The sequence below is a fragment of the Colius striatus genome, chromosome 12 (genome assembly GCF_028858725.1).
Source record: "Colius striatus isolate bColStr4 chromosome 12, bColStr4.1.hap1, whole genome shotgun sequence".
In the NCBI taxonomy this organism is placed as follows: Eukaryota; Metazoa; Chordata; class Aves; order Coliiformes; family Coliidae; genus Colius; species Colius striatus.
In genome coordinates, this window is record NC_084770.1 from 21574767 (window position 1) to 21631883 (window position 57117).

The window sequence follows — 57117 nt, forward strand, 5'->3', positions numbered from 1 at the left end:
CCTCAAGCAGGGGCAGAGAGGACAGTGAATCCAAGGAGGATGGACAAAGCAGCGTGCTGGGATGAGCCCTGCTGTTACAGGAAGCCTGCGGACACCACATACACCACATCTAGTTACAGACCAGCTCCAGCCATACATCCCCAACTCCATCCTAAAGCCTCTCTTTGCACCCACTCCACCACACCAAGGTCAGAACCGAAGGTAGATGCTACACAGGAGAGCCAAATGAGAATATCCTAGAGCGTGCTGGTCGGTTTGTAGCACCACATTGCCATCTGCTGTCCCTCGCCTACCTTGGCAGCCCTGCCAGCAATCAGGTGAAACACAGCAGCACAGCCAGCGCAGTCTAAACAAAGCTGTTCAAAAGGCAAACAAGTCTGCCATCCATCACTTACTGAAATAGATTTTAACCTTTTAATTAACCATTTAACAAATAAAAGAGGTGTGCTTGTGCCGTGGGTTAACCTCCAAAGCCCCTCTATTACTGCCCTCCTCAGCTGGACAAAGGAGAGGAAGCATAACAAAAGGCTCAGGGGGTAAGGCAAGGACAGGGAGAGATCACTCAGCAATTACCATCACGGGCAAAACAGACTGGACTTGGGGAAATTACTCTAATTCATCAAATCACAGCAGGATAATGATAAATAAAAACCAAGTCTTAGAACATCTCTCACCCCTCTCTTCTTCCCAGGACCAGCTGCACTCCTGATTTTCTCTTTGTTCTCTCTCCTCCCCTTCAATGCCATAGGGGAACAGGGAGTGGGGGTTATGGGCAGTTCATTCCTGCTACTCCTTCCTCCATGCTTCCCCTGCTCCATTGTAGGGACCCTTCCCCAGGACACAGTCCTCCATGAACTTCTCCCAACATGAGGGCCTCACTGTGGGCTGCACCACAGGGCTCGGGGCAAACTCTGCTCTGAGCCTGGAGCACTTCCTCCCCTCCTTCTCTGACCTTGGTGTCTACAGAGTTGTTGCTCTCTGCAGAGACTCTCTGCAGCTGTAGTTGCTGTTAGAGAAAGGGGGGTTCTCCCTTATTAAAAGTTATCCCAGAGATGCCACCACCATCACTGATGGACTCGGTCAGCACTGGGTCTGTCTCAGAGCCAGATGGCATTGGCTCCATTGGATGTGGGGGAATCTTCCAGTAGCTTCTCAAAGAAGCCACCCCACGTATCTCCCAGCTCCAACCTCGCCACACAAACCCAATACAGCTGGCAAGAACAGTCACATGAAGTGTCACAAACAAAAAGACGTGTACAGTAGCAATGCAAGTGTTACATCTTGGCTCATTAGAACAGTATACACAGGCATATCACTTAGAAAAAAGCTATTTATACTCCAGAAATTCAATCATTCATCCCAGAATAAATCATGCCACTTCAGTTAATAGCTCATTTTTTATCATCCAAACACACCAGAGTATTTTTTAACTGATTCCTGCAGTGATACACCAAACTATTTGCAGCAGGCAGCCTTCTGCCTCCATCCTGCATGCAAGCACACCTCAGCTACCTCCTTTTGCAAACAACCTTCATGGCTTGCCCATGGTACCACCCAGGTTTTCTTCTAAATAACTTGCAGAAAGGTCTGTTAAATACAAATTTCAGTGATGGCTTTGTGGCAACATTAACCAGATTCAGGGAATGGAATCTGGGTCTTAGTTGTGATGGGAAATTGAGAGAATATTCTTTCAGAAGTGTACATTGGGCATGAAGAATGAGAAGAATCAATCTAGCAAAGAAGACTCTTTCCTCAGTAGCCAGGAACACCAACAGGAACACAGAAGGAACAAGACATGAGGCTTGTTCTTTAGTAATTCTGACTAGCCTAACTTGCATGCATACTATATATATACATTAATCCTCTTTGCAGCTCACAGTGCAAGCTCAGGAGGAAGCAAACAGATGGACAATGACTTATCACTGGAGAGACTTGGATCAGCAACTTAGAAATTCAGATTTATACAGTAAAAGCAAGTTAGTCATCTGAATAGATGTGCCCTGGGGAGAAGAAAAATCTGGATAGCAATAGAACCAAAATAAAACCTTAGGAAAAAACAAAGGCTATGAGTGTGCAGAGGACAGAAACAAATATAAAGTGAATCTAAAGAGAAAAGAGCCAAGGCAATACAAAGCAGGCATATACAACTCTGCTAAATACTCGTTTCTTGTGTGACTGCATTTACAACACAATGAAAGACAGACTGAAGTCTTAATGCACTGAATGTACTAGACTTTAACATACAGCTCCATACATTTCTGTGTTCAGGCGCTTCAGTATTTCCTGGCCTCAAGTTTCCTGAGGAAGGCTGAGGCTGCTGGGCTTCAAGATGTGCCCAGATGTGAACCCCTTGCAGCACACCTAAGCTGTGAGTAGCCAGTAGAGACTCACTGGCACAGCAAGAGCCATATATCCACCACAGCTGCTCAGCACCATGTGTAGTCTGACAGTACAGAGTGATTTTAGCACATTCTACAAGTCTTGAGTAGTCCAGGCATGGGGTCACCCAGTAACCCCATGTAATGCACCCAGTGTTCACCAGCAGTGTCACACCCCCTGCACAGGCACTGTGCGATGGCTATTCACCTTCTGCCCATCAGCAGCCAGATGTGGCAGGATACTCAGGATATATTCACATTCAGGACTTAAGACTAAAATTAATAAGTGGAAAAAGGTCACAGAGTAGGCTCTCTTAGGCAATAAATAGCTTTTCTGAAGTCATTTCTCAGAAATGCTCTAGAGGAAGCAAACTTGCCAAGGCAGAAGATGGTCTAGGTGATCTAATCATCTCTCATGTCAGGGCTGTGGCGTTACCTTCAGTTTACATTACAAATTACATGTAATACACCATGTCTAGAAATAGCATATGCACAGCAGGTTATTCTCCTGGCCCCTGTTGCTTTCCACCTGGCCAGAAATTGTTTGCCAAATCCACAGATGCAAATTCCATTTAGTCAGAAGCTATCATCTTGTTCAGCAAGAGGACATGGGGATAGAGAGCCAAAGCACTGCTTGTTTTTACCCTTCACAGAAGGTAAGGGAGAAAGAAAAAAAGTAGAGCCACAGGAGTATCAGGTATTCTCTCCAGGAGCACGTCAGACATCTGGATTACACTTGGCAGCAAGAGGCAGTTACACTAGTCCCTGCCCTGTTTCCATCTCCTTGGTAAATTAACAAGGATGAGTTACTTATCACTCCAGCTGCTGTTCTCCACTTCTGCATACAGCCACAGCACCTGAACAGAAAGCAGGCTTTGCCTGGGAAACAAACCCAAGGAGAAGTCCAAACCAAAACCCACATTAGCATCATTCCATCAGAGGAGGAGAGGTCAAAAGGCTTTATCGTCAGGTATTTCCAGATGGAAGCTGAGATTATTATGAAAGCAGGTGTACCGTCTTGACAAACATGTCACCAGCATTCAGTGCCTCAAAGAAAAGTCATTCCCAATAGACACTTTTTCAGCTCTTCTCCATCAATAAGAACTCGTGTTTTTCTCTCACATCCTGTAGAGTTGGCTACCTGATGATTTTAGGAGCTTGAATAATAGAAGCCAGAGGAGAGTTTAGGCTGAGCAGGGAAGGGAGCTACACGCTTTTGTGCTGAACAGAAGCAGAAGGATCCTGACATTCCAGCCTGCCTCCTTCACTTATTTATTTCCTCCTGGTGCCTTGAAGTTGTGCTGGAGCAGGGACTGCAGCAGCAGAGATCACACAAGAGACAAAGAATAAAAGCTCTGAGACATTAGAAATACTTCAGTTGTGCAATTCCTTCCAGCTCAAGCACTGTGACTTGATACATGTTATTGAATATAAATGTTTGGTATCATTACAGTTACCTCAGTTGAGAAATAGACTTTTAATATGTGAATAGTTTGAGCAGAAACATTTAAAGTCTTTTTATCAAGAGCATGTAAAGAAACACATTTCATATACTTAGTGATGTCTCAACTCACCAAAAGCCATCAGTTAAGGAACAGAGCAGTCTAAAGGTTGTCCACCTCCCAACTTAAGTTTAACACTGCAGAGAGGCAGGAACCCCCAGTTACAGCTGTGTCAGGCACAGCCAATCTATTGGGGGATTAATAGTTGCTAACTTCTGCCTGTAACGATGACTAGAGGGAAAGAGTGAAGTAACATATGCATCAGCTCCCTTCTCCCCATTTATTATCCAGGAGAAGCAGAACTAATTAAATATCAGCCTCAAACAGCCAATTCTTTCAGCATGAGGGAGATTGTGAAAAATCACATTCTCCCATTAACTTCCCATGCGGTACCAGAAGAGCTAAGTCAGAAACCCACCAGCCTGCAGACACTTTCTCCTCCAATTTACATTTTAATGGAGGAGCAGAGGACTTACAGCTAAGTGCCAGGAGCTGATAGAGCTGTGCACATTCTGAGGGCCTAATAAATGCACCGACCCATATCTTTCCACATTTTATGGGACAGTGGGGAAAGCTGCTGAAAGAGCTCATTTGCAGCTCCGTTAATGACACTTTGTGGGAAAGCAGAGGAACATGCCACAAATTGTTACTTGCTGCTGCATTTGTGGGACAGTTTAATCTACCATTTAGATAAGGAAGGAGCCTGGGTTCTTGTGGCAGCTGGACCACTGGGCCCTGTCATGGATTGCCATGGTCAGCCTTGAGCTTTCTGGGCCATTCAGACAACTTATAAAAGCTACAGAGGCAGTAGAGGAAAAAAATAGCATTTGAATTGAGGTCTCATGTAATTAGGTTCTCCTGAGTAACTGTGATCAACTACAGAGGAGTTCATAAAAAGTTCTCATCTGTGGCATTCATTCCCTCTGATCTAACCCTGACACTGACTGAAGCTATTGGATAGGTGTTTCTCCTCCTCCTCTTATCACAGAGGGGAAGAGGTAGAGCTAAAGGGAGCCCCATGCAGCTGTCCTGCTCATCAGCCTTCAAAAGCAGAACAGCTCTGCAGTTTGAGAAAATGTCAGCTTTTATCACCTACATCAGAGCCCTTCCAGCCACATCTTGTGGCAGAGAACAGAGGCTGAAGATGACATTGGTAGGTGTGAAATGGGTAAGAAAATGAGCTATGGAATAGACAGAATTGTTTAAAAAGAACATTTCGAGAGAGAAGTTGGTAGAAGGGGAATGAGGTTTGTCCTCTGTTCCATGCAGCCTGTGCCTCTACCAGAGCTCACCAGCTAACCAGGCCCTGCAGAGACTTTCCAAAAAATCCTTATGAGATGCTCTGTCCATACCCCCATGTCTGTGATGTTTAATCAAGGTAGAAGATTCTCAACAGTTCCCTTACACCAAGGGAACTCAAATCCAGTCCAGGTCCCTATTCAAGCAAGCAGTCACTGCAAATGGCCATGTACTCTAAATGCCGAGTTGCATTGGAAGCAGATTAATCCCTTCTTATCTTAGTATTTCATTTTGGGGATCTTGAGAGGAGAAAACCACAACTACTTAGGCTATTGTAACCCAACCCCGAAGCAGCTGTTGGAATAGTCACTGTACGCAAAGTTGCAGTAGTGATATTTTCAAGAGCTGTGATTTACCTGCCACAGAGATACAGAAAGCTTCAAAATTACTTGTCACATTTAATATTTTGTTTGTTTTTTATACCAAAAACCTCACTAAGGACTTGGAAACTTGTACAGTTTCTTTCTTTTTCTTCACAGCCTCAAGATATGCAGTTTCAGCCATACTTCCCATGGCTCTGAGCTGCTTCACTTGCTAAAGAGAAGCTGATAACAGTATTATCCAGCAAGAATGTTTTCTAGGGTCATAACTGCTTTGAATCTAAATTATTAGAGTTTGTGTTTATAAAGCTATTCTCCATCACCCCAATCTTACACCTTTAAAGCCAATTTACTGGCCTGCGTTATGCAGCTGAATACCAAAAGAAAAGGGGCAAGAGTCAACGTGGAAAAAAGAGCAATTTAGCTCCACATGATTGTATTACCCTGACATTTTAGCAACTCTTTAAAATGAAAGAAACACTGAGACTGATATCCTTACTGACTAGGCTGGTGCCCTTTCAATACCAAACTGATGAACAATTGTATTAAGCTAGCCACATATTTATGAATGCTCTATAGCTTAAGAGATTGTTATGAAGCAATGAAAGTTTACATGGATAACTAGAAGTGTCAGAATAATATTACACAGGCACCATAAAATTGAGTATTACTGATTTGAATCACAATCCAACTACAATAAAAGCCAGTGCTCGTTTTGCAGCTTCACCCTCACAGTAAACTTCAGTTTTCCAGCCCTTTCTCACCACCTGGTGATTCAGCACAACAAGATACTCTACAGATGTATTTTTTACTTAACTGATTTGTATTAGGAAGCAATAGACTTAAGTTTAAAGTATGGTAAGAAAAAGTCGAGAGATAAAAGTAGGCAAGAGACAACTACAGAAACAGTGCAACAGTAACATGAGGTGTTTCCTTTGCTGAGGAGAAAATCTGCACCAGCAATTTCCCCACTGCCTCATGGGTCCTTCCAAGAGAAGTAATTAAGTGTTATGTTGTCTAGAAGAGACACATTTACATTGATCTCTTACCAGATGAGAATAAGAAAAAGCAGCTCTGTCTGGTTATCTCCTCTCCCAGACACCTGCCTGGCTTCCAAAGAGAGACAGAGCTGGGCTAAAACAGGCCACACATACAAACCCCTTTGCAAAAGAAATTAAATCTCATTTCAGATGATCCATCTCCCATCAAACACTTAAAACTGAAAGCTCCTTGGAGCAGGAATGGGAGGGGCTGCCAAAAAAAATCATGTTTCACACAGCATCCCCCAGAAACACAGGAAGGGAGGCCAAAGGTAAGTTTTCAAGCTACACCCTACCCCTTCTGTGCTTGGCTACTCTACTGACATCTCAAGAAGCACTGATCTCTAAGGGAAAAAACTACTTTGATTTTCATTCAAGTGAATTCAGGCTTTTCAGTAGCACTAATAGAAGGAGAAGTCCATTCCCCCTAGAAAGAAGCAGCAGCAGAGGACTTGCTGGGCTGCTCTCACACACAGCATGAAGAAATAGACCCAAAACTCTCTTCTAAAGTTCTGCAGAGCAAGAATTAGATCTCTTCTCTGAAGCTGTGCCTTGACAAGCAAAATATTTCTGAAAAACACATCTCTGGAAGCTGATCTGTTACCAGAACTTGACACTTCTGGACAAAAAGCTTCTCAAAAAAGCCTACTTGGAAGAAGAGACAGGGAAATAGAATTACAATGGATGACCAAAGTGTTTTGTTCCCTCCTGTAACTCTGAGTTAGATGCACTCAGTTGTCAGGTGTACAACTCCAGTGGGGAGAACATAGGAAACAAAGAGCCAAGAGTAAATACACATTTTTAATCCCTACTATAAATGAACACGTGTACAGCACCATTACCCAAAACCTGGCCTGCTATCTCTTCAAATGACACTACCCTTTTATGATAAGCACTCCTAAAACCAGCTTTGCTCCTAGAGATTATTTCTAGGAGCACTAAGGACACTGAAACTACAAAGTCTCCACTCACCACAATTCCCTGGAATTCAGCAGTTCTGAATTTCCAGCTGCTGAGCACTCCTTAATGCTTCACATCCCACTCACCTCCTCTTTCTGACAAACTGCCCTGCGTTGCTTTACTAGGACAGAACTGCAATCTAAAAGTGCTTAGGGAAAAAAAGCCAACAGCTGTGTTAGCCACCATCCCTTAAACATGACATGCTGGGACCATTGGAACCTCACTCAGCCCCCAGTGTCTCAGGTGCAAACACTTTTTTCATGAAAGAAACATGAGATCTCAGCTCTGGGATTATTTTCTTTCAAGAAATAAAAATAGAGTCAAAGTCTGGAGAGTCTCAAACTTCAAACAGGTTGGATTGGAGGTTGCAAACCAAGCTTAAACTGAGAAAGATTAGGCAAAGTAAAGCCAATGTATTTTCTGTCTACTCTCACTCTTATTTCAATAAAAGAATTACTTCAAGAGGAACAAAACATGAAAAGTTCTGGCTGCAGCAAACAGAACTTCACCCAGAAAACTGTCCCATCAAGACAGAAAAATCCCTGCTTGAGAAAGGGTTAGTTTACAGAAAAACTCCACCATGAGCAATTCAAAGAAGTTATTAAAATGCTCAAAGTGATTCAAGTCTACCCCCAAGTTGGCTTTGCAACTTTTAACATCGGTGCCTAAGTTCAGGCACCTCTCTAGAAGGTTATTGCTGTTGTTAAACACCATGTAAGAACAAGCCCCTTTCCCCTTTTGGAATTAAATCATTGCATGGTGCAGCACTCTGCCATTCTGAAGCAGTTTCAGGTAATATTCCTGAAATTCCAGCCTCAGAGGTATAGCTTTGCAGACAGGGCACATAAAACTCTGACAGAGCTCTTACTGGGAGTAAATAATAGTGGCTATATCTAGAAAACAATGGCAGCCTACACACTGCTTGATAAATATCCCCTATTAAGAAGCTCCAGCATTTTACAAGCATACCAGATAACTAGCAGTAACACTATAATCAATTTTAATTCACATCAAAAGGTGGTTTTTCTTCTTTCAAGGGAGAAAAATCATTCTGCAGCCAAGTAGTTGTAAGCAGAAGTTACAGATCTCTGAAAAAGTAAGATATATTTCAGCTGAAATACTCAAATCTGGATTATTATATTGTGTTTTCAAACCTGTTAGGAATTCCTGTCTAGAAGTCAGTGTGTCTTCACAGAAACACATCCATTCTCATCCAAACCACTCTATTACAGCAAGTGCTTTCTTACCTAGCTGCCTCCCGGACCACAACACATTGCTCCAGCAAGGTTTTCTTCACTCAGCCATAACCACCCAGGCAAAACTTCTGCTCCTAAAGAAAGGGATATTACCCCTGTTATTCACCAACACCACAGCCCTCCAGCTTTACAGGTGAGCTTCCTTCTGGGGCAAACTCAGCTCAGCTGGAGAGCAAAAAGAGAGGCCTGAAGGCAACTGGTGCCCATTAGAAGCACAGGGCACCTGGAACAGCACAAAACAAGAGCACAGGGAGACCCAATCTGCTACCAATAGGACAGAGCCTCTGACGTTGCTCTGGGCAAAAAACACAGCCCTGCCAACAAAATTGTGGCAATAAGTGTTAATATCATGACATCTGTAAACTGAAAGGGATTAAAAGGCATAAAACATACCAGAGAGGTGTCTTCTCTGGCCATCACAGCATGATTTGTGGGAGGTGACAGTGCCCTGACACCACTCCAGGTACTTTGTTTACTTTGAGATGGAAGCAATGGCATAAAGCAAAGCTGTGTCAGATAGGAGCTTTATCAAAGTATCAAGAAGTATTTTCCTTCCCTCCTGGCATGCTCTGTTTCCTGAGGTTAGGAAGAGTGCTTGTAGCACAGAGTCGTGACTGCTCTGCATTCATCCATCGGGTAATCCTCACTCTCCCCTGGTTTCATACAGAGGACTTAGTTGCCTAACTCAGGCTCCAGTACAATTCTGGTAGCAAGGTATCCAAATCCTTCTGTAGGTTTAGCCCTCAACATCCTAATTAAAGAAGCAGCTGCTTTTTATGGCCTTATGTCAGCCTGGGATAATTTTTCTTAGTTATTGAAAACAGCTGCTCTCGTGATCAGTACACTGAGCATCTATTTTCCCTTACTCCAGTGTCAAACAGCTTCACTGCAACAGACAGGAGACACTGAGTTTAACAAAATAAATCAGTGCTAAGTAGAAGCAGAAGTGAAACGGAACAAATATTTTGGCATTTTTTAGCAGTGCTACCTAATGAGACAAAGCACATCCTCAATCAATTCGTTCGCTGTCGCTCTGACACGGCATGAAAAATGAGGAAAGCTGTACAAAAAGAGGGCTTTTGGAACACTTCAAATCTTCCCTCTGTGCTGTTTGCTGCAGCTAAAAGCTGCTGCAGCAGAACACTTTACCAAAGTGCCCCATAGCAGTGAAAATGCAAGTGCCATCACAAACATATATATGCAGAGAGGAACCGCCTGAGGTTCAACAAGGACAAGTGCAGAGTCCTGCAGCTCAGGAGGAACAACCCCCTGCACCAGGACAGGCTGGGGATTGACCTGCTGGAGAGCAGCTCCAGGAGAGAGACCTGGGAGTGCTGGTTGATAATAAACTGAATGTGAGCAGCAATGTGCCCTCGTGGGCAAGAAGCCAATGGCATCCTGGGGACATCAAGAAGAGTATGGGCAGCAGCTTGAGGGAGGTTCTGCTCCCCCTCTACTCTGTCCTAGTGAGGCCTCATCTGGAGTCCTTCTCATGTGGGTTAGAAATCAGTAGGATAGTGTCATGTGCATCACATGTCATTCCCCAGGGTCTGTGAGTCTGGACTGTTGCACAGCCCAGATTGTCTTCAGCTGCTGCCGTTAACCTATTCTCAGAGCACCTTTGCAGGATTTGAGTGGCTCCCAGCCTCCTAATCCAGTTGCCCCTCCTGTGGGTGTGTGTTAGGCAGTTTCTTGGAAGGAAGCAGGTGCTTTTCTGGTTTGTATGGCATTGCCAGCTCTTCTCTAGAGAACCAGGTAATTAATTTAGGGAGATTAGATCTCAGCAGATTCTTGAGAGACTCTAAAATTTTGCACTACTTTCTCAAGAGCATTTGTAGATGTTATTTATACCCAAAAAAGTGTCAGAAACTTCATCAGGAGAAGAGAAAATTGCTAGTGAGATGTCCCTACACCACCATCTGTTGCAGGGGCCATATGGGAAGCCCACAAAGGCACAACAAAGGAATTGAGGGATGTTGTGACAGCAGGAATCCAAAATTATTATTACAGCTTTTTGGGTTTTCCTCAATATTTAGGAGCTGCCAGAGAATTCGTGAGCTGAAATCTGCATCTTTGATATACTCAGTGCTCTGGATATGAACAGCACAGGAACTAACGTGGATGAAGAGCCAAACAAAGTGCCAACTTTTTGACAAAGCCACTGCGTAGCACATTTGAATTGCTGATAGTGAAAGAGGGCTGTAAAGCTGATGAGTTGAAGGACCCTTTCCATGTACTGTATGGATAAGATCAGCCTTTTAAAATTGCCTTGTTTTTAATCTTAAATTTTAAGAGCAGTTCTCTGCCATTAATTTTCTTGCTGCGTAAAACTGTCTCAGGAATTCTTCATCTTAGTGCCATGTAAAAAGAAGATGTTAGGGACAGGGACATGACTGATGATGGTATTTAAACAGGGTATAGAAAGCATCATGGCAATTTAAGCAAGGAAATGAAGAGCCATGGGAATAGGAGCCTAATTCACCCTCTTTGCATTGGGGTCAGACCCAGTATTCATCAGATCACTAGGGAAATGTCCCAGGCTTGCCACTGCCTGAGAAGACAAGTAAATCCCAGCCCCACTGAGGGCCAAGTGTGGGACTTCAGTTCTGTTTCTAAAAAAGAGAGTGATTGGGCCAATTTTGAGTGCCACGGTTAACGTGTCAAAGGTGGCAGAAAGTTACTACAATGAGAGAAGATGCCTGAATAAAGAAACACAGCCAGTCTGACACCCAGAGGTTATGCAGCATCATGCTTTTATTTCACAAGATTCAGTTCCATTTTGGTAAACCAGCTTTTTGAAAACGCGCCTTAGGACCTGGTGCAAGCACCAGAGTCTGCTCCTGGCTGCCTCCTGCTCCCTCCCGCAGCTGAGGGCTGACCACGAAGCACCGGCTGAATCCTCAATGCTCGGAAAAGGGGGGTTCTGAGTAGCCCAAGAAGGTGGATTATGCATCTCTCTCCGTTACTTTGGGAAGTTTCAGGTGTATTTTTGCCTAAGGACAATACTTAGGGGAGTTTTACATGGATCAAAAAGCTCTAATGCTCTTTTAGACAAACCTCTGTAGAATTCATGACTAAGTACTAGATAATACTGATTCAGTGGTAAAATAAATCTTTTAATGTGATTCCAAGAAACCTACTGCTAGTGTTCACGTCTGATTAAGCTCCATAAGTCAAGCTCTGCAATCTATACCAAATCAGCTGCTATCAGTAGTGATTTCCAAAGGAGTTTTGACCATGCAGGGACTGCAGGAGTTGGCCTGATTAAACCATAGTGAGTTTCAGTACGTAATTCGAAGAGGCTAATTACAAACCTGAAGTCTGACGATGTGAAATCCCTTCCCTGCGCTGCTCCTGTCGGGGTTTGGGCAATGGTTTCTGTCAACCACCACCCACCTGAGCAAAGGACGCGCTCGGGGCTGAGAGTTCAAACTAACCCACACGTTGTAAATATAAATGTTGTTGTTAGAAGATCACAAAGGATCACAAAGGACCACCAAAGACCACAAAGCCTAGCAACTAAACCAATATGCTGAACTAAGGCTCATTTCTCTCCCAAGCAGAGGGAAAGGCATCTTTCTCGCTGACGTAGAATCATAGAGTCATTTGGGTTGGAAGAGAACTTAAAGATCATCTAGTTCCAACCCTCTTGCCGTGTGGGGTTTGCCTTTTCCATCTATAGCACAATCTCAAAAGCATCAGGGTAGAGCAGAAAGCCCGTGAAGACGCTGTCGTCCTCAGCACTGACGTACACCCCGTTCCAGTCCCGCGCCACCTCCAGCCACACCTGATCCCCTGCGCTCAGCTTCAGGATGGTCAGGAAGGACGCCTGATCGATCTCCTGCCCGTAGAGAGTCTCCCGGGCTTTGGCCACCTTCCTGCTGCGGGCCACGAGGCTGACACGGGCCGGGCGGCCTCTCACCGTCAGGTGGTAGGCGAAGACGTAGGCCCCGGGCACGCTGCAGTTGAATTTCCCGGTGGCAGGGTTGTAATCTGCCTGGTCGTTGTACAGGATCTTGTCGAATCTAATGGGGACGTTGGGTGGAGGGAAGGGCTTGGACAGGCCGGCGCTGAAGGCTGACCGCAGGAGCTTGGCGGTGTCTCCTCGGGCGCCCTTGGCCCCACGGGAGCCTTTCTTTCCCGGAGCCCCTCGGCCTCCCTTGCTGCCGGCAGCCCCCTTGGGTCCGGAAGGTCCCGTCACGCCGGCGGGTCCCAGGTCCCCTTTTTCACCCTTAATTCCTCGCTCTCCCCTTTCTCCCTGTTTTCCATCCACGCCTCGAATACCCTCAAGTCCCATCTCCCCTTTGTTCCCCTTTTCTCCCTTTGTCCCCGCTTCCCCCCTTTCTCCCTTCGCACCTCTCCCCCCTGGCTCCCCACAGTATCCCTTGTCCCCCGTGTCTCCTTTTTCCCCTTTGGCACCCTGTCCTCCATCCCCTCCCGGCTCTCCAGCATCCCCTCTGTCTCCTTTATCTCCTTTGGTCCCATTCTCGCAAGTATCCCCTTTGGACCCTTTTTGTCCCTTCAGTCCCGGGAAGCCATAGCTGCCCTTACTGCCTTTCACTCCAGCGTCACCTAGGAGAAGGGAGAAGTGGAGAAAAAGCAGAAACATTCAAACTGGATTGTTTTGGAGATGGATGGGCATTGGCAACAGCAAAGGGAAAGGTCAGTGCAATATTTCTGGGTTTCCCAGCCCATGGGACGTACCTTGTAGCCCAGGTTTGCCTGGATAACCGGGATTGCCACTCACTCCTCGCTCTCCTTGCTCCCCTTTGCCTCCTAGGACATTTCACCGTTAGTATACTGTTGGTGGTGGTGTCTGCAGCACAGCAGTCAATACACAGAAGATGACTGGCACCATTTTGCATGCATCCCTCACTTCATTAAGAAACCAGACATGAACATCATGTGTTTTCAAGAAATGAAACCACGTCTGAATCTCACAGCACCGAGCACCAGGCAACAGCATCTCACTTGAATGTTGGATTTCTGACTCCAACCAGTGCCTCACTGGGAGGCTGTTGCTGCTGTTTAATGGTGAGATGGAGATGACAGCTCTGCATTTCTCACCTCAGGATTGACAAGTCTTGTTTGAAGAGTGAATCAAACCCTAAGAGACTGCACTGAAGGAATTGTGTGGCCTGATGTTGCTGGTATCCCCCATAATCAGCTTTGCTTTGTCTTTCTCCACAACCAAAGGGAGAAGCAGGACCCTACCAGTGGTGTGTGGCAGCAGGACAGAGCCTGAAATGAAGGGCAGGGTTTCCTTTTGGTTACTGCTGATGGATAATAATTGCTCTCCATCACAGCTGAAATATTTTTCCCTGAGCTACTTATATTGAAACGCAGCTTCTACATTTGCACATAGCTTCCATGATGGTTTTCTCCTACTCGTATCCCTAATCCAAAGCAAACTGAACTCAGTTTTTAAACTACTATTCCCACCAAGGAGTTTTGAGTGAGAGCATTTAAGAGCAGCTGTCTGTGCGCACACTGCCACCATCTGAGTTATTGTCTCTGCACTGATGCCAGCTAAATCTCTCAAGGTGTCAATCCAGAGCAGTACACTCGATTTCCTTTGAAAAATAGTTTGTCCTATAGTTTAGTGGCATTCAATGAGGACAATAGCACCTGTTTTCAAAATGAACAGTTAGTCTGCTTTACCTCTTTCTCCTTTAGAACCCTTTGGACCTGGAGGACCTGGGGTTCCTGGCAGACCTTGCAGACCAGCATCTCCCTTCTCCCCTTTGGGACCTGTAATGTCATCACATCAACACAATTATCTTAGGAACTCCAAGGTTTACACAGCTCCCCAGTCTCTGCCTTTCAGCTGCTGCAATCCTCAAACCTCACAATTTTCTATTTCACTCTCGACTGTAGTTAAAGCCTTTTTAAAACCAACTTTCAGCCACCTCAGAGCCACAGGAGCTCAGACATTCATAAAACATCAGAAGTAATTTGTCTTTAATATTGGAATGCATCTAAGGAGCTCTCATAACTTTATATGTGTCCCCCTCCTTAAAAAGAATTCAGTGTGCAAATATACAAGTGGAACCCAGCAGAAAGCTCCTTGCTGCACAAGGGATGGGTTGAAAGCCAAGCATGTTGGCTTCAATCTATTTTCTTTTTGATCCACTTGGGAATCCCAAGACTCTCAGTGCACGTCTGGGAGCAGACCATGGCAGCTTCAATCATCTCAACACAACCCATTGGACACAAGGATTTTTCCATCAACCCTCCAGAGACACATGAGCTCAAACTCCCTCTGCAGCACTATAACTTCCATTAGCCAATCCCTCCTGAGCTGTGGGCAGTGAAAAGCTCTCGAGTACGTGTATTAAAAGAAAATTACTTGACAGTTTTAGCACCTTTCCTCAGGTGAATAGTTTCTATCTCCAACGTTAGTGCTGTTAAAGTGAACATTTGCAGTATTCATTACAGCAGCACTGGAATTAGGTGCTCTGTAGATATGTATTTTAGCAGCAGATAAAAGATACACAGCACGTCTGATCAAATATTGAGGTGCTCTATGCAGAGCTGCCTCTTGTGAGAGCAAGGATTTCTTTTACAGTTTGAACCCCAAAGTTATTGTTTGTATTTAACTCTCTCTTTTCCAAGGAGAAAAAAAAAAAAAAAGCAATCCAAGAGGAAGAAGCTTTTTTCCTAACCCTCCAGCAAAGGTGCAAAATTGCTTGCAGGTGCTTTTGAGGGTCATAAAGCCACGGTTGAAGTGAATGTGAATCTGTGGCTCCCAGGGGACCAGACACAGGGACAGAGAATGGAGGAGCACAGCAGCTCCACACCAGTGCCATATGGACAAAGCTCCTTTTGGGAGCTTCCCCACTCATGTCGGTGTTTGACAACTGCTGGGATGTGGCTAACGTGCACTTTTTTCACTCTGCCTTTACACGAGGTGTAATGACACTTGCAACCTCATTTCTTCAAGGAAGAGCAGGAGACTCCACGACAGGGTTGATGAGGTTTAGCTGAGAGCAGCGATACCATACCTGGGGGTCCCTGCTCCCCCGGCTGCCCCCGCAGCCCCGCGGCAGACGGGCAGCAGTCGCAGCAGTTGAAGAAGAAATCGGCCGAGTCGAGTGTGTAGTTCTCGAAGGGGAAGAGCGTGGTGGCCCCTCGGGCTGCAGGGCTCAGGGTGGGTAACTCAGCTTTGGCCGGTGCTGCCGGGAACGGGCCCTTCCCAGCGAGAGGGGTGAGGGGAGGGTGAGAAGCGCCGCTGGCCACCGGCTGGAAGGGCTTTGGCTTCGTGTACTTCACGACTGGAGTCACCTTCAGTCCCGCGTGCACAGCAGTAACAACCAGCATCACCAACGCTGAGACAGGCCCCGGGGAGCTCCACATGTTGGCAGCTATAGGGTAAGACAGAGGCAATACAAAACAGCTGCACGGCACCCCTTCAATTCACACGTTCACAAAGCCAGAAGATTTGTGTGAGTAGTGCCAGGCACATGTGGGAATCTGCCTGGACAACTATGTTACAAAGTCTCCCTTTTATGGGGAAAGTAAACCCATAAAACCTCCTGCCTGCTCACTCCTGTTGACCATCACCCTACAGGGCACTTGTTTTTTGGCTTCTCCTGGTAGCTGTGCCTAGAAGGGCTCCTGTGGGTAACAGCAGAAGCTCAAGTGACTGCCTGAGAGTTACATCATCACTGGGACACACGACACTTCTGAGTAGGAATAATCGGATATTTTTTGATTAGGAATAATTCGATATTGATTTCAGAGTCCAACACAACAGCATGTTATAAAAAGCTTTGCTCTAAAAGAATAAATGGAGACAAAATGAAACATCAAGTGTTCTGAAATTTTTAGAGAACCATAGAGAGGTTTCAGCTGGAAGAGACCTTTAAGATCACTGAGTTCAGCCTTTGTCCCAGCACCATCAACCACTAGACCATTTCCCCTAAACACCTCCAGGGACAGTTCTTCATTACTGAGAGATTTTCTGGACTTGCCTATTCTTGTACTTTTTTAGAGTGTTGTTTATTCTTTCTGGGAAAAAAGAATAAAGTAAGAAGCACACATTTTTCCTATAGGACAGACAACCCCTCTCAGATGACTTGTCATATAAAGCATCTTTGTTTCTTTTTTAAACCAGTGTACTGACCTGTAAATACAAACAGAAAATACTCCTTTTCTTGCTGAAGCTGTAATCTAACCTTCCTTAGCAACTAAAGCACTTCATTACATGAAAAAGTCACCAGGAGAAACACTGGTGTTTGCCTTCCAGAGGGGAAAAGGAGGTCTGACCCAGTCAGGTATTTGGTGGCTGCATTATCATTTTTCCGTCTTCATTAATTCAGTTTTAGAGGAAAGGTTCATTATTTTTTCTATTTTCACACAAAACCAAATCATTTCATGCAAAATTAAATCTGGACAAAATCCCCAGTGATCACTGTTGTCCATTGCTGCTGCTCAGCCCATTCATCCCATCGGCTCCCATAAAGGACAAATAATCCCTTCTCTATGTGTACATCACATTAGGACAAGGTACCAGGCTCTGACGTTTGTCATAAGCTCATATTTGCTCCCAACTAGTCCCTGCCAACCTTACCATGAAGAGTTTAACTCTGGCAGCACAGGTAGGCAGAGAGGAGCCAGACCTTACAGCCAGCAGCAGGGAAGCAGCTGCAGAGAAAGAGGGTCATCTGCCATCTGGGAAGAGAAAAAAAAAGCACTAAATTCTCCTTTTGAAGGACACATTAGTGCAGGAGTGGTCTGCTACTGCTGGAGATAACAAAATCATCATTTCCACTTGCCTAAAGCCAGTAGCAGAAAGAAACTGTGACTTAGAACCGAGTAACTTCATGGGGAAATGACAAATCAGTTTTCAAATCAAAACCGTTTCCACGTTTTACTGTCACAAACCACTTCTGCAACAAGTTCTATAAGCAGATAGTCTCCAGTAATGTACTCTCCAGACTGATGGATTGCCCTCCAACACTGGAAGAATATAATTAATTACAGAGCCATACCTTACCAGTTTGTTTAGAAGATCAATTGCTCAGAGCAAGGAATTGTTACACAGATTTTCAATATAACAGGCAAGGCTGTTCCTAAAACAGTTACTTCTAACTAAAACTGAGATTTGGGATTTTTTTCATTACATCAGCTCCCCACCACTGATTCCAAACCCTGAATCCCCTCCCCAGGAAAGGTTACAATTCACAGTGGACACAAAATAGGAAGAACTCAGTTTTGCTGCAGTGCCATCTCATTCAGTGCATCTGTATTTCATTGGATCTAAATGTCACCTAACTATCTGCATGTGTACCATAGTACCATTTGAATAATACACCTGCTGCTTTGTTTGATTCCTAAATTTGCAGCATTTAGATATTCACAGTTCACAACAGGTATTTAACCCCAGTCTCCCAGCTTCAATAACTTTCTGTTATGTCATTATTTCAAGTTCCTTAGCCAGGGGAGGAAAACCACTAGCCCTCACACAGCCTGACATTCATAACAGACAGCAGCTTTTCCTGAGACACATTAGATAGCCACTATGTTTGAAATGCTATGACTCCAATGCAAATATCCCACCTGAAGACTAAACAAGCAACACATGCTACCTCCTACCTTATAAACCTTCCAGCTCCCAGGACGACCCCCCCTCAACAGCACTTTGAAAAAGACAGTCTTATTTTCGGATAAAATCAGTTTTATTCGTGTAACAGCTTCTCCCGTGGCCAATGAGAGCCTGTGCAGTGTGAGGAGAAGAAGAGGGGATTGGCAAAGTCCTCTGAAAGGAGCAAGGTGACATTGAAACCTGAGGACATTCAAATTCCTTCCCTGGGCTGGGACACTGCTCTTCACATGGGACTTTTTTTTGGCTCTTCCCCCAAAAGCAGTTTACAGGGCTTTAGGGACATTCCTCTTTCAACTCGCAGCATCATGCTTTGCTAGCAGCAGAGCCAGGGAGGATTTGTCCCTTTGCTTCAGCAGGGTCCAGGATTCTCACTCAAGTGTGTACTTGTACTCTCCTCCTTGCAGTGAGAGTTTAGAAGGGGTAAAAGGGAAATTCCAGCAATAGCTGTATGGGACCATGAGTGGATGTGTGCATGTGCCTGCATGGAAATGCACCCCAAGGGGAACTCAGTCCCAAATCCAGGCTGTCCAGATAAATGCAGAGATGGAGCAAGGAAATGCTTTCCTCTCCCTCTCCCTCCAATGCAGAGCACGTACAGGTGGCTATGCTGAGAACAAAACCCACTGGGAAAAGGGACAAACCCATCCCAGGAGGGTTGCTGCAAGATTGGTCTTAGTAAAATTGATAACCTCTCTGCATCTCACAGGCTAATTGATTTTCCTTGCCCCTTCCCAGCAATCACACACTCGTCTCTTTCCCTGGTGACCTTAAAATGGGCCAACATTTATTCTTAGATTTGCCAGCCTGGTTCAGAGTGCAGCACGAACCACAGGGATGTGAAGCTGCCTTTCATTGCCTTGTCTCGCTGAAATATGAGCAAGGAAACCATCTGATTCAATCAGTCTGAATTTACTACATACCAGCACACTCAAAGCTCAGCTGCCAGACAAGAAAAGCTGCTTGTTTCAGGCAGGCTGGAGAAAACCATCAATTCTCCTTTAATGAAAGCGGAGAGAATTGTAATCCTCCGTGATTTATTTGTGGCCACCCTTTCCTGCACACCAGTCTACAGCTTTCAGCAATAAAAAGTTGATTAAGGAAAGGCTATCACTAAGAATACCAAGCTAGATTGACTCACCAGCTTTTCAGGCTGTTCCAAAGAAACCAGTTAGGAATTTTGCAGTGGGATGCTCCAGTCCCTTGTAGGACATGGGCTTGTCACAGCTCCTGCAAGGGAACCTGCATCAGCACTCACTGATGCCCATTCATACTGCTGAACAGAGCTGAGCAGAGCTCTACCCTAATATCAAACAGTTCTCTTTTAAACATTAATAACTCTTTTCAACACTGTAATTGGGATCAATGATTTAAACTGAGGTGAAAAACATTTGTGTCTTTGGCAGCTATATTGCTGACAAGGTCACAGACCAATACATTGAAAAGGTAATCGAATCAGTTACGATAAAATCCTTATTTTGGTCTTAATTCAGGAATTTTTGTTAGCAACAGACATTCTCTGGTGAAGATTATCCATTTTTAACCAAGATTGCTGCATTTTACAGTGTTGCCTCCATATTCACCACAGCTACTCTTCCACAGTCTTCAACTTGATGCCATATTTGCCTCACTCTAAAGCTAAAGCAAGAAACACGGCTTTAATCCTGGGTTGGTGTGTTTTCCTGAATAGGTTGAATAGCAGCAGTCTGGAATAACATTATTAGATTAAGTGACACCTGCAGGTTTTTAAATGATACAGTGCTGACTGAATTACTGAACCAGTCTGGAAAAACTCACAGGTTGAGAGCATGAATTAAGATTTAGCACTAGATTAATCACTCTGTTCAGGAGTTCTGGATCTACATTTTACCGATATAAATGATGCATGTGGACCATTAAAATGTCTTCAAAGTACATTTCAAACACAATTCTAGCCTGGCCTGTTTGCAGATAACTTGTTTTTGACTGAGATTTGCAAAGCTAAGTTAAAAAAACCAAAAAAGCTGTGACCATGCTACTGATTTTGACCAGTACATCCCCCAGCCAGGGGCAGGAAGGGCTGTGATCTTCTCATAACTGCTGGAGCACTAAAAGCCCCCCCTGGGGCTTGGCAAATGCATATGCATGAGAGTCTATGTGTCCTGGAGGAAGCATTAACCAGTATAAAGCAATTCTCCAAGGAAGTCATATCCTTGCAACCCTAATGCCAGCTCCCCATCACTATCAGAGATGGAGAGAAAAGGAAGGACTTCACCAGAGACACTCAACCTCTCCCTTCCTCTGCAGCCTGAGGCCCCTCCTGGGACACTTTGTCCTTGTGGGATCCTCTCCCTGGCTGCCATTCTGAACCACAACAAACTGTGCAAATAGATTTTGTATTCAATTAATTCACTATTTCTGAAGTGAGAGCAGCAAAGGGCATTCAAAAAGCACCTCCCAGAGGGCTCCACTTCCAACTGTTTGCAAACAAAACCAGAAAATGCAGACCTGCAAGCACAGGGTAGACTGAGAAACTAAATAAAAAGCAAACAATCTGGTTTGGTAATACAATAAAGGAAAGTCAAGCAGTGGAGGAAATAAGGCAGGTTTGTAATAATAGGTAATTTAAAATCATAATGCTCAAGTATCAAGAAGGCAAACTGGCAAAGAGAATATTCACACAGAATGGGAAGGGGATAAAAATGGAATGAAACTGCATTCAAGATGGGTAGAAATGAACATTGCTGTGTGGGAAAAAAAAGAAACAATTAACACTTCTCCCAAGATTTCTCACACCAATTTATCAGGTGCCCTGGAAGCTGCCCTCCCTCCTCTCCCTCCACTAATTCTATTTTCTCAAAAGAAACTGTTCTGTTTGCCTTTATTCTTTGTCACCAAACAATTGAGCTAAACAGAAATCACACTAATATCCAAATGTCCTGCTGTGTTGTTGTTTAGGTGAGGGAATATTTCCACATAGGACAGTACAGTAGATAAATTAATCAGGTCGGGAAATAACCTTTTTTCCCTTCTCTGGTGTATGTAGTAGGCTGTAGCCTCCTAAATGTCACTCAGAGGCAGCAGTAAATGGGTGCCAGGAGTTCATCCTTGCTGAGTAACAAAAAAAAAAGCAGAGAGCTGTTTGGGGTTTTTAAAGACCTGCTGGAAAAGGTAAAATTTCTTTTTCTCCCCATTTTCCTTCTGACCTTTCTCTTTTGTTTCCAACCTGGAAGTCCAGCCAGCCCCTTTTTTCCAGGCCGACCCCTTTTCCCCAGGCTTCAAAGGTTTCCTTTGGGCCCCAACAATCTTCACATAGCAGGTGGCTCCATGTGTCCCTTGCAGCCCTAACCACCCTGCTTCCCTGCCATCTTCCTTGGATCCCTTTTCTCCCCAGTTAGCTCTCAGTCCTGCATCATCTCTGGGAGCCAGTTGCTCCTTGTAGCCTGCAGTTGCTGGACCAGTTTGTCCCCACTAAGAAGGAAGTCCTGCTTCACCACTGAGCACCTGATCACTCTTCTCCTTTTCATCTTCAGTGTCCAGGGCCTCCCTGGGGTCCTTTTATTCCTCTCTTCCCAACAGATCCTGGTTTATCTGTAAAAGGGAAAAAATGGTTAAATTCCCTTTACTAAAAACAACGTATCAGGATAGACAGCACACAGCTCTGCAGAAGAATCTTCACCAGTCAGCAGATTACATGTTCACCTAAAGAACATTCACTTTTCCTCCTGAGAACTAAGCTATAAGCAGCAAAGCAAGCAAAACAATATAAAAGGTCAAAATCTTTTCCACCTGGAGGTGCTGCTGTGCAGATGCCACAGAGAACAGCCCACTCTGGGGCCTGGAAGCTGGCATGTTGTGTGGTGTGCCCATGAATACAGTATTTGAGATGGTAGATTGCATTTTTGAACTAAACATTTTTGCAATTATAAACTAAATGCTTGAGATAAATAAAACCTGAAAATGAAAGAAAAGACCCCCTTCAGAATTTGTCTCTATGGTTGCTCTGGTTTCAGCTTTAAATTGGGGTCTTTCATTTGTGATTAAAACTTTGAACAAGCCATTTGTGGAGAGAAAGGAGCTCCTAGTCATGCCCAGTTTTAAAATGCTTGACTTGAACAAACGATACTGCCATGGGGATTGGCATTGGATGCAAAGGAATCAAATAACCTCCCTGTAAAGCCAGTGTAATTGCATTTAGTGTTATTAAGATTCAGATATCAAGGGGGAAATAAGATCAGAGAAAAGTCTACCTCAGTCTGTGTCAGTATATCCCACACACTCTACGCCATATGTTGGTTTCAATTGCCCAAGCCTGCAGTATGGCAGCACAGTTCTACCTAAATAGAGATTTATTGCACCTTAAAGACTAATGGCCAGAAGGATCCGAGAGCCACTGCTTCACATAAATAGCCATTCAGGGAGTTACTGAAGGCCTGTGAGAACTTCATGATACCTATTATGCTCTATCGAGTCAATCACTCTGAGAGTCCACAAATGCATATGTAAAACACCAGCACCATGTGCTTATTTATGTGGGGGACCAGAATTGGAGCACAGGAGTTATTGTAGCTCGTCAGGCTGAACTCCTCCACTGGTGCTGATTTTGGAAGCCAGTTTAGGAGTGTAAAATGGCCCTGCAGACAAATGCCTTCCCCTGTGCACCTCAGCACACGAGGCCCCGCTCCAAGCCCTGCTCCGGGGCATGGATCTCCTTTTTCAGGACCTACAGGTGCCTCTGGTCCTGACTAAGAAACACATCCATTGTGCTGGTCTGGAAACTCTAGACAGCCAAAGGGAGAAGGGGATAAAATTACCTGGCTCCCCTTTTTCACCCTGGTCTCCCTTTGTTTGTTGGGCTGGGGGGTGTCACAGAAACCCTGCTTTTCTGGTCTACTGCTGTTTTCCTTCAGTGTGTTTAAGAAACAAAATAGTCCTCAATAGCCTTGCCTTTGCTAATTGCAAGGAGTGGGATTGTTTCCCTCCTTGTCTCCAGTACCAGCTTTCAGGGAAGATGATATTTGCTGGCAGGGGGTCTGAAATCCCAGGCTGGTAGCTGATAGTGGCTCTTGCTTTGGTATGAGGGCTGTCAGCCCCCCCTCCTGCTGCAGTGAGGCTTTGCTGAGGATGCCAAAGCAGCTTGGGAGACCCCCATGAGCCAGACTCTAGGACCACTTTGGTGGGATGTATCCCCAGCCTGGATGGGTGGGGACAATGGGTGCCTATGGCAGGTCTCCTGGTCCCAGTCCTCATCCCCCAGTGCTTCTGGGATCAAAGGCAACCAGCTGAATGAACCACAAGAAAGAGCTTTCCCAGCAAAATGGCGTCTTCTGAAAGAGGAGAAGCAATACAGTCACAGTGCAGTGCAAGTACATCACCTGGAGTATATCCCCCAACGCAGAAACTTCCTTCCTGCCAATGCAGAAGCTTCTTTTCCACCCACAAATATGGAGAATGCTGTATTCAGAGGATGAGATGATAAAATGAAGAAGAAAAACTGTATATATCATAGAGTCTTTAAAGACAGATCTCCACTGACACTGTTTGCAAGACACACAGAGCAAAGTCTGCTTGACTGCAGCTTCTTGGAAGTTATATTTTCTGGTTGAAAACTCCTTTTTTGTGTTTAATATGTGAAAGCCACGAGACAGACCCAGTAGCTGCTACCTATGAGGTAATATGTTGCCTTTGTGCTCCTTCATGAGCAAATTCTGAGCTTAAAGTGGCCCTTTGTGATGTATGTCCCAGTAGTTCATTATTCTGAGACCAAACCACTCCCAAAGGAAGGACATCATGCCTGTAGCATATTACAGACCCAGCAGCTCTATGTATCCAGATTTATCATTGATTATGTTCAAATAGACACCTAATTGATTCAAAACATTTATTTCTTTCAGGCTGAATATTTGTGCATAGTCTGGTAGAAAATCACAGTGACCTCTATAAACAGTCATAAGATGCCATTTACCTTTTAAAATCACTCACACTGTGAACTATAAAATTGTGGTTTGGATAATATCACAGCAAGGAGATGAACTGTCAGAGTGATTTTATATGAGCATCCAACGATTAACTGGATTTTTTGGAACAATTTAAAGAGGCAAGGGCCCTTTCTGGCTTCTGGTGAGTGCAATTCAGCAACCAAAGTGCATTTAATGGAGCCAAAGTAAGGAGCAGAGAGGTTTGGTGAGATGGCAACAGCACACTTGGAGAAGGATGTGCTGGAGTAGTCAACAGGCTGATTGGTCATCCTGAGCATGGGAGTTTGCACCTAAGCACTGTAGTGTGTGTGGTCTTACATATATATATAAACATGTATATGAGTCTGTATATACAGAACACATCTCAGAATCTCAAGGGTTGGAAGGCACCTGGAAAGCTCATCCAGTGCAACCCCCCTGCCAGAGCAGCACCACCTAGAGCAGGTCACACAGGAACTCATCCAGCTGGGTTGGAATGTCCCCACAGAAGGAGACCCATCTGGGCAGCCCCTGCCAGTGCTCCCTCACCTCAACGGGGAAGTTTCTCCTTGTGCTTCTTTGGAACCTCTTCTGTTCCAGATTGTACCCGTTACCCCTTGTCCTATCATTGGCCATCACTGAGAACAGCCTGGCTTCAGTTCTCACTTTTTCTTTGCAAAGACCCTACAGGTCTGTGAACACCGATTTCATGGGGTTCAAAACTTGTTCAAAAATCACCAACCATCACTGTTTAAAAATTCGCTCTCTAATTCTCACAACTTTTTAATTTCTTTATCATTTTGACAAATCAGGTCAGATTTGGCCACAGAGCTGCTGCTGTCAGGCACAGATATTCTCATACCTGTCAAGTTCCCACAAAGTTCTATAAACAAATAAAATTGACTTGGTTGGCTGCCATGTTCTAGGAAGGTTTTATACTATTAGAACAGGCAACATTTACTGAAGGTGTGTGCTGGGATCACTAACTTAGTGGAGGCCTATTAATCAGCAAAGGGCAGGTGCTGTTTTCTAAGAACCTTTATGCCAGCACTGTGGAGTGAGACAAATACTATCAATTTTCATCTAATTATTTCAGCCAGGGTCTCTCTAAGCTCCAAACACCTGCCACTTTCCCTCCTGAAAGACAAACTTTAATTAAAAGCAGGATCTTATGCCTTTGCACCTTCTTTTTAAGAAGGGAGCTGTAGTGTCAAGAAGCAAGTCAGGCACCAATACTGCCAACCCTCGTAGTTTTGCCACAAGACTTGAGATATTTAGTGCTCTTAAAACTTAATCTCTTAAACCCCTGTGATTGCAGAAAATTGCAGATTTCATTTTAAAAAGTCTGTTCGGAGCCCTTTGTTAAAGAGGCTCAGACTCTAGGAGGCAAATGACAATAATCCCAAATGGGATTATATTTCAACATTTCCAGCCTCATAATTTGAGAAGAAAGGAGTCACAGTCTGTAATATTCAAGGGACATCAACCTGGGAACCACAACCATTTTCACATAAAGAAAGAAGCCGTGTTCCTGATTTCTGAGTCAGATTCTTCCTTCCCAGTATGAAAAAGTATATGTGTGAACAGCATCAACTGAAATACAGGGACATTGCACTTGGTGACAGACTCAGCCTTTTCCTAGTCCCCAGCTACACTACCAGGCTTTTAATTATTGCAGGTTTTAATCAATGCCTGTGTTCAAGTCCCACCTGCCCAAGAGATGGCAATGTCTCACTGTTAGAGGCAGCCTGGCCAAGGCTTTAGCAAAAGCTTTTGTCCTAAGCTTATAATTCCATACTAAATGCTGCAATCATCATCTATTTTAATACTGTGAAATCCAGTCAGCCTGAAACTACCCAAGTTAATAAGCATCTTGTGGAGAAAGGGATTATAGATCACTACAACAGCAAATTTCATTCAGCAGAGACTCGTGTCCTGCTCCTCTGTGGCACAATGTTGACAGGCAGTGACACAGACTCCTTTGCAGGTTATTTTACATCAGGAGGTGTTGCAACACTCCTTGGAAATAAGGAAATGGAAATATCTGCTTTCCTTTAACCCAAATTCTTCTTTGCTCTGGCAAATATATGGTTTGCAATACAGCCAAGTTACAGCACAGGTCACAGTGTTTTTTGAACAGGTGTGTGCTGCAACTTTAAAATCATGATAGGAAGCAAAGCCATGGGAACAAAATGGGGGTGTGTGTGGGTGTGTGTATGTCTGTGTGTGTGTGTGTGTAACACTAATGGTAGAAGAAAAGATTCCCACTGATATCTTTGGAACAGATGCCTAATACCTATACAAGGTGAAAATTAGCTATCCTAGAAACACAACTCCCCACTTAACAACAAGGGGAGAGGCAGTGTGAGAACAACTTGGTGCTTTGGGGCTCATTTCACACCTCAGCATGCTGAGAGATGAGCTGCAGAGGCAGTGAGATGCTCACTGGGTTTGCATCTCCCAGAAAGCACAACCACTCATGGTCTCCTGTGCAGTGGCTGCAGTTGCCAGTGTGGGGCTGGAAGAGCATCATCCAGCTCTGGCACACTTTGGGATAGGACTTTCATAAGGAGGAGTATTTCATGCTCTGCAGGGTTACACTACCATCCACCAAAGCACCATCCATCTTTCTCCTCAACACATTTATCCCAATTTCCCCTAAGGATGCCCTGAGAGGAGCCACCCCACAAACCTCTCCACCTCCTTTCTCCAAAAGACTAGCAGAGGGGAATGTACAATAATGTATAATAATACACAATTATAATAATAAATACATTATTAAAAACATCATAGCTTTTTAGGGCAGAAGCAGAGTAAGTTCCTTTTCATCTCTCACAGTAAGCCTTGAAAAGGGAGAAAGAGCAACACGTGCCTCAGTGGGGAGGGTTTCCAGGTTGCCAGGAGGTGACAGAACCCCGTTTGGACTCCAAATGTAGTGACAAGCTTTGCCATATGCCAGACCTCGGGATGAAATGTAGCATATTTTCACAAGCCGAGCTGAAAGAGAAAGAAGGGGTTTTCCACGTTGGCAGATGCAGCTGTGAAGAAACAGGGATGAGGGGGCAGAAACTGAGATGGAGAAGGATAACACAAGAGGTTTTGGAAAATGTGACAAACTGCTGCTTCAGGCAGAGGCTCAACACAAGAGGGCACTCCAAATGCTCCCAACAGCCCTCCCAGGGATGGATTTACAGGCTGCGCCATCTAAGGGTGAAGCACAAAGAGCCCAGCCCTAAGCCTCAATCACTCCCTCAGACCTCAGACATCCTGCTCAGCATCCTGAGCATCCTGCTCCATCCAGGGCAAGAACAACAGGATACAACAGACATTTTCCTGGGATCACTTACCGCCAGCCTCAAGATCAGAATGGATATTTTGAGCACTGAGTGCATGTGATTAATAGGTAACACATTAAAAATCAGGTATCTGTGAGACCTACACTTTCCAAAGCTGTTTCCATTGAGAGCAGTAATAAAGGCTGAATCTGTACAAAGTATAGAGGGGAAAACAAACAAAAAAAAAGCCCCTTTTTGGTAAGAACTGCTCATTTTAAGAAAATTTCCCATGGCAAACTGGTATCAGAATAAGTAGGACTAGTGTGCTCATGCAGCACTGTGAAAGAGTGTGAGGACATGAAACAGCTGCTGGGTGGAATTGTGAGGGTTTAAAACAAAGGTGCTTTCTTCAGCACCTAAGTGCACTTCAAAGTAGCTGCAAAACTGGCTGGCACTGCTCTTCAGTGGGTGATTCCTTCCAGACCACCACAAAGCACAGCCACCTTCCCTAGAGGGAAACTTTGAACTCCCAAAGCAACTTCACTTCTCTCTGAAGCACGCAGGGAGCAGTTACAGGAGCAAACCACACATTCATTTCTGCAGCTGTAGGCTGCTGCCTACCTTAGGGATGAAAGTAGGTAATTGTGCAGGTCATCCAGCAGACATGGGAAGAGGGATGACTTGTGTCTTGAAGGTATGAACACCCCTGGCTGAAGCTTAGAGCAGCTTTGCCTATCAGAAATAAAGACATTGTAGATGAGCCAATATGCTAAGAAGGAAGAATTCTGCAGTAACTGGACCTACTTGTGGATATTCATACAAAACCAAAACTGATTTGATTTGCATTCACTCCTCCCCTTGTTTTGTCTCTGTGATTATCGAAATGAATAAGCTTTGTAGCAAGTAGGTATGTCAATGAAACAATGCATTTTCCAGTTATGCTTACAGAAATAGGCATTATTAATCCATGAGCACAAATACACCTGACAGCTGAGTGAGGGTGTGAGCAGGGACGTGTTTGGATCTTCTATAGGTCAACAGCAAGACTGCAGTTATAACAAGAGATTACACACTTGCTTATACAGACCATTAAGCTAGCTGTAGCAATTTAATATTGTCAAAGGGACACATCAAGAACACAGAGAGATGTGAAGATCTGACTCACACAGGGTTATAGAGTCCACCCAGCCCTGATACTGGAAGCTGATTAGGCCTTTGCTTTCTAATTACTTGTACAACTTGGTCTCAGAATGCCAACGAGCCTCTCCTCTAGCTGGGGTACAGGCAGAGTTATCCCTGCTGGAATTTACCCAAAAACACCAGCCAATACTGATATTTATAAGGACAACTGGTAGGCTGCTTATAAATGATCCCAAATTCACTGTATGGTATGTATAAGCATTTTCCCATGCAGCATCATTTCCCACACCAGACCACAGATCACACCTTGCACAAAGTTCCCAAAGACATTGCACCACAGGGCAGGATCAGACCTGACCACTGCTGTCACCACTGTCCCCTCTGTGCCTGCCTGTGCTCCTGCACAGCCTTTCCTGCCTTACAGGCACCTTGGCACCAATTCCCAAAACAGAAGCTACAGATCAATGTTGTGTTCATCTGAAGCCAGTGGAGAGATAATCACCCAGAAATGCTTGTCTCACCTCACAGAGGTGATTGCTTTATCCAGTCTGCCCTATAATTAAGCAAAAGGTTGTTCTCTAATTTGTCAGGTTGCCCTTAAATTCAGCTTTGTCAGATCAGTCTGTGACTTTCAACAGGATCACAAGAGAAAGGTAACAACAAATTAGGACAATAATCAAAGGTTTAGCCAGAGCATCACCTCTGCCCAGTGCCCCAATCTGGGAGTGTTTTACAGGAATATTCTGCAAACCCAAACAAATCAAGCGACTCACTGACTCTGGAAGTTTCCCTTCCATTAACCAAGATAGCCTGACTAGCTAGGAAAGATCTGGAAAAAAACATATCCAGGTATCTCACTGTTGCAAAACCAGAGAAGTTCAGGACTGTGGTATTGTTAGGTTTGCAGGAATATCCTTAGGTCTGCTCAGGTACCAAGGCCTGGGGAGGACCCTGCAGGTATTTTCCTCCAGCACTTAAAGTGCAAATATACTTCTAGAAAATAAGACTACATGAAAAACAGTGCCTGTGAGACAGAAGATCTGTTACCTGCAGGACACAGGTGCAGACCATGTAGTGGAGTAATAAAAGCATCATTGTAGTGCTTTGACATGACTTAGTAAATACTTGACAATCAAAGTTTGCATACAAACACCCAAGGCACACGTTCACTATAACACAAAGGCAGAGGGATGACAAATTAATGTCTTTATTTTTAGATCATTCATCCCTATCTGCCCTCAAAGAGTCACCTTCATCCCTCACAAGCAGGCTCCCAGCCCAGTGGTTTACCTTCCTGGATGGATGAAGCCTACACATGTGAGTGGAATAACAGAATCACAGAATCCTTTCTGTTGGAAAAGACCTTTAACATCATCAAGTTCACTCCCTCCTCTCACCCTGCCAAGCCCACCACTAACCCCTGGCCCTCAGCACCTCAGCTCCACAGCTTTGCAATAGCTCCAGGGCTGGGCACTCCCCCAGCTCCCTGGGCAGCCTGGGACAGGGGCTGACAACACTCTCAGGGAAAAGGTTCTTCCTAATTCCCAATCTAAACTTCCCCTGGGGCAACTTGAGGCTGTTTCCTCTTGTTCTATCACTTGTTACTTGGGAGAAGAGATCAATCCCCACCTCAGCACAATCTTCTGTCAGAGAATCGCAGAGAGTGATAAGGTCTCCTCTGAGCCTCCTCTTCTCAAGGTTGAACACCCCTATTCCCTCAGCCCCTCCCCAGCACCCTTGTGCTCCAGCCCCTTCCCCAGCTCCACTGCCCGGCTCTAACCATGCCCCAGCCCCTCAGTGTCCCTCTGGCAGGGAGTGAGAGACCCAGCACTGAACACAGCCCTTGAGCTACAGCCTCCCCAGGGCCCTGCTCCTGCTGCCACACCAGTGCTGATAAAAGCCAGGATGCCCTTGGCCTTCTTGGCCACCTGAGCACAATAACTAGCAGAAAGTCATGGGCAGGGGCACTGCAGAAACCTTTGCTTCTGCCAGCAGGATCCAACTCTCAACACAGCAGTAACACTCAGTCACGGGGTCAGGCAGCAGAACAGTGCTCCCTGGCAAGAAAGTCACTGCTACAGAGGACACCTAAGGTCCTCCTCAAGCTCAACATCCATGTGTTGAATCCAAGTGGGTAAAGGCAAGCTGCAGGAGTTAGCAGAAGGAAATGTGATGGAAATGCCCCTGGAGAGCGGAGCCTGCCCTGGAGTGCAACCCAGCCACCCGCTGATCCCAGCTGGGAAGAAAGTTGCCTGTTGGCAAGTATTTCTGCAGCAGGGTGTGACAGAGCCCAAGGACTCATGAAATATTCAAAGACTATAGTTTTGACTTCATAAATGTTATGCTGGCCTTTATGGCAGGTAAGTGATGTTATTCCTGTCTCAAGGGGGTAACTTGGATGTTTCCTGCAGGAACAAAAGTCAACGCTCAAATACTGAGTAATAATTAACACAAATCCCCAGTGTTAAAACAGGGAAGGCAACAGATTGCCCAGAACTCCAACCCCGAGGAGAGAATGAAACAAACTCCCTTATTTTTATATACTTTATACAAATAAAAACTCTGGTATGACCTTTACCATGACAAGCACAAGACTCTTGGAGAACCCTGAGGTTCAAGCAGGTTTGGAGCCAGAGGCTATAAATCCCAAGGCAGGTGATGGCAAGGCCTAGCTTATTGCTGTTACTCATCTTTCATTGCACAGGTCTGTTTTTAAGGCACAGGGAGGCTTTTTCATACAATCATAGAGTCACAGAATGGCAGTGGTTGGAAGGGACCTTTAGAGACCATGCAGTCCAACTCCTCTGCCAAAGCAGCTCCACCTAGATCAGGTCACACAGGAACGTGTCCAGGTGTGTTTTGAAGAGTTCCAAGGAAGGAGCCTCCACACCTTCCCTGGGCAGCATGTGGCAAGGCTCCCTCACCTCAACACTGAAAGAGTTTGTCTTTATTTTTAAATGGAACTTTTTATGTTCCAGTTTCTTCCCATTACTCCTTGCCCTGTCACTGGCTACAACAGAAAAAAGTGATGCCCCAGCCTTGCTCAGGGCAAAAGGACCTCCACAGCCCCAGGGCCATCCTGCAGGCCATCCTTCCCTTTAGATTAAATCCTGTCCTACTTTTCAAAAAGGACTTAATAATGCTGAAATCAATTATCAGATAGTTCTGAACATCCTCCTTGGTGAGGTTCCTCCCTCTGGAAACAGCAGCCTTTGAAACACCAGCAAGGGCTTGGCGGGGCCCCTGTAGCCCTGTCTTGTCTTAAGGCAAACAACACTTGATTATCAACAAATCTATAAGTCATTGTGATGCAAATGCTTCTCCATTTGATAAGACAGTGTGTGGCAAAATACAAGAGTGAGGCATTTACACTGAACCCTCATCTTACATAATTTGGCAAGTGCACCTATGCAACCATCAGCTGAAGTAAGATAGTAACAGATCACTGGGGTGATAATGAGACTGTGGGAAAGTATTCAGTAAACTCCTCTGTGAAAATGTGGAGCAAGTGCTATGACAGTCCTTTTGCAGGGATTTTTATGGGATTGGTGTAAGTGGTACACACTGACAAAAACACTTCTACCATTTGCAGCCCTGTCCACTTGGGCATCATAGAGTCATAGAATCAGAGAATGGTGGGGTTGGAAGGGACCTCTAGAGATCATCTAGTCCACCCTCCCTGCAGAAGCAGGTTCACCTAGATCAGGTCGCACAGGAACATGTCCAGGCGGGTCTTGAAGAGCTCCAAGGAAGGAGCCTCCACACCCCCTCTGGGCAGCCTGTGCCAGGGCTCCCTCACCTGAACAGTGACATAGCTTTTTCTTATATTTAAGTGAAACATTTTGTGTTCCAGCTTCATCCCATTCATCAAGTATGTCACAAAGCTAAGCTGCACACACAGACACAATATGGGGCCCCTGTAGCACCCCAGGAGGGATGGGAGTTGTGCTTCGAGCTAGAAAGGGGCACAGCTATTTGTATGTTTAAAACAAAGTCTCCACATAAGTACTTTTTAAGATCAAAGACCAGGCAATTATCAGTTCTGCAGTCAACATCCATAAAAACAGCAGCAGAAGCAGCACTGTATGAGCTGTATGAGCTGGGAACTAAGGCCTGTCCTGATTGCCCCTTTGCTGCCTGAGCAGCTTTGTTTGTGTAAGTGCCCTTTAAAGCTATCAGTTGAGGAAAGAGCAATTTTAAAGCATCGTTAAAATGTGTTCAAATATTAAAAGAACAATTAAATAACAGCAGTTACGTCTGGCCCTTGAAACAGTTTGCATGCCTTTATGGCCTTCTGTGGTTCAGAGACAACAGTCGGCGCCAGAAACGTGACAGAGTGGCCTCACTGTGCTGGAGGTGGCCCCAGCTCCCACTGCCACAGGCTGAGGACAAGGAGGTCCCCGTGGACCCAGGGGCTTCAGGCAGAGACAGACTAGAGAGTGCAGCCACGATTGGCTCTGCATGCAGAGCTGTAGTGATGGTCACCTCTGACTGGGTAAAGGGATGAGCTGAACAAACCACCACATGTCTGCAGAGAACTTGCAGGCATCAGCTCACCTGTAAAGGCACATCTTTAAGAGGCAGCTTGTTGCACAGAAAAGTAGGCAGTTTAGCAACACCAGCTCTTTACCTCACAGTCCTCACCCTGCTGTAAAAAGCAGCTCTACTCATAAATGTGAGAACAACTCTGTGGGCAGCTCCAGCATCTGGGCTCACACTGGTACCTGCTGCCTTTTGGGGAGGGGTGTGCTTGTGGCTTCTTCTGCAGTATGAGCATAGCCACAAGCCAAACAGACTTTAATGCCTAGAGCCAAACAGGCTGTGGTCAAACCTTCAGAGCACTGCTTCACCAGCAACACCCATATCCTGGCCCTGACCAGTTCCTCTCACTTCTGCGGCACAAAAAGGCACTGACAAAATTACTTTATATGTCATCTGATGACTCCTTTAGCCCAGTTCATCTCTCTGCCACAGAAGGGAACACAGAAGGGAACTGCCACCAAAGAGTCAGGCAGGGAGAGGGGCAGGACCTCAGGAGGCTCAGTGCCATGGCTGAGGACAGGCACACTGTGCTACAACCATGGGCTCCCACCCTCTCTGGGGATGGTCCCTTCTAACAGCACTTGAACAACTTTAGCCAACTTTTGGCTGCAGGAGCTGCCCATTGTTAAACAGAGCAAAGACTCAGCACCAGCCACAGCACTGGTCTCACTTGCACTGGCACCACATTCCAAACACCCTCATTTTTAGACCTGAGAGGTTGAAGTTAAGGATTTTTTGCCCTCTAAGGCAACAGGAGTTTCTCTGTACATGTAAGTCACAGCATGTCCCAACGCCTGGCTTAGGCAGATGTACAGGAGCGCTTTGTGCAGTGGCTGCTTCAATGCTCTTTGAATAGCTCAGGGCAGAGAAGGACAACCAGCAGACACTATTCTGACAAAACTCATTTTGAGAGCTCACCAGAGGCCATGCAGGGATCCCTCATCTCAAGCAGCACTACCCCTCTGGCCTCAAAACTGTAGCCACAGCCCAGCAGCAAAACACATCATCTCAAAAGAACACAAGACAAAACCTAACCTTGCTTCATGCCACCCGTTTAGCACTTAGTGTCATAAAGTAACAGTTTTGAAGGCTGAAAAATAGGATCAGCCTGTCAAAATAAGGTCTCTGCCATTGCTTTGCTTGGAGAATGAGATTGTAGCTGATTGCCCGAGGGGAAAACAGTGAACAAAGTGTTACTGCTACTTTTATTTCTCACTTTTACTGCAAAGTTAAGTTCTTAAGTAGCTCTTCGGTAGTGAGCAGGACACTGCAACACGCCTTTTCACGTCAGGAGCAGAATAAACTAAGGAAACCTGTGTATGACCCATGGTTGGCAGGGTCACATAGTATTTCACAGGACTTCAGATAAAGTCTTGTACGTACTTGCCCATCCAGATCACTTCTGGAAACACTTCACCTGATACACGATCACCATTTCCCTCTTTACACATCTGCAACGCTGGTTTCTCACATCACATTGCAACACTCGGGTCTAAGCAACTTCATTGCAAGGTACGTGTGTAATATCGAGCATCATCAGTAACTTAAAGCTGCTTCGGTGCCCAGAGAAGGGGTGGTGGATCACCGGGGCACCCCTGGGCAGGGCCGGTGCGGACGATGCCCGGCTCACCGGGACACCCCTGGGCAGGGCCGGTGCCAGTGCGGCCGATGGCCGGCTCACCGGGACACCCGCGGGTAGGGCCGGTGCGGCCGACGCCCGGCTCGCTGGGTCTCCCCTGCTTCCCGCAGCGGGGTGCCGAGGCGCATGACGCAAGTGCGCCGAGCAGATGCCGCCTATAGACGCAGCATCGCAGGGACAGGCGAAACGTCGCGGCTCGGCGCCCGGAGGTGACAGCCCAGTGAGCCCCGCGGGTTCCCCGAGCCGGGCTGCTCCCCGCACGCCGCGGCTCCCGCGCACGGAGGCGCGCAGAGGCGCGCGGCTGCTGCGGCAGCGCGGCGGGGCGCGGCGGGGCGGGGCGGCGCGGAGGGGCGCGGAGCGGAGCGGAGCGGCCCCCGGCGCGGCTGCGGCCGGCGGGGCGCGGAGCGGCGCGGAAGGTATTTAAGCGCGGCAGAGGGGACAGCGTTGGGTTGGGGAGTGGGAGTCTGCGGAGAGGAGGTGAGGACAGCGCGGTGGCGGTAGCAGCAGCGCGGGGGTCCCAGCTTTGCCCGACCAGCGAGGGTGGGTCGCACGGTGCCAGCGCTCAGACCCTGCTCCTCTCGCCCGAGGGCTTGGAGGCGGTGTCCCCGGGCTTCCCCAGATCCGAGGGGCTGGTGACCTTGGCCAGGCGGAGCCGCGGGCTGTCCGCAGGCGTTGGCAGGTCACAGGCGGCTGAGGAAGAAGCGCTGGAATAGGGGCCTCGGAGCAGGGGAAGGCTCCAGGGTTTGCTCTGCCTGCCTTTCTCAAGGTGGCTGATGGTGTTGCAGAAGGACCTGCAGCCTCAGCAAGGTCTCTCAGGACTTGTTGCTGTGGTCCTGAAGCCAGAGGCTGGCAGGTGGTGGTGTTGGGATAGCTGTCAGGAAGATGGTTTGCTTTAGTGGAGGTTCACTGGGAACAGGTCAAGCACCCAGAAGTAAAGAGGCTGCAATAGGAGGGAAGGTACAGGTGCTGCTCATAGCACTGTGGTGACAATACTCTTCCTCTGGAGATTTCTGCTCACTGGTTTTCTTAGTGTTGCTGGTTGCTTCCAGTAATCCTTTAATGTGAAATAGGTTCAAGAATACCTCTCAGATGTATAAGCAGAGTTGGGATAGTATAAAGGACACTGTAATAAATGCTACTACTCAGTTTAATCAGCTTGCATGGGACTTCTTGGACTGTGTAGTTTAAACTACTTTAGGAATAAGGATGTTTGGTTATCTTGTGCTCATGAGTATCTTGAGTATGGCACAAGTAACTATGTCCAGAGGGCAATTCTGTGACCCCTTGGACTCATTTCTAGATAGTGTGCTTTTGACAGAGAAACTCTCCACAGAGCTTGTATGTTGTTCATCCAGCAGTAATGGGAAATGTGGTGAAAAGGTGCTTGGGGAGCACTCAGGGCCATGGGAATACTTGCTCCATCACCCTTGTGCTCAAATAGTGTCCAGGATGTATGATGTAACAAATGGCACCAAGACTCAAGTGCTTCAGTTGGTTGATCTGCCAATCCAGCTTTTCCTGAGCCTTTAATTTGTGCAGTAGCTGCATACCTCACTCCTGGGGTAGAGCTAAGTGGGTAACCCCCAAACCAGTGCCCTGGGAGGAGAGGAGCCCATGCTGAGCTGTGACACAATGCCTGGCTGGGTCTCTGTGGAGGGGAGCCTGCCCTGCCCTGCGTGGCATGTGCTGGCTTCCTCCTGTGCCATTGTACAGGCATGTGCAAAGTGCAACAAGTAAGGTGGCAGCAGGTCACTCAGGAGACCTCTTCACTCTTGCTGTCTGCTCTAGCTAAACATGATGTCCCTGCATCTCAAGGCACATTGGCACAGCAGCCTGTTGCAACTTTGAAGAGCTTTGTCTTGCCCAGCTGACCAGGAGTATTTCTTGTGTTATCCTCTGCAAAAATTAAGAGTGGCTTTGTTCTCCCCATATTTGAGGAGTACTCTGCTATATCAATAGTTTTCTGTGTTCCAAGTTAAACCAGTTTCTATGAAAAATGTGAATCTCCTTTTTCCCTTCTTATCTGTTGCAAGTATCTCGCTTCATTTCTCTTTTCCTCTTTTAGACCAATAACTGGCATGGTGCAACACCACTTCCTTTCATTAGATCTCAAAGGAGATGCACTTGCACAAGAGTCAGGTACCTATTTTCCACCAATACCTGTCATAACTATGACAGTTTTCACCTTCTCATGTTACATATAACCCCAGAGCAGCCATCCTTTTCACCTGCTTCAGAAATGACTCAGAGCAAACCAAAGGAGTCTGAAGAAAACAAGAACTCCATTGGAAAGTAAATATCTTTGTAGAACCCAAGCATCTTAGCTATTTTGTTTATAGAGGGATGGGTTTACACAACCTGATGAACTTTCAAGTCTTGTAAGTCCTCTGGAAAGATCTAGCCAGTGTCCCAGACCTGAAAAGTGTTACAGAAACTGGAGGTTGTTGCTGAGAGCGAAGCCAATGCATATCCAAGATACCTCCTGGAACAGTTCAAGAACTCTCTGTTTTTTAAAGGACTTGCAATTTCAACCTGGTGCTGGTCTCTAGTCACAAATTTGAGGTGTGGTTTGGGAATCATCTCTGCTCAAAGCCATGTTAATAAACTATGCTTACACCGAAAACACAGGGAGAGCTTGCCCTGGGTTTTCAACTTGTCCATCTATCTGTCTGCCCTGGCAGTTCTTATCACCTAAGACCAGTTCTGCTCTGACATGCAAGTCCTGTCACAGGAGGACTCAGAGCCCAGAAAAAGCTGGAAAGGAAGGAGTTTGTACATAAATTGTAAGTAGAAGGTAGTTATGTAAGAAAATGACTGAGGCAACTTCAGAGGAGGGAAGAACAGAAAATACTTTGAAAAATTAATTTGGCCTTGGAAGAAAATGGGACAGAGCAGCTTCTCTGTGTCAAAAACATTACTGAAGCAGCATCTTCTTTTTCCTCTGTGCCTAAGCAGAGAAGGGAGAGTGTGCCAATAAATCAGTTGGGCTTCAAAGTCAGGGGGAGCTGATGGGTTTTTTTAGATGTTGTCTTTGCTAGGAGCAGCCTGCAGCCTTCCAGGAGCAGTTAAGGCATGAAATCAGTCTAAATATTAACTGCTTTCAGCTGCTGGGCTCCTACGTGAATGGTTGGGAACCTCTCTCCAAATGAAATCCCTATGAGTGCTGCAGATCATCCCCCCCTTTCCTGAGGGTCAACAGTTTATATATAACCTTTAAAATTACTTCCCATGTTGTTGTAGGTCATTGTACACTCAATCTGTGCACTTAATAGTGTTTCAGAAGTCATGTGAGTGTACTGTAATCCAGGTGGAGAGATAGTCTGCTGAGAATCCATTTGCTGCAGTTAGAGATGCAGCTGAGTTGTAGCACCACACTGATGCTTGGGGCCATAGGATTACTGAGGAGCTGTTGGAGGAGCATGCACATGAAGACTAGAATCACAGAATCGTTTTGGTTGGAAAAGACCTTTAAGATCAAGTCCAACCACCCTACCAAGCCCACCAGTAACCCATGTCTCTCAGCACCTCATGTATGTGTCTTAAATATCTTCAGGGCTGGGCACTGCCCCAGCTCCCTGGGCAGCCTGGGACAGGGGCTGACAACCCTCTCAGGGAAAAAGTTCTGCCTCATCTCTAATCTAAACCTCCCCAGCACAACTTGAGCCCATTTCCTCTTGTCCAAAGTCTTGTCTTGACTGGGTTTGTGTTCAGAGCCGGAGACAAGGAAGTCTGGGTCAGATTTGTGCAGGTGTAGCATTGCCAGTTGACTACCTTTTTTTAATTGCCTTTATTTTTAAGCTAACAAAGGTAAAAGGAAATCTTTCCAAGGGAACTCTTTTCATCAACAGCAAAAGGCACTTTGTAGGCTCCTAGCACTTGTATGCATTCTGTATCTTTTTCAAGTTAAAGAAAACAAACATTGCCAAATAAGGTCAATGACATCTTGGGATGCATTAAGAAGAGTGTGGGCAGCAGGTCAGGGAGGTTCTCCTCCCTCTCTACTCTGCCCTGGTGAAGCCTCCTGTGTGTAGTTCTGGGTTCCCACGTTCAAGAGTAATAGAGAACTGCTGGGGAGAGGTGAGCACAGATCTACCAAAATGATCAGGAAGGAGCCTCCACAACCCCTCTGGGCAGCCTGTTCCACTGCTCAGATTTCTCAATGACCTTATCCATGCTGAAATACCGAAATTGTGGGTGTTAAGAGGATGGGGATAGTTTTCTTCTGTGGTGGCCAGTGCCAGGACAAGGGGTAACAGACACAAGCTGAAATGCAAAAAGTTCCACTAGTACACCAGGAGAAAGTCCTTTGGTGCTGAGGGGAGGGAGCCCTGGCCCAGGCTGCCCAGGGAGGGTGTGGAGGCTCCTTCTTGGGAGGCTTCCAAACCCACCTGGACATGTTCCTGTGCCCCCTGAGTGAGGGGAACCTCCTTTAGCAGGGGTTGGGCTGGATGAGCTCTGCAGGGCCCTGCCCACCTCCACCACTTGGGAATTCTGTGAAATATCACCCATGTGCAAACACTAAGGTCAGCAGGAAGGAGGGTTAATGTTTGCGGATTAGGAGGCTGCTGGAGCTCATTCTTCTAAGTAGAATAAAGCAGAAATGTGCCCCAAAAATGCCATTTCTTCCTTACTGTTTCCACTCCTAAAGCATTTTTCCACTCCCAAGAAGTGGGTTTTGTTTTTTTTTTTCTCCAAAAAACCACCCCAGAGGTGCAGTTGAACTGTGTTCACCCACATGCAAACTGAGTCATGTACAGTAATCAGACTTTACCAGTCTGGTGTTGCATGGATGGTGGCAAGAACAAGTACATAAGATTCTGCCATTCCAGTAGCACAGTAGCTGGCAGTAATGTATGGCCAAGCGTGCCATGGAGTGCTGAATCAGGAAGATAAATGCTGAGGAAGAGAAACCAGAGATGGCCTCACTGCTGCTGTGCATTTTCACTCCAGAATTAGAGGAGGGGAGATATTAATGAAATTCTGTGTGTAAAATAACCCCCACTTTTAATGGTGCATAACTGTCCACGGTGGGAGTTGTGCTGGGATTATTGCTGCTCTTCTTTCACATTGTTTGTCTGGCATTACCTCCCTGTGAAAACAAGCTTTAGTGTACATTTAAGCATCCATGTATAAGTCCCACAGTAACCTGAGGGTTCTGCTTGCCAGCAATAGGCAGCTTTCTAGGCTGAGATGATGTGATGTGGCCATGGGCCACGCTGCGTATGGGGAATCTGAGCAGCACAGATGCAATAGAGGAACAGACTGAGACAGCCCCAGGACATGCTGGCATTTGGATTCTCTGCACAACTTTAACTGCTGCCTCATCTAGATTTCTTCTGGATTTCTTCCCAGTTACTGGTCCACAAGACCTGTGTCTCATTCCTTAGGCACTATGCTTGGTGCTCTCTGAATAAAAACATATTAAAGCAAATAACTGAGGGACTGGGAATGTGAATCCCTCTGTGGTTCTAGTTGCACTTACAGAAACATCAGACTACAAAAAATCAATGGGTCCATCACAGTTATGTTAGCATTTAGAGGGCTGTTGAGTCTCCTTCTCTGGAGACATTCCAAACCCACCTGGATGAGTTCTTGTGTGACCTTCTCTAGGTGGTCCTGCTCTGGCAGAGGGGTTGGACTGGATAATCTCCTGAGGTCCCTTCCAACCCTTGTGATTGTGTGACTGGTTCCTTGGGTAAGTCAGAATATTCTGAGTAAAAACAGAACAAAACCCATTTAACACAATTACAAATAAGAACAAGGATGTATATGTCAATACATTTCAGTACCCAAGGGGGAAGGTGACTACCCATTTCTCTTCTAATATCTGGAGTTATTTACCTATCAGACAACTTTAAAGTAATTATTGTACTTTGCCATGTCACGTCTGCTATTTGGAGCCTGTGTGCTGTAGGTGCTTATGAGACCAAACACAAGCCTCAGGGGCTTGTGGCAGGATTTTACTTAAGCTTCAGCATGTGTTCAGTCCCTTGGGCTTCTGCCAAACCCACCAACTCTTGTTTCTCTGCTACCACAGCAATTATTTAGCAAACTGCCAATTTTTAGCCAATTAAGTGTTTGCATTTTGGGGATGAATTTATTGTTTGCTTGTTTCTCCTTCCAATCTTGTTTATGACACTTGGCCCTGCTTTACATTCAGAGCATCAGAGATTACCTGGTCAATGATTTTGGGGCTCCTTCTATCTCTGGGGCTTGTTTTTTCTCCATTCTAGATAAATTTCTCTAAGCCTGTCTGTATGTTGGAAGCCCTTTTTCTCTGTATGTGTAAGCCAACCAGATTCTCCTGCTGTTTCAAGCATTCCTTGGAAACCAGTCTATCCCTGTTCCCCTGGAGGAGTGTTTCCACAGGGATTTCCCAGCAGGTGCATTTTTGCCATGTGCTGTGCAGACAGCAGGCAGAGTTGGAGACTGCTAGTGTGAACAGTCCCCCAAACCCTGTCACTCAAAGCAGAAACACAGTGAAGTACCTAACATTTGAATCTTCAGGTTACAACAGCAAACACGAGCTCTACCACTTGGAACTAAGCTTATTAATGAAGCCATTTTTGCAATTAGGCATGCTCTTAAATGAAACCTGGGATTTTATGTGATGATTTATCTTTTCAGCTGCCCTAATCAGAGACAAGTGTCAACATGCAAGAAAATCAGGTTGCCACTTAAAACAATAAAAGCTGCTTTACAGGTCTTTCTTGCCTTTTTTTTTGGCTTGGAGGTGAAATTGCTGAAAGTAGTGTGAATGTTGTGTCATGGGTTGATGGAAGGTGAATTTTGTTCATTTTATTCATAGCTGGCTGTAACAGTCCCATGGCCTGCAAACAAGAAAGCATTTCCATTGCACAAAGGAATACTTAAATTCAAACCTGTAAGCAGATGAGCACTGAGTTAAAATTGCTTAACAGCAGCTTATCTCCTGTTCTGGAATACTGGAACCGAATCACAGAATCGTTTAGGTTGGAAAAGACATTTAAGCTCCTTGAGTCCAACTGCTTGCCCAGCACTGACACAGGCAGCACTAAACCATGTCCTGCAGCCACAGCTACATGGCTCTGGAATCCCTCCAGGGATGGGGACACCACCAGTGCCCTGGGCAGCCTGGAACACAGTTTAACAACCCTTTTGGGGAAGGATTTTTTTCTAATCTCTAAGTTAAAGTTCCTCTTGGCACAATTTGAGGCTGTTTCCTCTTGTCCTGTCACTTGGAGCTTGGGACAAGAGACTGACCTGCTCCTGGCCACAGCCTCCTGTCAGGGAGTGTCAGAGAGTGCTGTCTCCCCTCAGCCTCCAGGCTCAACACCCCCATTCCCTCAGCCCCGACCCCCCAGCACCCTTGTGCTCCAGCTCTGTGCCTGGCTCTGGCCATGCTGCAGCCTCCCAGTGTCCCTCTGGCAGTGAGTGAGGGGCTCAACACTGAACGCAGCCCTCAAGCTGCAGCCTCACCAGGAGCCAGCACAGAGGCACAATCGCTGCCCTGGTCCTTCTGATCACAGTTTCTGACTCAAGCCAGGATGCCATTGGCCTTGGCTACCTGTGCACACTGCTGGCTCATGTTCAGCTGCTGTTGATTAACACCCCCAGGTCCCTTTCTTCTGGGCATCTTTCCAGCCCCTCTACCCCAGGCTGGAACAATACCTGGGGTTGGTGTGACCTAAGTGCAGGACTTAGCACTTGGTCTTGTGTGCTCCAGCCTGGCCAGGGCCCTCTGAAGAGCCTTCCTGCCCTCAGGCAGGTCTATGCACCCACACAGCTTCATATCATCAGCAAATTTAATGAGGGTGCACTTGATCCCCTTGTCCAGATCATTGATAAAGCTGTTAAAGAGAATAGGCCCCACCACTGAGCCCTGGAGAATACCACTGGTGACTGATTGCCAACTGCTGCTAACTCCATTCACCACCACTCTTGGAGCTCATCCAAATAACTGAGCTATAATGCAGAGTCCTTGAAACTCCTGGCACAAGCTGATTGCTGCATTAATGTAACAAAAAACAGTAATGCTTAAAAATGTCAGTGGAAGCCTCTCTAGGACATGTCCTGTTCACAACAAAGAGTTTTTAGCCTCAAAAGTTTCTGTTTCTCTAGTGATCTGCCATTCCCTTTTATTGCTGTGAGGTAATTAGCTTATGTGGTAAGGCTGCCTGAACTGTTGGGCTACTGCTTATGCTTAAAACTGGCCCTGAATTAATGCAAATGGGGTACCTTCTGAAAAGGTATCTGGATCACAGTGACACAGGGGATGTTTGCATCTCATTGGCTGAGCAGCTGCTTTAAGATGGCTTTTTTCCTTTCCCTCCTATGTTTTCCTATTATAAATTCTGCATCTGGAATGGCATTATCCTGAGACACCTCTCGTGTCTGCTGCATTTCCCAGACAGTTCCTACTAACAGAGAAAGTCTCTGGCTAGATTCAATGCAGTGGAAATGAAGTGGACGAGGTGAGGACAGAGGCTGTAATTTGAGTGTTTGTCTTTTACTTATCTCAACCTCTATCATTCACTTGGAGATCATGCATTAAGAATACAGCTTGCATTCTTGCTGGCAGCCCTGGGAGTTCCATTACAGGGCTGTCTGAGTGCCTGGGGAGGGGGTTCTTCCCCTGGGCCCTGAACAGGAAGGACTGAAGAAGCACAGGCTGGCTGCTAGGACTTAGTGACTGAGCTGAGTGGAAATACAGTCCCCAGGCTGCAGAAAGTGTAACAAAGGTCTTTGGTATAAATCAAAAGGTCTGCTCCTTATTTTAATTGCTTCATACTTTATTCATGTATCCCTCCAAGACAGCAATGTCTAGTAAGTGACAGTGGTGAGTCTGCTAGACTGATCTCAGTAAAATCAACCTGGGGAGTATTTTCCTGTCTTTGGCTTTTCCTTATACCAGCTCTGGATGGAGCTATCCAAGTGTACATGCTGCTGTGGGCAGAAAGCCTGGGATCTTTCCCCTCAAAACCACTGCAACACCCCTCTGATAACCTCGTTACCTTAAACACCCACAGCAAGTGCTCCACCCTGGCAGTTCCTCCCTGCAGTGGTCAGGTTTCACAGGTATTTACCCAAGAAAGGTTTGAGTTTAACTAGCACAGGTATAAGCCCAGTGTAAATGCCATAATCCTAGATAGTATGAGAATGCCTTTATCGTTTTCCATTCAATTGTATAGCAAAGGGCTTAACCTCTTCATTGAAAAATACTGCTCCTTTTGCAGGAGGTATAAATAGAGACACTTTTGGCTCCCAGCGAGTCGCAGTTTGCCAGCTGTGCCATTTTTGTTGCAGGCTTTACAATATTTACAAGGTTTTAAGGCCTCTCTTGAGTTTTGCCCTAAAATAAATTATCTAAAAGGAATCATCTTCTATTCATACCAGGACAGAAATCAGTGGTAGCCTTTCTCCCCAGCCTGTATCCTTGCAAAGTAAAGCTGTCCACAGTCACTGCTAGACTTAAAATGGAAGTGATCTGCCCCCCAAAAGCATTGTAGGCAGCCTCTTGGTCTAGGAGATGTCACCTAGGAGATAAGGGGAAGATGAGTGTGAAAGAAATTACAGAATCACAGAATCTCAAGGGCTAGAAGACACCTTGAAAGATCATCCAGTCCAACCCCCCCTGCCAGAGCAGAACCGCCTGGCGTAGGTCACACAAGACTGCTTTGGGAGAAGAAGGAGAGTATTTACTGGGGAAGGTACTGATGGTTGGAGGCCACAGAAAGAGAGGAGCTGGGTGGGTGATGGGGCACAGACAGAAATTTTTCTGCATCAAAATCTGCTACCACAGACAGGCCCTCCCTCCTTTGTTTCTCTGTGCTTGTCACCAGCAAAGAGGTTGTGCTCATGGGGGTGCTGAGAGTTGAGGAGCAGCTGGGGAACAGACATGAGGAGATCTGGTCAGGAAGCCAAGGGAGGGGAGGAGAAACACCGGGAGAGGAGCCAGTGCATAGATGAAGGAGGGGAAGCAAAGACAATCCACTCCCTTATCCACAGCACTGGACAGGCACTTGGAGTGCTGATTCAGCCAGACAGCTTGCCACACTTAGACTGAGTCTGCAGTTGTTGCCTTCCCAAAGAGGAAGGGGCAAAAAGCTACCTTAGAACATCTCCAGCTGCTGAGGTGTAAGCTAGTCTGGCAGGATGCTTATGTAATATGGGAATGTTGAACCTTAACAACCTTAACACCAGTGACCTAAAGGAAGAAAGATGGAGAAACACGACCCATCAGGGTGTGTGCACCCAACACTGCACCCACCAGACAAAACCTGTACACATTAGTAACCAAAGTAAAGCTCTTATCAAACAAACCAGAGATCCATTTCACTGGTAACTTGTCTTCCCTTCAGTAAATACTCACATACACTAGAATGTACTGTACAGCCTCCAGAGGCAGTACATTCTTAGCCTAAACCAGTGGCCCATCCTTACTTTAATCACATTATTTGGATTCCAGTGCTACAGTGGAATTTGTTGCCTTGAGGCACAGAAAATTTCTGTTGCCCGAGACTCACAGGACTGGAGGGAGGTGACATGTCCAAGCATCTCTGTTCCTGGCATTTTAGACAACAAAAGTGTGGAACAAAAGGACACACTGGAAGGTTTTTCAGCAGGACTAAACTCTGCTGTGTTCCTCTTTACTGAGAGCTGACCTGGTTGGCATGTGCGTCCTCGAAACTGAACAGCCAAAATAAAAGAGTCCTTCTGTGAAGCCTCATGCAGTTGCTTATCATTCTGTCTCTATTTTCTCTTAAGTAGATGTTTCCACCTGAAGTTAAAGATTATTTTAAATGCTGGAAAAGCATTTTTAACAAAAAACAGTGGAAGGCAAAACCCCATTTCCTACTTAATACTTGCTCAGTCATTCTCCTTTCTGTGTGGAGACGGGAAGAGTGAATGTATAAAGGTATTACCTGGGAGAAAAGTCTTTCCTAGACTTGAAACTTCCATTAAATACTCGTAATCTGTAATGTATCTTATTCCTTTGCCATTAGCTGAAAAAACTTCTTGCTATTTGAGGTTACTTTTTTCCCCTCCCTTTCATAGCTTGTCTTTTTTTTATTCCCAACAATTGCAGAATAACAAGAATTGCTATCAGAAGTAAGCAGAGGAGTTTTTAAAGAGCAGTTCTTTTTATCTCATCTTTATGTCAGAGTCTGCCAGCTGCATTTATGGAAGCTGGCCCAAAGCTGTCTCTTTTATACGTGTGTCTCCCTGACTTCCACATGAACCCCGTGCCTTTGTAAGCGGCTGCGGTTTTAGTTCCTACTGCAGAATGAGCAGCAAAACACAGTCATAATCAGGACATAAGAATCACAGAATCTGAAGGGCTGGAAGGGATCTTGAAAGCTCATCCAGTGCAACCCCCCTGCCAAAGCAGGACCACCTAGAGTAGATCACATAGGAACTCATCCAGCCGGGTTTGGAATGTGGGTTAGGAATTGAGAGTGCCCAACTGCTGCAGCTTCAATAACTGCAAGCAGCAGTTGCTAGGGCTGAAGATGGTTTTCCTCTGCTCCAGAGCAGCAGAGGCTGCTGATGGCATCGATGCGTTATTTCTGTTTGAACTTTGGTTTATGTAACAATTACATGTGGTATTAAACTTGACATGATGCTCAGTGCATCACTATTTTGTAGTCCCGGGTCTGTCTTTCCCCTGCAGCTGTAATCCAGACTCCTCTGTCATTACAGGTCGCCTTCCCAAAATCACTGGAAGCTGAAGATGGATATTAAGCGTGTGAAGGACTATATCTATTGGCTGTACTACCAGTACCTGCTGATCACCTGCAGCTACGTGCTGGAGCCCTGGGAGCAGTCCATGTTCCACACCATCACCGTGACTATCTTCGCCATGGTGGTGTACACAGCTTACGTCTTCGTGCCCATCCACATCCGCTTGGCTTTTGAGTTCTTCTCGCAGATATTTGGAGGCCAGCCCGAAAGCACCGTCTCCATCGTCAACTGAACTTGCCTCAGCAGGGATGAACAGCTCTTGCCACCTGTGAAACACAACGACTTCTTCAATCTCGGCCATTTATTCTGAAGCGGTTTTGCAGTTACGAAAATCCAGTTTTCTCTTACCAAACCCGGCTTGCTTCATTACCATAGCTGGAAACCAGAATAAAGCACTGACTGCTGGCTGCACAGTCCCCAGAAACGAAGCACAGGTCAGCTTTTGATGTCTGATAATGAAACACATCAGCTGGAATGCCACATTCAACTAATATTCAAGCAGCTCCCACATTCAGCGCCCTAATTTAATCGCACCAGCATGTATAAAACAGCAGAGAGTGTTGCTGATGGCTGTGAGGAGGGTACTGCACTCATTACATGCAAACAAGTTCTGCCAGTGGAGTGCAATGGCAAAATATACCATGCCTTCTCTGAGCCAGGTTAGAGAATGTAAGGAGATGGGTATCATAGAGGATGATATGACTCCGGCTGGTTATTGACTTCTGGTTTTTAATGGATAAGTAATTAGAAAGTAATAGGGGTATGAATATGAATCCAACTTTTTGCATCTGAGTTTAGGTGGTCTAAGATAGTAAAAAAAAAAACCAACATAGTACAGGTAATCTTGCAGTTTACTGAAAATGACAGAAGGAAAGAGAAGTGGCTCTGTTGCAGTGCACTGCCACCGAGACATCTTCTCTTTCTGCTCCCATTCACCAAGGCATGTGCATGTCTGCACCAGAGGAAGATGATCCAGAAAACAGAGTGGAAGTAATATTTTAATAACTGCAGGGAACTCCTGAGTGCTTGAAGAGATTTGCTTTATAAAGAAGAAATGAGATTTATTATAGTTGCCTGTGGGGAGTTTCTCGAACGTGGAAGGTTTGTTTGCTTTTCACTCTACACCTAAATCAAGTGTCTCTGCCAAACTGTAAGTTATAGCTATACAGTGCATGTATCGAACAGCTCATGCCACTGTTGTTAGAAGTGAGAGATGCAAAATGTAAATAGCTTTCAAACAATGTTTCCACAGAATTTAAAAACCCCTCAATGTCTTTATCAAGCTGCAGAGGGGTCCTGCATGCTTAAAAGAACCCTGTTTGGAAACTAAGACATGTTTTGAAGGTTGAACAGATCTGAACATGTGTATGCTGTTTTTCCAGAAACAAATAAAAGTTTATTCTTCAGAAACAACATTTTGGTGCATGACTCACCTCTTCCTGCATTTTCTGTTTGTCCATAATACTCTGGATGTGTGTGGGCCAGGCTGACACCATGCAGACGGAATGTTTTGATGCAAACGTTTCGGGGCAAGGTTTCAGAGCCCCTTCAATGGATCCGTGTGTGGACTGCAATGTTCATACTCATTAGTTCTTCAGCCCAAAATCTCTGATAAGGGATGGTGAGGGGGGAAGAAAAAAAAAACCAAAACCCTATAAAAAAGCCTCAGAAACTTCACTGAAGATTGTGCTCTGTAGACCTGCTCACATGGTCCTGAAGGCAACTCCAGGAGATGCACAGGTCTGCTGCTTGTCAGAGGCCACATTCATCATACAGAATCACAGAATGGTTTCAGCTGAAGAGACCTTTCAGCTCTTGGAGTGCAGCCTTTGTCCCAGCCCCATCAACCACCAGCCCATTTCCCTCAGTGCAACATCCACCTGTCTCTGAAACCCCTCCAGGGACGGTGACTCCAGCACCTCCCTGGGCAGCCCCTTCCAATGCCTGACAACCCTGTCAGCAAAGAAATTCCTCCTCACATCCAGCGTGAGTATTCTAGCAATATCATACTTGCTAGTTGTGTTCAGGTGGTACAAGCAGATCATGGATGTGCCTGAATTCTCAGGCTAGCCACTGATATGCTTCAAGTTAAGGAATATCTGCGTGTGCTGGTGACACAACAATTGGGTGGTTCGGGCTCAAATGGGAGCCAAAGGCTTTGCTGTCCTATCAGTTTAATCACAGTTGTTAACCTGCAAATAGGAGGTACCAAGTTGTAATCACACTTGCAGTAATAAACAGAGACTTGGAGGAGAAGAAAAATGTCAAGTGCTTGGGAAAATTTCCGTGAAAGCAGTCTATAAAATAGAATTAAAGTGTTGGAGGTGAAAAAATATTTACCTAGCAAGCTGGTGCTTGAACCAAAATGACTTCCCAAGATTCTATCCTCAAAAGAGTCTACTTTTTAACTAGGTAATGTGAGGATGTAAATGCCATCTCCCCATCAACCCCGTTTCCAATACCAACTATTTTTTCACTTCTCAGAAAGGTTATTTGTTCTCAATGACATCAAACACAACCGACTTGCTTTTAGGAGTATGAGGAAAAAAACAGCCTTATAGGTCTGAAAAGGCTGGGTCTGGTATCTCAAGGAGCACACACCCTCATGTAAATGTTGCTATTTAAACATTTAACTTAAAGCAAACAGAACAAGCAAACAACTTTGTTCAGGAAGAGGGATTTTCCACTGACTTCTCATGGTGGGATTCCTGTAAAGCACTTTTCTTCCTTATTATTCCTGTTACCTTTGTTTACCTTTGCAGGAGGTGCTCAGAAGATGGGCAAAAACAGCAGCAGTTTCTCTTTGGGAGAGTGCCTGCAGCCTTAAGAGAAAAGACTTTGTGTGTTTTCCTCAGCTTCTTTACTAAATTTTAAAGTTTTGTGCCAAGAACTATTCACCAGGAAGGAAAGAGACAGATGAAAATCACCTCTTTCTTCCAAAAAGCCTTTTGAGATTTTTCCCAGCACTTTCCCCTTCTTTCTACTAGAGAAGCTGAAATAACTCTAGCTATTAAATATTCAAAATCAGTGGCTTCCAGCAGGAGATTTCAGAGTGGTTTTAGCACACAGCAGTAAACAGAAATTGTTTTTCTCCTGGCTGAAAGACAGAGGAGGTGGGATACTGCTTTGGACAGCTTGAGACCACCCCACAGCTTAGGAAACTCTGCTCCAGTTTTGCAACCCTTTTCCCTGTAGATGAAGCCACTCATACCCAATGGAAAGAGGTTCTCATCAGATTACATGTGCACACTAACATGGAAGCACCACTGGCTGCAACAGCAAGAAGCTGCAGGCGGATGGCCACAGTTTGGGAAGCTGCCAGTAACCCCAGCAGACAGCTCAGTACCTACAGCATATGGGCAACCACTCCATTGTCAAGAGTATGTGTATATATATAAAACACCTTGGCAGAGCACTCTTTTCTCCTGCTTCATTATCACTTCATGTTAATTGTAGTTAATTGCTCCGTTATTATCCTATGGTAATTGTAGTTAAAGCCGAGCACAACAGCTGGAAGTTTTTATACCAAAAAGAAAAGCAAATGAAAGGAGCTGTGTTAAAAGTAAACAGAAACAATAATGCACCAGTGGTAAATGAAACGAGCAAAAAGGGAGGTGATACAGTTCCAGTTCCCTTCACCCTGAAAGCACAAATGCATCGTCAAATGAAGCGCTGAGAACTTTTGGGGCTCAGCTGGCCAGCACCATACCTCCCTTGTTTAAAATTCATTTTCTTAATTTCAATTAATCAAAGCTTGCATTTATCCTGCTGTAAAGGTTTCCTGGCCAATTTCATGGATCACCTCCCAAATCCATTACTAAGGGTGACTCCACATGCACAAGTCCATACTGTGAACCTCCAGAAGCTGCTTCTTGAAGCCCCTCCAAGGCAGCCTTTACCCAAGCCCATTACAGCAGTGGTCTGGCACGAGGAACGTAGGGCTCAACATTGCCACTCTGTGCTTCCAGCAGGCTTATTTCAAGTTATTTTGGTGCACTCTTTTTATCACAGGAACAAAACCACAGGGCCTGAAATAGGGTAGCAACAGTTTATAGCTCAGTGGGTCGTCAGTGGGATGTTACAGACGTGTCTGATGATCGGCTGCCAACTAAACTCAGCTTACAGGAGCGGTGACTAACTGTGCTAACTTATTTGAAGTGTGGTATTTCCAGCCCTCCAGAGAGCCTTACAGTGGCTCCTGCCTGACGCTTTACAGAAGAAAGAGAAAGCTCTATTTTCATCTTTTCTCTTATCTTTCTAGAAAAGACCTGGCAAAAGAGTCCAAGGTGGGGAAGCAACTGCCATTGTCTATCCTACATCTCTTCAGGGCATCTGGGCTCAGACCAGTCACTTGTAGAGACAGGCAATCACCTGGGTGTCTGATTTCATCTACATGGCTCTCCCTGAAAAATGAGACCCCCTGTTTGTGAAGTTCTGAAATCTGAAGGATGTTCATGTACATGTTACTGATATCCTAGGACAAACTGCTTTTTGCATGGAGCCTGTTTCTCTGTCTGGTAACTCCAGATACCTTCCTAGCCAAAGTGAGATAAATCATGTGAACTCCCTGTGTGCGTGTAGGTATTGACAATGGCAGAATGCAGTGATAAGCCGAGGACAGCCACTCATGTCCTTTCTGGAGCATCACTTAACCATCTTCAGGGATGAAAGCATGTGGCAACAGGCTGAGGGACAGCAGGAGACAGGTTCTTGTTTCCCCCTGGCCCACAGCCCCACTGGCAGCAGCAATGGCTACTCCCCCGGGAGCTGCACTGACCCTCACTCACCCTCTTTGGAACATGGCTTCCACTGCTGATGCCCCGGATGGGATTATGGGTTGGCTGAGCAGTGAGTGATCATTGTTTCCTGCTTTGAAGAAGTTTCTGCCCCAGATATTGATGCCAGGAGGAGGAAAACAGCCTCATCTAGTCCCTGAGTCCAGCATCCAGCACACTGCATGACAAAGGATGCACCACTTTATCCTACCATGCCAGTGAGATCCTTACATCCTCTCCTACTAAACTTCCAAAACCAGGCAGGCTCCTCATTTCCAGAGAGACAGTGGGATGGTCTGTCAGATAGGATACAGGATAAAAAACAATAGGATACAAAACCACAATTAAAAACCAGATCTATCTCTTTTGCCAGCTAAATTACTTGGTGTTTTGTAGCTTGCACTAAGCTCTCCAGCAGCCTGGAGAATTTCCCAGCAGAAGCCTTGAAGTGCTTCATTTGGATCATATCATCATTCCCCTCCAAGCCAGACAGAAACTGAAAAAGAGGGGAGTTGACAGAAAAACTAGACTCTTTCTGAAGCACAGGTCATCAGCCCCTACATCCACAGCAAACTTCATCCAACATCAGCCCTGTTGCAAACTTGTTGAAATCAAGGGAGTTGAAATCACTAAAATTTTCTGGTAAAATAAACTACTTTAAATCTCAGAAAGCTGAAAATTCAGTGTACTACCAGTGTTTGTCAGCTGACAAAGGTCAGATGCCCATAATGTTCCCAAGAGTCCTCCAAAAGCTGTATCCAAGTGCACAGCAACAGCACAGAGCTCATCCCTCAACCAGCAGTGACAGCCAAAATGATACAGGCTCCTCTTTACTGTCTGTCCTTACACACAGGAAGGAAAACAACCTGAAATAAATAAAGACACCTTGATTCAAAGCAGCTCTGTTCTTAATACATTTATTCCTTAGAGTAAGCAATATTTTGCCTGAATTTGAAGAGCCCATGTTATGAAAATATCTCCAGGGAACTCCCTAGCTGTAAGGGTGTGATTCAAAGATGGAGGTAAGAATTAACTCTGAGAGTTCACGTGTCATCATTGGTGTCTGCTCCACCCTTATTTCAGAGGCTGCTGGCAGTAGTTGCTACATCAGGATCACCAAGAGCTGATAACTCTGCTCAGTCTGGTATTTCGGTACAGTCAGCCCCAAAGTTCAGGAGATGTTGCCAGGATAACTGAGGCCTCCTTTAGATTAGAGTGAGAAGCTCAGAGGTAGAAATAGGCTGCAGGAACCACTTCCTGTGCCCGAATACAAACTATAGCCCCCTGTAATTACTAAGACACGTTAGTCTGGGTTTAACAGTGAAATTAAAAGGATGCACATCTACCCTTTGCATCAAGGCATGCACCTTACTGCTGAGACATGCACAGGCAAGAGAAAAAAGCCAAGAACCAGGACAAAGAGGAGAATGGAAACATTTACACAATGGAGAAAAGGGTAAATGTGAAAAAAACAAACCAGATTCTGCTTTGCTTACAATGGCTGAGCAAAAAGAGGAGAAGAGGAAAGGAAGGGAACTGTGACAGTGTCAGGAACAGACATACTGTCAGCTAGGGTGTTGTTTCAGTCATTTTTTCTGACAGCTCCTATCTTTGCTTCATAATCATGGAGGAGAGCCGAAACATCTCGTTATTTCAAGGCCACATTCAAGGATGAGTTACATGTCAAGAATCTTTATGAGCTTAGACGTGTTTTCTAAAAATGAAGAGAAAATGCAGGTAAGATGTACATCCTGAAGTATGTGATCCAAAATAACTGAAGCTAGGCTCAGAGTAAAGCACCCTAACATCAGAGAGGGCTGTAACAGGATTACAGAAGCATAATTAAAAGAGGGGGTGACAAGGCCTCACCCATCAGGCTGCCAGAGGAAAGGGCTTGTATCAGTCCTTTGCATTCTCCACAGCCACGTGTTGCACAATGAGAGAAGCCTGGTAGCTCATATACACTAATTATCTGACAAATGCACAGAGACTGAGTGATATATGAAGTAATAGCTGGAAAAAAGAGGGTGCAAACCAAGTAGCCACATCCAGCTCCACACATGCTGGTGCGTTGCCCAAGGGAGGCACAGAACATAACAGCTATTTCACTCGAGGTGAATAATACTCAGATGCCAAGAAGCCCTCTCCACATCCAGATGAATACTTTTTGCTTCCCTTTCCAATATTTCTCCTCACATGAGAAGAAAAGGCACAACTTGATGAAATCAAGTAGAATTAGACCACTATGAAGGTGCAGGTAAATGCTAAGTGCTTCCCATATCAGAGACCTTCACATCTGACTAGACGTGGCTCATTTGTTCTCCAATAATCAGAGTATTTTGGTATCCAAAAGCTCTTCCTTATCACAGATACAGTTTGGTGGCACCAAAACACTCCAGAGCCCCAGTTCAGCATCAGCTTTCTATTTAGAACTACTGTGCCCTCTAAAATCCCCTCCATCCAAATACTGGCACAAGAACACAGACTTGGGCACTGAAATAAGCAGCTGATTGCAGCAGCCCTGTGTACATGGCCTGTTTTTTCCAGGAAATCTTCAACAGTAGAACTAGCATCACTGAGGTCATCTTTACAGAAATGCATATACTCCTAAATAAATGATGAGCTGCAAGGATTCACATCAGCTTTGGAAGTTTCCACTCCCAGAGAGCAGTCTGCAGCTGGTGCCTTTACATGAAAAGTCTATCGCATGGTAAGTTCCGGTTTTGCAATTTTATAGCTGAGCAATACCTGCACAGACATCTTTTAATAGCTATGTGTCAGACCTCCATGTGCCAGCAAGATGGGAGCGGTGGAAAGAAGAATCCAGCCCACTGAAATTGCAACATCTCTCCCTGAGAATTTATCTTGATGAATAATTATAAAATGCATACACCATCACAGAGGGCTGTCGCAAGCAACAAAGCAAGAAAGAAGAAGAAAGAGCTGCCTGCCATTACATTTATCAAACCTGCTACTTCAGCAATGTCCTAGGTTACCATTGGTAAGATGCTTTGAAATGCTGAAGCAGTCTGGTGGAGACCTGGGCAGGCAGGGTGTCCCTGTCCACCTCCTTCCATGTTTTCCTTTCTTGACTGTTTATGCAACTTTCATTTATCAGTCCACAGTCTCTGGCACAAATTGCGTACACTCATGAAAATGAGTTCTCATATTCCACCTGCCCTGGGCCCCTTTGAATTAGACAATTTTGCAGTCCAGCTCTGACTCAGAGGATCATTCCAGTGATACATAGGATCATAGAATCATTTTGGTCAGAAAAGACCTTTAAGCTCATGGAGTCCAACCTCTCCCCTCACACTGCCAAGGCTACCACTAACCCATGACCCTCAGCACCTCAGCTCCACAGCTTTGCAAAATCCCCGGGGACGAGGACTCCTCCACCTCCCTGGGCAGCCCATTCCAACATTTAACAACCCTCTCAGGGAAAAAGTTCTTCCTAATCGCCAAACTAAACCTCCCTTGGTGCAACTTGAGCCCAATTCCTCATGTCCTGTCATTCATTACTGGAGAGAAGAGACCAACCCCCACCTCACTACAACCCCCTTTTATGGTTGGCACAGTGACTGCTGTGATATCACTGTTGCTTCTTGAAGAAGGCATCAGGTTTGGGGAAAAACAAAGCCACTCACCAGCTCTGCTGCACTCTGGAGAAGGCAAAGCCTTACAACAGTCATCAGGCTACTCCAGTCTGCTGCAGAGCAACTCAGCCACTGCTGTAATTTTCTATCACCTTCCTTCCCTCCCCTCTCCAGTTGTCTCCACACAGTTCCCTTGTAAAGCTGGATCATTGTTGCCATTTGTCTTACCTCTCCTTCCCTTACTCCTCTTTCTTGCCTATAAACTATCAATCTTTGTCTCTTCCATCTACATCAAAACATAACTTCTGCCTCCACCACACTCCTGTCCTCAAAAGGAGTGATGGAGGGAGGAGCAAAATATTGTTAGCCACAAATCTCTGTCTTCGTATTATAACAGAACTCCAAGTGCCAGTATCTCAAAATACTAATTCTACACAAATATATTCATTTTACTGATGCCCAGGTGCAGTGTTCACACTGGTGTGGAGCCTTTCCTGGCAGCTCCACACCTCAGCACAACCCACCCTCTGACCAGCTTTCCTTCAGCCAGCTAATGGGATGAGATGTTTTCAGCTGAGACACGGAAGATTACAAAAGGCAAGTGGAAAGCAAACAGCTACTGCACAACAGTCTCTAAGATTCCTATCATATCCCAATGAGCAAATATTTGCCTTTGTAAAACAATTTTTTCTTTAAACTAAGGTTCAGGTCTAGTGCATCCCAGTGCAGGTAACAAACATCTCAGTACTAAAGCAATACCTCCTGCCTCCGGTCCGAGCTTTTGCTTAGATTACATCTTTACCACATCTGCTCCTCAACCCCAGGTGAAGAGGCTGCACTGAGTAGCATGACCCATCATCATCTTTTACACTAACAAAAGAAAAACTGTTCTAAAGCTGATTGCAAAGTTGAACGGATCAGTGGGAACTGGCTGTGCTTTCTGCACAGGTTCTCAAGGGCAGACAGGCAAGTACAGGAGCCACACTGCAACTGCCACCCCTCTTACAAAGAGGAAAACTTTGCAAGCTCAGAACAGCAAATTATTACAAAGCAATGGACAATTAATTACCAAAGAGAGTTTCTCTGACAGTATGGCATGTTGATAACAGTGTAAAGGCTGAGCTGCTCAAGCTGTCCTGAAGATAAGGTAAAAGCTTTGGTTTCTGTGATTATCAAGAAACATTAAACTGTGATGTTTGATAATCACAAAATGGGTGATAGAAGCTGTTAAAGCATAAGGAGGATTTTCCCTTATAATACCCCAAAAGATCCCATTTCATGAATCTAGATCATCTCCTTGTTCAAGTAGCTCGCTTCAAGTAACTTTATGGTTTGGGTTATTTCGGGGCTACTAAGGAAGCTTCATCTGTTGCTAACCCCATGACAGGCAGAACAGTGAGTCTCAAAAGGCTGCAGGAATTTAGAAAGCAGAGGATTCCTTTCAGTGCAAAACTGCAAAACTGTGCCTCTGACTGCAGCAGCAGCAGGACTGGATTTGCCCCAGATCTGCACCCTCGCCTCTGGCACACTGAGCATCCAGCTACTCCCAGCTGTTTCAAGACATAGTAAGGCTGAGCATTTCCCCCCCACTCTGCTGATTAACAGCAGTAACAGGTACTGGTTACCTTGTGGTACCCCTCACACAGCCTGCATGTAAGCTGCTGCTCTTCCAGACATCATTGAAACAGTATGCCCTGGACTGCATCAAATACCTCTTATGTGCAGCTCTCATGCAGGTTTTTTACCTAGTTAAAAGGAAACTAAATCACACATCTGTGTGCTGCTATGAAGTTCATTACAGCCCGATGATGCAACTCACAGGTTCTATCTGTTGATCAGCTGAAAGTGGAGTGTCACAATATGCTGATCTCTGTTTCAAAGCTATTTTAAAGCAGTTTCTTTTCAGCTCTCTTTGATCCTGCCTCTGATGTGCAGCAGTAAGAATGTTTGTGGCTCATACTATAAATTGGATGGCTAACTGGATTCCTCACAAGCAACTGAAGAAATAGGCAAGAACTGGAAAATAAGTGGAGCAGTATCCTAGTAAATTCAGTGCAGATTATCTCACAGAAAGCAGTGCCTGGAAGTGTTGTGTCCCAGTGGGATTAACTCATGTTAGTCCTCCGGTTCA

At 45.5% G+C, this 57117-nt stretch overlaps 2 protein-coding genes across 5 annotated transcripts; one reads left to right on the forward strand and one right to left on the reverse strand.

Annotated features, from left to right (window-relative positions):
- Window positions 1–12431: 12431 nt before the first annotated feature.
- Window positions 12432–16111, reverse strand: OTOL1 (otolin 1). The gene is made up of 4 exons (XM_010209455.2): window positions 15760–16111; window positions 14417–14506; window positions 13460–13531; window positions 12432–13327 (listed from the first exon to the last, which is right to left on the reverse strand). Exons 1-4 carry the CDS (start codon window positions 16109–16111, stop codon window positions 12432–12434), a joined length of 1410 nt encoding a protein of 469 aa, XP_010207757.2.
- Window positions 16112–34614: 18503 nt separating this feature from the next.
- Window positions 34615–48030, forward strand: LOC104554651 (serine palmitoyltransferase small subunit B). 4 transcript variants are annotated; one of them, XM_062005767.1, is made up of 2 exons: window positions 34615–34764; window positions 46574–48030. In XM_062005767.1, exon 2 carries the CDS (start codon window positions 46605–46607, stop codon window positions 46845–46847), a length of 243 nt encoding a protein of 80 aa, XP_061861751.1. In that variant the 5' UTR covers window positions 34615–34764; window positions 46574–46604; the 3' UTR covers window positions 46848–48030. The 4 variants fall into 4 exon arrangements, with proteins under 4 accessions (XP_061861751.1, XP_061861754.1, XP_061861753.1 ...); XM_062005770.1 differs by lacking the exon at window positions 34615–34764 and adding an exon at window positions 35040–35100; XM_062005769.1 differs by lacking the exon at window positions 34615–34764 and adding an exon at window positions 35242–35307.
- Window positions 48031–57117: the final 9087 nt, after the last annotated feature.

Excerpts from the sequence above, each read along its gene's own strand:
- LOC104554651 (XM_062005767.1), top strand. The coding sequence starts at position 46,605 with ATGGATATTAAGCGTGTGAAGGACTATATCTATTGGCTGTACTACCAG.
- OTOL1 (XM_010209455.2), bottom strand. The coding sequence starts at position 16,111 with ATGTGGAGCTCCCCGGGGCCTGTCTCAGCGTTGGTGATGCTGGTTGTT. Across the intron at positions 13,532-14,416 it reads GGGTTCTAAAGGAGAAAGAG|GAGGCAAAGGGGAGCAAGGA; the intron begins GTAAAGCAGACT and ends GAAATGTCCTAG. Across the intron at positions 13,328-13,459 it reads AGGCAAACCTGGGCTACAAG|GTGACGCTGGAGTGAAAGGC; the intron begins GTACGTCCCATG and ends CCCTTCTCCTAG.